Source organism: Anabrus simplex, chromosome 10 (genome assembly GCF_040414725.1).
Source record: "Anabrus simplex isolate iqAnaSimp1 chromosome 10, ASM4041472v1, whole genome shotgun sequence".
Taxonomy (NCBI): Eukaryota; Metazoa; Arthropoda; class Insecta; order Orthoptera; family Tettigoniidae; genus Anabrus; species Anabrus simplex.
In genome coordinates this window covers 66,328,632-66,400,720 of record NC_090274.1, presented here as the reverse complement: position 1 = coordinate 66,400,720, position 72,089 = coordinate 66,328,632, and the positions used below count along the sequence as shown (strand labels likewise).

The 72,089-nt window shown below is 41.2% G+C and overlaps 1 protein-coding gene across 1 annotated transcript; it reads left to right on the top strand.

Annotated features, from left to right (window-relative positions):
• The first annotated feature begins 21,430 nt into the window (after window positions 1-21,430).
• On the top strand, window positions 21,431-24,104 carry LOC137502419 (cuticle protein 18.7-like). Its single transcript, XM_068229503.1, has 2 exons — window positions 21,431-21,473; window positions 23,564-24,104. Exons 1-2 carry the CDS (start codon window positions 21,462-21,464, stop codon window positions 23,993-23,995), a joined length of 444 nt encoding a protein of 147 aa, XP_068085604.1. The 5' UTR covers window positions 21,431-21,461; the 3' UTR covers window positions 23,996-24,104.
• The last annotated feature ends 47,985 nt before the right edge of the window (window positions 24,105-72,089 follow it).

Below are 72,089 nucleotides of genomic sequence, written 5' to 3'. Positions count from 1 at the left end.
TCAGGTGCACGCGTCTTGTTTTGCGAAAGCGAGGTGTCGTTGAAATGGATGCTCAGGCTTCTGTAAGCGAGGCATTTGGTAGTTGAACGGAAGTTTTATGGATTGAGAACTTATTGTTAGCGTTCTTGATCACTTCGTGATTCAGGATACATTTTGCGGCGTACTAGGTCTTATTCAATGTATATAATACATGCGAGAGAGGTTTTAAGTACAGAATAAATTTACCAAGTGAATAATGACGGAAGCTGCAACCCCAATCTGCAGATATCATAGAAAGACTGCACACACTTTGTCATATTCAGCAATCGAGAGAGATGATTTGATATGTATGCTGTATCATATGCAGGGCCAATGATTCAATTTCAATACGATTCCCTGTTAAATTAACCCTAGAACTACACTTTGATCATCGATGACCCTGTCATCTTGAAAACACACCAGGCGTCATTAGTTTGTTGTTAGCCCCACCTGTCAAGCCAGAGAGTTTAGACTTCCTCTGATGACGGAGAAGTACTATTCCCTGCTAGATACTCTGTGATTCTCTTTACTTTCCCAGCTTCCAAATATATCCAACAGATGGCAGAGCGTTCCTAATAACTTGCTGCTAAGAGACATTATCTGCGAACACCTATCAAAGGATCGAACCTGTCATGTTAGAGTCAGTAGGCCAGCACCTCAACCGTCTGAGCCACTCAGCCCGCCCACCCGTGGTGTTACTCACATAGTGGCACTAATAGCAAATAGTCTCATGGTTCTAATTCCACCATCCAGTAGTCGTCCCTTTCAGTCCCTACTTCTGACAGGCAGGGGATACCGTGGGTGTATTCTTCATCTAAGTATCCAAATATTAAATGTAGTAATATATAAAATGTAGAATTGTCGTGTCAATATTTATTTCGTAATTTAATTATTAAAGTTAAGGTGAATTGAACGACAACATCATTCATTACTTTATGCATTTATGAAACTTTCTCCCCAGTTGGTGGCTTTTCGCGACTGGGAGAGAAGACATTTCATAATGGAACGTTGAATTCAGTCCATCAAAGTTGAAATTGAAATTGAAATTAAATAAAAATGAAAATGAAAATCAAAATCAAAATCAAAATCAAAATCCTCTCGGTGAAGAGAGTGTTATTCATTCAGTCATCCACTCTTTCATTTCAGTCATATTGTATGTTGTAATGATAAAATAACTCCATAAGTCTTGTGACACAGAAGTAAGCTAAGGAAGGCGGAGATACATGTTATGCTACACAATACGGCGTCATTAACGTCTAGGGCAAAATCAATTATATTTAGTGTCGAAATAGTCAAATAATTGTAATAGGAAAATGAAATGCATGTATCAAATTCGATGAATTGCCATAAACTACCGCTCTTTCCTCAGTTCGAGGTGATCCGGAAATAGGGGATGGAAGTGTTGTATTCTATTCTTATCCGATAGTGGTTAGATGAAAATAATGATAAGAATATTTTGTAAGGCGGTAGCAATGATGGAGAGGAAGATTGTGTTACGGAAGAGGTACACTATTCTCGTACTGAAGAAGTAAATTACGATATCAATCGGCATGGTTACAGGACTTCCTCAGGTGACCGGTGGGGTGATAGTTATGATAGCTGTTATTATGGGAAGGAAAACTTTAAGAGGAGGAAGTAAAATGAATCTCAAAACCTTCATACTCGAGCTGAGAATACAATTCTTCACTTGCCAGCGCCTAAAGGCGAAACTATGCGGGTGCAGACCAGGGTTGTCAGACGTCCCGGATTTTATGAGACAGTGCCGTATTCGTGTTAAATGTCTCGTGTTCCAGACAGCTCCTATCCGGGACGGCAATTATCCCGTATTTTGAACCTCGAGAGAAATTCGGAAGTATTTCTACTTGTGAAAAGTACCAAGAGCTTATCTTCCTTCTATCAAAGAGGATAGATTTCTTCACTTCTTGGTTTCTTTTATCTGGTGTGAGTTCGTAGATTTTTATTTTATTGTTTGAAGTTCTCGGCTTGTCCGTCCAGCCGAAGAAGATACGTAAAATCGGACAGCTACTTCAGATAGTCCGAGTCTACCGCATGTTCGAGTGAAATTGTCAGCTGTGAGAAATATTATGTTATGTTGACTTGATTACGCCTGAGCTGTTAATTTCTGTACATTTTCCTTCAACGTAATGGCTAAAAATGACAAAAAACTGTTAACAGCACTTCAGAGAAATGACAATATATATTGAAATTGAAAGAACTGGTATGAATAATTAAATAAACTAAGTTTCTTTTCCTATTTGATGTACGTTGCACCGTCGCACTTACGGTGTCGATGGGATAGAAAAGGGTTAAGATTGGAATCGACCGTGGCTTTATGACAGCTTACATCCCGAGAATTTGCCTGGTGTAAAATGGGAAATCATGGGAAACCAACTTTAGGTCTGCCGATAGTGAGGTTCAAACGCATCGTCTCCGTAATACAAGCTCATAGTTACATGACCCAAGACGAGCGACCAACTTACTTGGTACTGTAAATTTCATTCTGTGTGTGAAAGTTAAGGTATGCATTAATAAACTACACTATGAGCTCAACATATTAATAAGCATATCATTACCGGGCGAGTTGCCCGTGCGCGTAGAGCCGCGCGGCTGTGAGCTTGCATCCGGGAGATAGTAGGTTAGAATCCCGCTATCGGCAGCCCAGAAAATGGTTTTCTGTGGTTTCCCATTTTCACACCAGGCAAATGCTGGGGCTGTACTTTAATTAAGGCCACGGCTGCTTCCTTCCAACTCCTAGGCCTTTTCTGTCCCATCGTCGCCATAAGACCTGTCTGTGTCGGTGCGACGTAAAGCCCCTAGCAATAAAAAAGCGTACCATTTTGAAGCGAAGTTTATAAATTGTAGAATACGAGCCCGTTGTTTTCCTCGATCACACACCTGTCCCGTATTTTGATTTCAGGCATCGGACAACCCTGGAACAGACTGAGACGAAATATTTAGAACTGTTTCCAGATGAGAATGTTGAAAACAGTTTTACGACCTGCCCTAATATGTGAATTGAAGCGATACAACATAGACTTGGGTGCGAAAGAGATGCAAGGCTTACGAATGAAGAAGATATTCATGTCATTTTTAGTAATTCCTTTGTAATAAGTTGTTAAGCTTCCAGAGCAAGACTATAAGACAGTCTGTGTGGTCGGAGTAGACAGATCAAGGAAATAAAATGGCGTATAGCGTTTACTACCGGGAGTATCCGAGGGCGTGTTCTGCTCGCCAGGTGCAGGTGTTTTGATTTGACTCCCGTAGGCGACGTGCGCGTCGTGATGAGGCTGAAAGGATGATGAAGACCCAGCCGCTGCGTCACCGAAATTAACCAATGATGGTTACATTTCCCGACCCGACCGGGAATCGAACACGGGACCCTTGTGACCAGAGACCAGCACGCTAACCATTCAGCCATGAAGCCAGAGAGATCAACGAAGAATTGTATGCGACGTAGAGTGAGAATCTGCCCTCATCAGTCGGCTCTTGCGTGCACAGTGTGATTAGATGAATGAGCACTCTACAGTGTGATGGCAGTAGTGTCAGACCTGTAGCTTAGATCTTTCCAACAGAACAAAGATATCCTAAGCCACCATAGCTCAATTGGTAGAGCAACAGACGCAAAACCGGGAAATTGTGGGTTCGGATCCCACTGGTGTCCGGCTGGCCGTTTTGTTCTGTACTTAACATTTCTTCAACGCGTACTGAATGTACGTAACACGACCTAATAGGTTGAAAGTCGATTTCGACTTGTGTGCACAGAGTGATTAGATGAATGAGCAATCTTTGTTGTTCTTTCTGTGTTTCCCCCCTAAAAATAAATATAATTATCACAATAGGCTGAATAAAGGATAAAATCAAGAAGATAAATAGTACTGTATATCCTTCAGACTGAAAAAATCTCCTTTTTTCAATAGTTCTGTTCTCATTTCACTTCTCTGTACTGAACAATTTCGAATAATCCACCGTTCAAAATACAAAAGGTTTATTAAGTTCTCGCAAACCAGAAATATCCTACACGTCTTAAAATTCAGGCTATTTTTTTCAAATACGTAGAATTGGAAATTATATAAAACCAAACCAAAACAAATGGTGCAACAGCAACCCTGAAGGCCTGCAGATTACGAGGAGTCGTGTGATCAGCACGACGAATACTCTCGGCCGCTATTCTTGGCTTTCTAGACCACGGTGGAAATTATATATAGGTTAGCAAATTACCGAGGCTCTGTGGTGTAATGGTTAGGGCGATTAGCTGCCACCCCCGGAGGCCTGGGTTCGATTCCCGGCTATGCCACGAAATTTGAAAAGTGGTACGATGGCTGGAACGAGGTCCGCTCAGCCTCGGGAGGTCAACTGAGTAGAGGTGGGTTAGATTCCCACCTCATCCATCCTGGAAGTGTTTTTCCGTGGCTTCCCACTTCTTCAGGCAAATGCCGGGATGGTGCCTAACTTAAGGCCACGGCCGCTTCCTTCCCTCTCCCTTGTCTATCCCTCCCAATCTTCCCATACCCCCGCAAGGCCCCTGTTCAGCCTAGCAGGTGAGGCCGCTTGGGCGAGGTACTGGTCATCCTCTCCAGTTGTAACCCTCGACGCAGAGTCTGAAGCTCCAGGATACTGCCCTTTAGGCGGTAGAGGTGGGATCCCTCGCCGAGTCCGAGGTAACAACCGACCCTGGAGGGTAAACTGATAAAGAAGAAGAACAAATGATAGAAGTAATAGCGTATAAATCTAAAATATAGCTTGCACTGAGTGTAAGATGTATTAGAGTTGAATGTTAATTAACTCCTTGATATAAAGTACAACATGAAGAGGAGTTAAATAAACTAAAAGTTTAAAAAAATTATGGGCTACGCATGTAGCCCACGTGAGTTCTCCTGTTACAAAATTTAGGGAGAATGTGCACAGAATTTAATGTTGATAGAATTTAAGACACCGAAGGATCACTGGGCAATATTCTTATATGATAAAATCAACACGACCTTTGTATACCATGTTCCATTGTATGGTATTTCGTAATAAGAAGCACCATTTGCGAAATAATAATAATAATAATAATAATAATAATAATAATAATAATAATAATAATAATAATAATAATACGCATCATGAAGGAATAGCTGTATTATTTATGTTATGTTATTTATTTATTTATTTATTTATTTATTTATTTATTTATTTATTTATTTATTTATTTATTTATTTATTTATTCACTAGCTGTAGTTTCCGGCTGTGATGGGATACTTTCTTTGAACGTTTAATTTTAGAATTTCTATTAGTCTAACTGTTTGAAGTGATTTTTTCTATATATTTCTTTATTGTGTCGTTGACTGATTAATTTTTTTTGCTAGTTGTTTTACGTCGCACCGACACAGATAGGTCTTACGGCGACGATGGGACAGGAAAGGGCTAGGAGTGGGAAGGAAGCGGCCGTGGCCTTTATTAAGGTACAGCCCCAGCATTTGCCTGGTGTGAAAATGGGAAGCCACGGAAAACCATTTTCAGGGCTGCCGACAGTGGGGTTCGAACCTACTATCTCCCGAATACTGGATACTGGCCGCACCTAAGCGACTGCAGCTATCGAGCTCGGTGATTGATTAATTTTACGAACTCGTTTGTAGATTTAGAGTTACATTTGTGTATTTAATTTTTTTTGAAATTAATTATTACAGTTTGAATTTTTCCCTTGTGCCAATCCAGATTGTCTGGGAAGCAGGTGATCCTTTCAAACAAATAATAAACATAATTTGTATCTGTATGTACTTACGCGTCGCGCTATAGATATGGTGTACATGATTCCAACTTTAACTGGGGCTGTTACCAATCCGCCTATGGATGCCAAAACCTATGGACTCAACTCAAATATAGGTAATTTTGAAAATTTGTATCTTTCATCCCTTCTCACCCTCCATGCCGAAGGAGGCTGAACGTGGATTTCAAGGGAATCATCTTAGTGACCCCAAAAAATATGGATTATACATTAATATTGGTCGTCTTCTAATTAATGAATTAATGTTATTGGCTTTACGTCCGACTAACTACGTATTTATGATTTTTGGAGACGCCAATGTGCTGGAATTTTGTCATGCAAGAGTTTTTTAGGTGGCAGTAAATCTACCGACGCGAGCCTGACGTACTTGAGCACTTTCAAGTACCACCGGACTGAGCCAGGATCGAACCTGCCAAGGTGGGGTCAGAAGACCAGCGCCTCAACTGTCTGAGCCATTCAGCCCGGCAGGACGTATTCCATTATTAATGAATATGTACGGAAGTAAGAATATTAACGCATGTTACATGACCTACATAAAAAGCTGGAAGGCTTACGTCACGTATTCTAATATATACGAGACTAAAAACTTGCTAGTCACCTAAGGATCATTACCCTCATTTCCTAGGTGTTTAATTTTAATGTGTGGTTTTTCAAGACATTCTTCCCTTGAAGTTACTGATTAATTCTTTTTCTATTTCCCCTCATTTCATATTGTATGTACCTTATTGAGTGAAAGGGCTGGTTTGTTGACCTTACATACTGCACGCTCACCGAATTCAGCGCGGTTAACACGTCATCAGTCCGAGGGTCATGCCTCCACTCTGCTTGTGGTATATAAGAATGAAGAATGGGCGTAGTAGGCACACAGCGAGTACTGGAACAACCAGCAGCGCAACACCAAACAACAACAACATGCAGCTCTTGGTGAGTAGAACAACTTTATCATTATGCGAACATCTAAGATCTTACCCTCCGTGTAAGAGAATCGTCAAAGTAATCTAAACACTGGGCGCAGGTATGGTCCGGAACTGGAGTGAGATAAACGATGAACTAAGGTTTGGTAACTTTATTCTGGGCACTAGCTGGTGGTTGGAAGGTGGTATCATAATCTATACAGTAGCTTTAATAAAGATGAATTTATCTAAGAAGCCAGGCTGAGTGCTTCAAAAGGAAATGTGCTGACCTGCTAAATCAAAACTGCTCGGGTTGATCTTGACGGAAAACCAATGATATTTGAAGGAGTTCTCATTGGCCAGTTTTGTTTCTATTTAGTGACACGCAGAAAATCCGAGGAATTCTCTCCACAACTCGGTGTCTCAGAGTACCATAAAAAGTTCATATGTTGCTCGTAAAACCAATTAAATTAGTATTTATAAAATTAATGTTTCCTTTTAAAATGGAAACAATTGTGATATAAATAGATTCGTATATGGATGCCGGGGAATCATAAATGTAGAGGAAAATAAGATTCACAATTTTTTTGTGTTACTTGGTATGAAATATGCAAACTTTTACACAGTATTCAATCCATTTACTGGTGACTTTAACGACCGTTTGATAATAGGAAGGTAACCTATTCCAATAAAGAAGCAAATATTTCAACCATTGCTGAAACGAAATAGTACTGCCGAATAATTCTGGAGGTAACTATGCGAAAGTAAGATCCACCGCTCTTGAAAGAATGCCCGGTTTTTCGGCTGTCTTGTAAAACACAAACATCAAAATGTCACCGTCAACACAGGGGTTGAAGAGAACTGGAATTTTATCAAGTCACCATAGCTTGAACAATATGAATTTCCGCCATTTTTCAGATGCTAAATAGGAAATTTAACAGCATTAGTTATGCGGATGAGTCTGTTGTCAAAACAGATGATTTACCTACCCTTCAGTGATTGATAAATCTCTTAGCTAAGCATAGTGAGGAATTTGGCCTATATGTTGATCCTTCCAAAACAAATATGATGGTGTTTTCTAGACAGTCAATACGAGCAAATCTCACAACGAAAGGTCATATAGTAGAGAAAGTGTCCTCCTTCAAATACCTGGGCACAATTCTGAAAGGCCAATGTGATTCCAAACAAGTAATAAAATCTAAAATTGAGCAGGCCAAGAAAAAATTCATTACAATGAAGAAATTCTTTGCATGGTCAGATCACGATCTGCAGCAACGGATCCGCTTGATCTACTCTTAAATATTCCCTATTCTCCTACATGGATGTGAAAGATAGACCTTGGATCCATGCCTTTGAAATGTACCTGTATTGCCGTCTTTTGCGCATATCTTGGATGTTGAAAATTTCAAATGTCGAAGTACTTTATCGGATTAAAAAGAAAAATGAACTGTTACTTATTATAAAAGAAAAATACACAATATTTTGGGCATATTATGAGGGGCGAGCGGTATCAATTTTTACAGCTAATTATTGAAGGAAAGTTACAAGGGTAACGGTCCGTTGGTAGATGGAGAAATTCGTGGCTAAAGAACATTCGAAGATGGCACAGAACTGAATCAGAAGAAACTTTTCATGTTAAAATGTGAAGATAAGAGCTGGCAACGCGGATAGATAACCTTCGTGTGGATACGGCGTCTTAAGAAGAATAAGCGGAGGAAGAAGTATTGGAAATTCTTCAGCATTGTAGATTGGTGGTGAGAAGCAAGACGCTAGGTCGGGAGGACTCGTCTACAGCTTACTGACCCGTACAGTGTAGTTCACTCGTACAGTTGTAATTAAAACACCTCAAATTTCAAAGTCTCACAGCTGGTATTCAATAGAATTGGGAAATCCAATTCAACAGACCACTTTACCATACGTCAAAGAACTCACTCTGTTATTCCCTTTCTGCCGTTCTTTCTTGTTAGCTTTTCTCTGTTTTGGAAACTTGTGACGTATTTTCTTACATCATTTTACAAGCCAATGACGTTCTGATATAGAATTGTGTAATTTATTTCCAGATCGTCCTCTGCGCCGTCATTGCCGTCAGCCAGGCTGGCTACCTCGCAGGAGGTGTCGCCGCCTATGGTGCTCCAGGTCTGGTCGCTGGCGCCTACGGTGCTCATGGAGTAGTCGCCGCACCTGCCGCCGTCGCCTCCCCAGGACTCCTCGCCGGTGCCTATGGTGCTCACGGACTTCTTGCCGGTGCCTACGGTGCTCCCGGACTTCTCGCCGGACACGCTGCCATCGCCGCCCCCGCTGTGGCCTACGCCGCCCCCCATGTTGTCCCCGCTGCCGCTCACCCCGCCTCCACCTTGAGCGCTGGTGGTCCCGCCGGATACACCGCCCTCTCCCCCGCTGGTACCCCCATCGAGACCCCCGCTGTCCAGGCTGGACGTGTCATTGACGCTGTAGCTCATGTCAACGCCAAGACCCACGCTTACCTGGGATAAGTCACCCATTCCTTGTACATACTCTCCTACCGTACTGATATTATCTTGTAAACTGTGAAAATTGTACAAAAAGAAATGAAAAGACTTAAGTTATGCAAATAAACACACTAAAGCAGTACCCTAAATCAGCGTTGTTTATTACCCTTATTTTATAAATGTTATTTGAAACAATGATGAGCTATGATCAACAAGTTCATAAATTAAGGATGGACGTACAGTACACCCTTAGCTAACTTAAATGTAAGATATTTCAAATCAATAAACGTCAGGAACTAGAAATGTTACAAAAACAGACATTATCTCCCTTATCATACCTCCATTACCACTTACGAGCATAATGTTCAAATTTGAAGCACCTACGTACTTACCTACAAATATTTATGAAATTTCCATGTTTATTTTAAAACCTAAACAGAACTTGCACTATACAGGTTGTCATAGGATGAACTGTCAATATTCAGGGATAAGTCATAAACGATCATTTGAAGCGAAACACTTGATATGGACATGTGCCCTATTCCGAATCGTTTCCATGATAGAACACATTTAAGCGCGTACGTTTTTTTCTTATCCATCCAACCTGTTTTATCTTTAATTACAATCCAACCTCCCTCATTGCTTTCAGCCTCTTTGTTCTGGACGTCTTTCTGGCATTAAAATAGCCCGTTAAACCTACAGATGTCCATGCTGTGTTGTGAGTGAAGTAGTGCGAGGGATTGAGTGTATCAGAGAGAAGCATCGGTTAAGGCTGGCTAAAATGTCACACATCTGCACTGATGAAGAATATGCAGAGGCAGTGCTCCTTCTGCTGTCGAGCAATACCGTCTGCGCTTTCCAATACGTCGAATTTCTGATTGTAGAGTGTTTACTAGAATTTTCAATACACTGCATGAAACAGGTATTTTTCCAATTTCCCATTTTCCTTCTGAGCGTGTAATTCAACAACTTGGGCATGAACAGCAACTCATTGTTAAAATGGTGCAGTTTAGTCCTACTAATAACACACGGCGACTTTCTGCACGTATCAATGTCTCACGAATACGCGTATGGTGAACATTACATATGGAAAACTTGTTCCCACTTCAAAACGTTGAAGATGTGTGTGTAAAACACATACGTGCGCGCCACTAGCGCGAAAAGAAATGCACATTAAATGGGTTATATCTTGGAAACCACATGAAGCCTTTTGCATTAAATGATCATTCCTGTCATGTCTCTGAATATTGACCATTCTTCATAGCACACCTGTATGTACTAAAATTCATTCAGTATTCATATTTTGCTTTCACTGAAAATAGTATGAGGTCCCTATTTTATTTTGTATTCGGAGCTCCTTCTAGTACTTCTCTTTAAAACTGGATGTAAAATAATGACTTCACAATTAACTTTAGAGCTCATGGAAGAGTGCTGCCAGTTCCACTTGAATCCGAGCCATGGGCGGGGAAACCTAAGTGATTGCTCCTCGGTCTATTGTTTATACAGATATTGGTACGTCCAGGTAATAGTAACTGTACTTAACGAGTATTCCTCCTCTCGTATAAATGTGTTATTTCCAACAAAACGTTTACATTTTTTTTCAAAATTAAGAAATGCTGCATATTCCCAGTGTATGTATGTACAGTACTCAGCCCGAAGGATAGTTGGATCCTCAACAGCTCTACCATTAGCTGTAATAGATGACCTACTATCAGAGAATAGGTGTACTGGGCTTTACTCACGGAACCAACATTTGCTATTACATATCTTTAGGTCAAGTCCACTGAAATGCGTGCACCAACCGACCCTATGGCAACATGTTCACACGATTCATAGCAAGGACTGACTGCACAAGGAATTGCATTACTAGGATCGCTCATACCTCAGTCACTTTCGTATTATACACGTAAAAGCCTAGGAAAAGACTAAGACAGGTCAATGAATGTAGCAAAACTGTTGTAGCCCGCACCAGAAGACATAGTACTCTGTAACACCAGGTATAGCTAGGAAAGGCACATATTACCACTATTTGCTCGAAAAAAATTGTACAGGTCTAGTACTGAGACCCTGAAAATGTTTTAAGGAATTGGGAGGATGGAGGTGGAAAATATCTATATAAATAAAGTTTAGGGGGTCCGCTGTCTGTAATTTCGTTTGTTTTGCCAATTTTTCAGATATTTATCGCTTTTAGGTCAAATCAAGACCGAATCGGTGGTTTTCATTTTTCGTGTCTGTTTTCTGTTTGTCTGCCTGTTTGTTCCAGCATCACGGCGAAACGGCTGGATAGATCTCAACCAAACTTCATATTTAGATTATACTTATCCCGTGGAATATTTCGATATGCATATCATGTTAAAATTTTTGAGTAGACTGGGGGTTTATAGCAAAACCAGAACGGCTTTCCTCCATTTTCTCTTATACTATTGATTTTCTGTAAACTCTGTTGACCGTATGTGAAACGCATGTTCATTATAAACAACTTTCGTTATGTTCATAATTTACCTTACTCTTCAAATGACGGAGAAATTTACTATTTTCTGCGGGTATCATGCTCTGCATTGAGTGACCGACAGGCCGACAACGAACCTACAGGTTACCATGGCAACGTCTCTGACTGCATGCCAGCAGGGAAGTATCGTATTGCCATTTTCCTCAGCATGCCTTTAATTCGTGGTTGTTCCTTGGGTAGAAGGCAAGAGAGGCGTCAATCAGCCATCCTGCGGGATATTGGCGGAATATCGATCGAGGTTATAACCGTCCTCGAATACTTTATGTAATAACATCATTAGTCATCTTCTTATCTGTTTACCTAAGAATCGCTGCGCCTAAAATTCTCCTCTGTTACCGCTTTCTTATATCCATAACTCATACCAGCATAATTTATTGAGGGGTATTTGATTTTCCAATACATTCACTTAGAATTTACATATTTGTACTCAACCCGCTGTCCTCTGTTACAGTATAATGCTATTTTCTGTTAATTTCAAGTTTCTCAGCTGTGTTACTTTCTTCATTAATTACTCCGTATGTATGCGAGTGCTAATTCCGAAACCTAGACAATCTTTTCTTGGAGGAAATACATCTTGCAGGCCATGCAAATGTACAACTTTTAAAACCCAAACCAAACCCCATGGTACTACAGCCCTTGAAGGGCCTTGGCCTACCAAGCAACCGCTGCTCACCCTGAAGGCCTGCATATAGCGAGGTGTCGTGTGGTCAGCACGAAGAATCCTCTTGGCCGTTATTCTTGGCTTTCTAGACTGGGGTCGCTATCTCACTGTCAGATAGCTCCTCAATTCTAACCACGTAGGCTGAGTGGACTTCGAACCAGCCCTCAGGTCTAGGTAAAAACCCTGACCTGGCCGGGAATCGAACCCGGGGCCTCCGGGTAAGAAGCAGACACGCGACCCCTACACCACGAGGCTAGCATGTATAACTTTTGTCCCCGGAAAATATCGAAATATGTATGCAAATTTAATAATTGGTGGCTAAACCGCAAGTCGTATCACAAAAGGTCGCGTTTCAATTTGAAGAGATCTACAACTTTGGGCCTATGACATTTTGTTGTATCTCTATCCCTTATTCGTTAAATAGTACTGCATTTCTTGAGTTCCAATTAACGTTGTACTTTTTACACGTGTATGTTATTGTTTGGCACACTTATAGGAAATATGCAATCATGACGTTGGGCAGGCACATTGACATGACCAGTGGCCATATGTTTGCAAAATTGTATGATTCCAGGGTCACATGAGTATCAAAAATATAAAGTAGTATGTGAAAACTGTACCATTTTCCCCCCATTCAATGAATAACTGAATCTAACCCATAAATATAGGACATATGGGAAAATGTTACAGGACCAGCCATGTAGAACACTCAACGAGTCGTCTGATGGTGAAGTCCGTTAGTAGGTGCAATTTAATATAGTCTTACTCGCTGCATTTGCAGTAATTTACGGAGAAATCCGTGTACAATGTAGAATACTGTAGCGAAGCACGGGTACATTTGCTAGTTAAGAAAATATAGTTTTATTTTATAAACTTTCTATGAATACGAATTGAGAAGAGGAAAATTCACTTCGATATTTAAATGCGTGCAATAATTTGTTAACAGAGCAATTACACTGAAGTATATATATCTCGACCTGAAATATCCTGCGAGATACTGAAAATTCAAGTAATAGAACTGATACAGGATGTACCAACAAGGTACTGTCAAACATTCATGAGACGTTCCTCACACTTAGAACACTTAGAACTGGAAACACTTTATTTCCATGTTAAAACCGATTTTCTACAACTCTACTTAGTACATTAATTATGAGACAGGCACAGGAACAGGACATATCACATCGACAGGTAAGAAGCAATACCTTGTATCTCACAATACTCTTCCTGTCCATTATTGTATTTTCCTTCCGCCTGGCCACGCCTCCCAGCCCCGTATGGATATGCAGTCCAACAGAACAATTTCCCTTGTGTTTTTTTTATGGTTCTGTATAAAAGAAAATGAACGTTATAGTACTAGCAGTTACTCGCGGCTTCGCTCGCGCCGATTTCACAGTTTGTGAAAAGTAATCGTTCCTCAGTACTGTTCTAAGATATTATCTGAAAAAGCCTAAAGTATAAAAACTCACCGAAATTTGGGTTTCATTAACCCAGAAACACTTTGTAAACCACCTTTGTGGTACTGCCATTTGGGACTAGGATGAACATGCGAATTAGATTTGTACATGCGAGAAACAGTCCTTTCACAAGTCGAAAAAGAAAAACCCATGTTTCTTTATTTTTAAAAGAGATTTCAAATACATATATCCACGCCTTTAACATCTTCAATTTTTGTGATATAAGTATCCCATAAAAAGAATTCAACCCCTTTATCAGACTCTCCCCACCCCCACCTCAGTAGATTTTCGAAAACAAAAATAATATATGTTTCTTTATAATTAAAAGACATACCAAATATCAATTTTCACGTCTGTAACATCTTCATTTTTAAGATAGATATAGTCATAAAAAGAATTCAACTCATTTTTCACACGCATCCCCCAAGTTGATTTTCCCCCAAAATGCGTGTTTCTTTATATTTAAAGGAGATCGCAAATACCAATATTAACATCTGTAACATCTTTAGTGTTTTTAGACATAAGTATCCTCATGCAAATAATTCAACAATTTTTTCAATTCTTTCACCTCCTTAAGTGGATTTTCTGAAAACAAAAGAATACATGTTTCTTTATTTTTAAAACAGATTGAAAACACGAATTTTCACGTCTGTAACATGTCAAGTTTATGAGCTGTTCCGTAGAAATTCTCATTCTCAAAATGCGTCCCATTATCATTTCCTCTTAAGTGGATTATCCGAAAATAAATATTATGTATTTTTCTTTACTTTTACAGGAGATTCCAAATACCAATTTTCACGTCTAGGACAATTTACGTTTCCAAGATAAACTGTAGATATAGCGTTTTAAAAATTCGCATCCCATTACTAGGATTTTACAAAAGGAAATATGTGTTTCTTTATTTTTAAAAGGCGATTTTAAATACCAATTTTCATGTCTGTAACATCTTCACTCATGTTCATAAAAACGGAACACCTTGAAATACTACAGATAGGAAGTTTATATTCACAGGACATGTTCATTAGTATGTTCTGCAGAAACGATTAGCATTTCAGTCACCTAGGTTCAGCATGTGTCCTGTTGCCAAGCAGGCACTGGGTCCTGCATGGGCACTGATAACTTGTTCCATGCGTGATGGCATCGACGCGTATAAGGCGAGAATGGCGTCCTGGGGTATAGCCACCTCGTTCCAAAGTTCATCTTTGGTGTTTGGCATTGGGTCACAGCGCCGCACCAGTCGTTTCACCACATCCCACACATTTTCGATTGGCGACAAGTCCGGTGATCGGGCGGGCCCCGGCAACAGTCCGACATCCTGCGACGACAAGAAGGCACGTGTTCGTGCAGCAACGTGTGATTGCACATTGCCCAGCTGAAATATGGCGTCTGGGGTGTCCAGCAGAAAGGGTATGGCTATGGGTCGCAGAATGTCATTCACCTAGGTCAAACTGGTCACAGTGCCCTGGACACGCACCAACTCTGATTTGTGGTTGTACTCAATAGCACCCCACACCAAGAGGTCTTGAGTTGGCGCTGTATGTCTTGTGCGATTGCAGTCAATGTGATACCTCTCCCACTGGCTGAGGCGGCCATCATTTTCAAACAAACAGAACCTGGATTCGTCCGAAAATACCTGCTGTCATTCTTTCCCCAATGACGTCGTTCCACACACCATTGCAGTCTGGCATATTTATGCACATTAGTGAAAGGTAGGCGGAGAAGCGGACGACGCGCTGGTAACCCAGACCGTAATAAACGGCGACGGACTGCCACTTCACTGCTGCGCCAGAGCCAAGGAGGACGCCGATCAGTCCTGCAATGCCATTCAGGTGTCGATCTCCTCGGGGGCGTGGTCTGGGTGGTGCGACCAGACCCATCTCGTCGTTTTCTACGGCCTTCTGTGAACCATTCTGTACGCACCCGTTGCACTGCCGACAAACGTCCTCCCACACAAGCAGAAATTTACCGGATGCATGAATCACATTCTCGTATGCCTTTCAAAGTAATTCACTTGACGGTACGGTTCTCGCATACGTCTGCGAGGCATCCTGCACGTCTGCTCAAGTCACACTGATCCATTACTTTCGGGTTCTAGCGACAACAGGAGCAGGCACATTTTGCCAGTCGGTAGTGGTGCGCCGAGATATCGATTTGGACCTTGAACGTGAGGGCCGACATAGTTCGAATGCTCATCATTTCTTCAGAACATGTCCTGTGAAGATGAACTACCTATCTCTAGTCTTTCAAGGTGTTACGGTTTTTATGAACATGAGTGTGTCTTCATGAATGATATTCAACCCCCTTTTCACCTCTTTTCACCCCCCCTTCCTCCCGCTGAAGGGGATTTTCCGAAAACAAAAAGTACGTCTTTCGTTATTTTTAAAGGAGATTCTAAATGCCAATTCTTACGCCTGTAATCCTTTCAGTTTTTGAGATATTGATATGCTCATTTAAACAGTTCACTCCCTCCTTTTCGCTCCCTCACCGACGGAATATCAAAAAATCCTTCCTTAGTGAGAATCTAGTGTATCCCCAAAATTTCATTTCTTTATGTCCAGTAGTTTTGGCTCGGCGATGATGAGTCACTCAGTCAGTCAGTCAGTCAGTGAGTGAGTCAGTCAGTCAGTCAGTCGGTCAGTGAGTCAGTCAGTCAGTCAGTGAGTCGGTCAGTGAGTCAGTCAGTCAGTCGGTCAGTGAGTCAGTCAGTGAGTCAGTCGGCCAGTCAGTCAGTCAGTCAGTCAGTCAGTCAGTCAGTCAGTCAGTCAGTCAGTCAGTCAGTCAGTCAGTCAGTCAGTCAGTCAGTCGGTCAGGCAGGACATGTTATTTTATATAATGGATACTGTAGGAGTGCGTAAGCACATACATCCCTGCAGTACTGTGTATTAAAATTCGTTTCCCTTTACACGAAGCCATAGAAAAATGAGCACAAAGAAAGTTGTTCTGATTGACTGCATATCCACAAGTGGCTGGGAGGAGTGACCAGTCTTAACCCTGGAGAGGGCGCGTGACGGTCGTTTCGAATCGGATTCGGAGAAAAGTGTTTATAATTACAGTTCACCCCTCAGGCTCTCAGCTTCAGCCTAGTGCATTACTTGACGGACACGGTCTAAAACTCCTTGCCCACCCTATGACGTATGCGTGTTTATGAGTTAAGTTTTACTATTTTTTTTTGTTAATATACCAATAATGTGCCGGTTTGATTTTCGTGTAAAATAGTGCCTTCGTATATACAGGGTAAGAGAAATCGAAAGACTTATAAAGAATGTTAGCCAGTTTCACGCACAAGCAACCGTTGGCCAATGACATTTTTTAAAACTGTTTTGAATATTACTCAAATTAATTTGCATATTATTTACAAGCATGCGAAAGTTAACTTTAACATTCAAAGGCGTATTTATTTGAAAGAACTAAATCAGCAGCTAAGCGTGAGATATTTGCAAGAACGGTATTCAAACTCTCTCCATGGGGCTAAAAAAGGAGCATTCGATAAATGTTAGGATTGTCTGAAGAAGAGCAGAGCTCTGCAGCTCCACAAGAAGTAGAAGGCCTGAAGATGCAACACGAAAACCAAGATTAGACGCCGTGTATGCCAGGGGCATATCTACAAAGAACACTCTGCAGTGGCATGTGGTCGGTGCAGTACGAAAAGTCTAGAATCTAGTGATGACGCAGAATGAACGTCAATTGTTTAACATTCGATTTTTGTGTTATCAAAATACCTTTGAACATTATTGACTAGTTCTGTAACATTAAAACTAGTTTTTGCTTAATGTTGCTATTTTTCACATGACCCGGTCTAAAACACTGTGCGCGCCTCCTCATGGGATTATTTCTACGCGCCCTCTCGAGGATTAAGCAACATGTAAAGCGCCGGAAAAGCATTGTGATATAAGAGCCATGAAATGTTCAAAATATATGAGTGCATTCAGGGTAGTTTTTTCTTTTACACGTTGCTGCAGGTCGCACCAACACAGACAGATCTTATGGCAATGATAGGAAAAGACAGGGCTAGGAGTGGGGAGAAAACGACCGTTATGGTACAGCCCCAACATTTTCTGGTGTTAAACTAGAAAACAATGGAAAACATTCTTCAGTGCTGCGGACAGTGGGTTTTTTTTTTTTTTTTTGCTAGTTGTTTTACGTCGCACCGACACAGATAGGTCTTATGGCGACTATGGGACAGGGAAGGGCTAGGAGTGGGAAGGAAGCGGCCGTGGCCTTAATTAAGGTACAGCCCCAGCATTTGCCTGGTGTGAAAATGGGAAACCACGGAAAACCATTTTCAGGGCTGCCGACAGTGGGGTTCGAACCCACTACTTCCCGAACGCAAGGTGACAGCAACGTGACCCAAAAAGCAATTCAATGTGACGGCAGACTGATGCATGCATCAATGCTAACAGAAGGCATTTTGTACATTTCCTGTAATAAAATGTTCCATATCCTCTTGGTACGTGCTGTATTTCCCAAGATTATTGTACTATGTTCAGTTGTAAAGAAATGAGTTCTAATATAAAAAAATAAAGCAATTCCGGATCCATGTCTATATAAAGTATTCTCTTCTTCTACGTGTTAGGATCATGTTCTGAAAGTTCGCCCTTACCTTATTCATACACCCTATGAAACTCTTTTCCGTCGGGAAACAAAATGTATTTCTTGATAGCGAAAATTCTACTTACGGACCTTCAAGTTATAGAATTGACGGTATTATTATTACTACCATTAAATCCCGCATTTTAGTGCAGTGGTGTCGTCCAATCCTCTCTTCCATAATGTAGTGAGAATAACAAATTATAGGGGGTTTTAATGCCCCGTATGCCTTTAGTTTCTGCAAAAGGACACCAGGTATTTTTAAATGACTAAAATTATATATATATATATTTTGATCCAATAAAATTCTCCAGTGAAGCCTCCGTGGCTCAGACGGCAGACTTCATTTCATCTTTCAGTCATAAACCATTGCCCTAAAGGAGTGCGAGAGGCCTCGGCAGCCGGCACAATTCCTATCCTCACCGCAAGATGGGGACTTCATTCCATCCCTGACCCGGTCAATGACTGGAAAACCAATTGTAGGTTTTCATTTTAAAAATTCTGAATTTCTGAATCCAAATATACATAGTTTGTTGGGATTTTTCGCCATTTAAAAATAGTGTATCTTGTGCCATGCCCATGTCAAACGTCTCCACACACAATTTTCCCGAAGGGTAGTGACTCGTGGTGTGGTTACCAAAAAGCACTGGTATCATAAGCATTCACTTCCTGAGGCAGTAATGCTTGTCATTAAACTAATTTTCAGGAATGTGACTGATGTAAAACTCCTGGGCAAATGCTTACATGGGGGCACTCAGAATCTTAATGAGAGTTTTAATCACTGTATTCTTGTAGGACTAGATACTCTCAAGATGGGAGTTTTTGATTCAGTAATCTGCTTCAATGGTGATGCAATAGCTAGGATCAATGTCTTGAAAAACTTGGGAATAAAATGTGAACACAACATGGATTATTCTCTCTTAGCATTGAAAAGTTGCATGTACGGGAAGCAGAAAAAATCACTGAACTGATGATCAAGGAGGCCAGGAGCAGAGAAAGGAAACTGAAGAGGATAGGAGAAGAAGAAGAAGAAGAAGAAGAAGAATCACATAAAGATGTAGTATATGAATTTGGGATGTTCCAAAGTTAAGGTAGCTATGCAAAAAATATATACTGTTATCTTTGCCAGCTATTTCCCGTAACCATACATTTTGAATATTTATGTACCTATAACTCTGAAACCATTGCAGCTATATGGTTAATATTTTCCACATGAACATATATAATATCGTTCTTGAATACTAACCTAAAATAATTTCCAAAATGTAGTAACAAGCTGAGAAAAAAAAAAGAATCCTTACACAAAATGTAAAAATAGTTGAGAAGGAATAATATTTTTCTTAGATTCTATTGCAATTCTGATGAAATCTAAAAGGTTACTAAGCCGATATTATTCATTATCAGTATGTGAAAAATGTAGAGAGCATTTCGGTTGAAGAACAACTGAGATAATGGTACCTAAATGAACCAAGGTTACTTTTTCAATTATTTGTTATTTTTTAAAATTTGTATTTATTTTACAGATTTTATAACTAAAAATACCATAATATGACCATCATCCACTTCAGTATAAACTTATTTTTTTTATGTTACACGAATATTATTTATAGCCTTATCATAAACTGAGAAAATGCTTAGTATAATGATGCCTGCTAATGTACATAATTCACAATTTCAGGTGTACCCAGTATCCTTCATGGCATGTACTCCTATTGTTTCTGCAAATCTCATAACATAACCGTTGTGCAGGCTAGTATATACAGTAGTTGTTACTCGATTCAGTATCTTGCAATATTTTTTTTCTTTTTTTTGCTAGTTGCTTTACGTCGCACCGGCACAAATAGGTGCTATGGCGACGATGGGACAGGGAGGGGCTAGGAGTGGGAAGGGAGCGGCCGTGGCCTTAATTAAGGTACAGCCCTAGCATTTGCCTGGTGTGAAAATGGGAAACCACGGGAAACCATCTTCAGGGGTGCCGACGTGGGGTTCGAACCTACTATCTCCCGAATACTGGATACTGGGCGCACTTAAGCGACTGCAGCTATCTTGCAATTTAACCTATTTGTGCATACAAATCCCGAGTCCAATCATTATCCCATTCCCTTCCAATCTCTCTCTCTATCTTCCCAATATGGTCTGCTAGGAACTACGTGACAAATTAAATTCCTCAGCCATTAATGTTAGCTAGAAATGCAACCGTCTTCGCTCATGTTCGAAGCTATATTGGAACCACACTTACAATACAACTGTGCTACTGATGTCAGTAAGACTACCATATCAATGAATGTTTAACGTGTTTTTTTCGGCCTAAATACTTGTTCCTGTTTTCAAAATCCCGGATGTGCCAGAATTTTGTCCATCAGGAAATGATATCTATCATAGAGGTAGCGGAAATTGAGTGAAACCAAGACAACGATAGTTAGCCTTAGTTTGTTAATGATTAAAATGAGAAGTTGTGGATTTAAATGAGGACATACGGCAATTCACAGAGGCATGCAGACTGAAATCTGAAATGGATGTAAGTCAATACCGAAGATGTATGTATGTATGTATGTATGTATGTATGTATGTATGTATTTTACAGAAACCAGGGTGACATATTTGGACATGCTCAAATACCGCCGAATTGAACTGGGATCGAAGCGGACTTGACCTCAGAAAGTTTTCATTCTACCGAATAAACAAATGGGTCCGGCCGAAGTTTAAATCCACAGTTTTTGTCCGTCAGGAAAGCAACTCAATGTTGAAAATATCCTAGGGATATGAGCTACGAATAAAGTAACACTAATTATAAGAATATAAGAATATTCCTAGTTGTTTAGTTTTAATCTGTGGTTTTAAAGACGTTTTTCTCTTGTTGTTAGCGCTTTATTCTCTTTCTATTTCCGCTCATTTCATACTGTATCTGCCTTGTTGAGTGAAAGGGCTGGTTTCTTGACCTTACATACTGTACATTCACTGAATACAGCGCGGTTAACACGTCATCATTCTGAGGGTCAGACCTCCACTCTGCTTGTGGTATATAAGAATGGACAATGGGTCCACTTGACACACAGCGAGTACTGGAACCACCAGCAGCGCAACACCAAACAACAACAACATGCAGCTCTTGGTGAGTAGAACAACTTTATCGGACATCGTAGCCTCCATGTCAAAGAATTGTCAAAGTACTCTAAACTCTCGACAACTGAAGTGAGGTAAACGATGAACTACGGTTTATAACTTTATTCGTGGCACTAGCAGGTGACTGGAGAATGATATCACAATCTATAGGTCGAATAACGATCAATGTATATAAGAAGCTGGGTGGGCAGAGTATTTCATATTTAGACCTACTAGATGAAAATTGGTGGGTTTAATATTGACTTAAACCGGTGATATTTGAAGGTGTTCTAATACGCCAGTTTCATTTCGCTACACTCCGTAAGACACAGAAAACCGGAGAAATTATCTCGGTAACTATGTCTCTCCGAAGACTATAAAAGTTATAGATATTTTGTAAAACCAATTACATTAATATATTATATAAAATAAACGTTTCCTTGTAAATCTTGATATAAATTTACTCGTATATGGTTGCCAAGGCATGATAAATTTACAGGAAACCAACGTTCAGAATATTTAATGTGTTACTTGGTATGAAATATGCAAAAAGGGTACACAGTTCAATTTATTTACAGGTGACTTTAACGAGCGTTTGCGTGATAGAAAGGTAACCTATTCCAATAAGGATACAAATACAATTATCTGCAGTAAATAATTTATCTACGTCTCAATAAACTTGTTGGACAAATATCAGAATCATTTTTAAAATGAAATACACGTACTGAATAATTCTGGAGGTAACTGTCTTCCATTATTACATAAACACCGAAATCTCACCGGCAAAACAGGGGTTCTGAAGTACTAGAATGTTATGGACAGTCATCATAGCTTTTAAAAAAATACATGTCTGATATTTTTCTAGTGCAGATTTGGAAAATCTTAGGCGTTGTAGATTGGTGGTGGTAACTGAAACGCTAGCTCGGAAGGGCACATCTACCGCTTACTGACCCATACAGCGTAGATGACTCGTACAGCTGTCGTAATTAGAACACCACGAAATTCGAAGTATCCCAGCTGGAATTTAATAGAATGAATCGGTCATTTGGAAAGGGCAAAATACCTTTCCAGATTTCTGTGTAAAATGAATTTCGATGTGATTGTGCAACACACGAAGTTCTAACAGTGTCTAAATGGAAGGCCAGCCTCCCGAAATGTCAGAAAGATTTGCTTTATTTAAGGGGACTGGACTTCGTCGCGGTTTACCGACATCTCTCGACTTTCAAGACTATTATGGAAAGCTTCCCACTAAAGTTAGGAAAATCAACGACATAAGGAAACTGAAACAGTATTTTGGTGAGGAACATATCATTTGAAAATCTGGCAAACCACTGAGCAGACAAGCACTGAAAAAGGAGCATTTTGATCTTCTTACACACAAGCTATTCAAAGTTCTCAATTATTATTCTTAATGTACAGTCAGTGGCTGTAATCTATTCATTATGTAACGGTTATAAGACTAATTCTCAAAGAGGTAATATAAAATATGATGAAAAATATCTTATAGACTAAGATATAATGAACAGTGCTACTGATTTTGTTTAACAAAACAATTTAAGTGCATTGCTTGGGATATTTTTGTAATTCTCGGATTTCTGAATACTACAGGTTGACTTAAAAGAGACGTTGTAATTTTAAACTATAATTAAAAAAATAAAAATACGTGGTTAAAAATATGTTTTTAATTTCTAAGAAAACTCAATTCGGTTGGAAAAGGGTACTTCTCCAGAAAACAAAATTTGATTTTTTACCCTTTAGGAATGGAATCATAAATCCGTATTTTGGGAATAAAATACCCTATAGTAGCATGTATTTCCAAAATGCAGCTTTGGTGGCTTCACTCATTCAAAATGTATTCAGTTTTGTTCCTCGCGTAAATTTTACCTTTGTGGACATGTGCCCTTTACCAATTGACCGGTTCAATTGGGAAATAAAATTCAACAGATCATTTTACCACACGTACAAGATTTCACTCTGTTATTCCCTTTCCGTCGTTCTTTCTCGTTAGCTTTCTTTGTTTTGGAAACTTCTTACGTATTTTCTTACATCATTTTACAAGCCAATGACGTTCTGTTATAGAATTGTGTAATTATTTTCCAGATCGTCCTCTGCGCCGTCATCGCCGTCAGCCAGGCTGGATACCTCGCAGGAGGTCTCGCCGCCTATGGTGCTCCAGGTCTGGTCGCTGGCGCCTACGGTGCTCATGGAGTAGTGGCCGCACCTGCCGCCGTCGCCGCCCCAGGACTCCTCGCCGGTGCCTATGGTGCTCACGGACTTCTTGCCGGTGCCTACGGTGCTCCCGGACTTCTCGCCGGACACGCTGCCATCGCCGCCCCCGCTGTGGCCTACGCCGCTCCCCATGTTGTCCCCGCTGCCGCTCACCCCGCCTCCACCCTCAGTGCTGGCGGTCCCGCCGGATACACCGCCCTCTCCCCCGCTGGTACCCCCATCGAGACCCCCGCTGTCCAGGCTGGACGTGTCATCGACGCTGTAGCACATGTCAACGCCAAGACCCACGCTTACCTGGGTTAAATCACCCACTCCTTGTACATACTCTCCTACCGCACTGATATTATCCTGTAAACTGTTAAAATTGTACAAAAAGAAATGAAAATACTTAAGTTATGCAAATAAACCACTAAAGCAGTACCCTATATCAGCGATGTTTATTACCCCGTTTGTACACTGACTGACAGAGCAAATGCAACACCAAGGAGGAGTGGTTCGAAAGGGATGAAAGTTGGGGGAAGAAACAGAGTCGGCACGGAAGAATAATTGATATTTATTTCAAACCGATATGCAGGTTACACAATGCGCACGGCATCGACTCGGTAGGATGTAGGACCACCGCGAGCGGCGATGCACGCAGAAACACGTCGAGGTACAGAGTCAATAAGAGTGCGGATGGTGTCCTGAGGGATGGTTCTCCATTCTCTGTCAACCATTTGCCACAGTTGGTCGTCCGTACGAGGCTGGGGCAGAGTTTGCAAACGGCGTCCAATGAGATCCCACACGTGTTCGATTGGTGAGAGATCCGGAGAGTACGCTGGCCACGGAAGCATCTGTACACCTCGTAGAGCCTGTTGGGAGATGCGAGCAGTGTGTGGGCGGGCATTATCCTGCTGAAACAGAGCATTGGGCAGCCCCTGAAGGTACGGGAGTGCCACCGGCCGCAGCACATGCTGCACGTAGCGGTGGGCATTTAACGTGCCTTGAATACGCACTAGAGGTGACGTGGAATCATACGCAATAGCGCCCCAAACCATGATGCCGCGTTGTCTAGCGGTAGGGCGCTCCACAGTTACTGCCGGATTTGACCTTTCTCCACGCCGACGCCACACTCGTCTGCGGTGACTATCACTGACAGAACAGAAGCGTGACTCATCGGAGAACACGACGTTCCGCCATTCCCTCATCCAAGTCGCTCTAGCCCGGCACCATGCCAGGCGTGCACGTCTATGCTGTGGAGTCAATGGTAGTCTTCTGAGCGGACGCCGGGAGTGCAGGCCTCCTTCAACCAATCGACGGGAAATTGTTCTGGTCGATATTGGAACAGCACAGCCAGGGTGTCTTGCACATGCTGAAGAATGGCGGTTGACGTGGCGTGCGGGGCTGCCACCGCTTGGCGGCGGATGCGCCGATCCTCGCGTGCTGACGTCACTCGGGCTGCGCCTGGACCCCTCGCACGTGCCACATGTCCCTGCGCCAACCATCTTCGCCACAGGCGCTGCACCGTAGACACATCCCTATGGGTATCGGCTGCGATTTGACGAAGCGACCAACCTGCCCTTCTCAGCCCGATCACCATAACCCTCGTAAAGTCGTCTGTCTGCTGGAAATGCCTCCGTTGACGGCGGCCTGGCATTCGTAGCTATACACGTGTCCTGTGGCACACGACATCACGTTCTACAATGACTGTCGGCTGAGAAATCACGGTACGAAGTGGGCCATTCGCCAACGCCGTGTCCCATTTATCGTTCGCTACGTGCGCAGCACAGCGGTGCATTTCACATCATGAGCATACCTCAGGGACGTCAGTCTACCCTGCAATTGGCATAAAGTTCTGACCACTCCTTCTTGGTGTTGCATTTGCTCTGTCTGTCAGTCAGTATATAAATGTGTTATATACGAGGAGCGTATTATATTGTTTTACACTTTAATTTTTATACGTCCGGGTATGGTTCATACTTCATTTTTAAATGTGGTGACGTGTAACTAGTGTCTTGTTTCACCGTTTAGTAGTAGCACACGCACAGGTACCAACGAATACATTCGCCATAGCCATTTCATAACAACACTGTCAGCGTAGGAGCAGACAACATGGAAAGCAACCGTCAGGGACAGCGCTATACGACTTGGTTCCTATGGAAAGAAGGCGTGACCACTGCAGAAATTCATCGGCGCTTGGTGGCAGTCTGTGGAGAACATGCGCCGTCACTGAAAAGAGTTTACAACTGGGTGGACGGTTGGAAAATAGAGCTCAAATCGGTGGACAAGGGAACCAGTTCTGGAAGGAATATGACAGTGTCAACACCAGCCAACATTGTCAAGGTAAGAAATGTATCATATTTACGGAAATGGAGGCAGCCACGGGAATTAGCCGAAACACCCTGCAGTGGATCGTGCACGGCCACTTACAGTTGGGGAAGGTGTCATCCACGTGGGCGCCTAGACTCTTGTCTGCAGACGAAAAGCAGAGGCGTGTGGACGTGTGCAGAGAACGTTTGAACGCCATGATCAAGATTCGACCGACTTCATGGCTGAGCTTGTGACTGGTGATGAGACATAGCTTCACCGCTGCCATTGATCAAATGGGACTGGTGCTGCCACGCCCACCATATTCTCCCGACTTGCACCAAGTGATTATACCTGTTCGAAAACATGAAGGAACCTCTATGTGGTCGCTATTTTGCGGATTTTGCAGAACTGGACACAGCTGTCAAGGCATGGGTACGCAGCACTCCAAAAGAATGCTTCAGGAAGGTCTGGAGAGACTGGCACATCTATGGCAAAAGTGCATACAGTTACAAGAAGATTACGTTTAAGAGGTGGACGTAACAACTAATGTGTAATATACTTCATTTGGGTAGAAAGAAATAAAGTGTAAAACAATACAGTACGCCCTTCGTATATCTATGATGAGCTATGGTCAACTAGTTAATAAATTAAGGAGGGGCGTACAGTACACCCTTAGCTAACTTCAATGTAACAAAATATAAATTATTAAACGCCAGGAACTAGGAATAATGCGAAAACAAAAATGATCTCCCTTATCATACATAGCAAAAAGGATAACAATGGCAAACAAAGCCTTCCAACATAAGAAGCATCTGCTGGCCAAGAAACATAGATATTAAAACGCGGAAGGCCTTTGCAGAACTTTTGTGTGCAGCGGTAGCGAAAGGTGGACAATAGCAGTATTGGCGATTGGGAATTAGAAGTAGGGGAGTAAAAAGTTTACAGACAACCAAAACGACCCTAGTTTGTGGGGACCGGGCGAGTTGGCCGTGCGCGTAGAGGCGCGCGGCTGTGAGCTTGCATCCGGGAGATAGTAGGTTCGAATCCCACTATCGGCAGCCCTGAAAATGGTTTTCCGTGGTTTCCCATTTTCACACCAGGCAAATGCTGGGGCTGTACCTTCATTAAGGCCACGGTCGCTTCCTTACAACTCCTAGGCCTTTCCTGTCCCATCGTCGCCATAAGACCTATCTGTGTCGGTGCGACGTAAAGCACCTAGCAAAAAAAAAAAAAAAAAAGTTTGTGGGGGAGGGTATGGTGCGGGGTGTATATACATCAAAACTTAAAAAAAAAAAAAAAAACTGCACCAAATCGTAAGTTTTCTGATATTCTCTGAGCGAAATTCGACAGAGGCTTAAAGGTTGGCAGATTCCCAACTAAAGTGCGGTAAAATAGTTTATTGAGATTTTGATCCAATACTATACAGTGAAACTTTCACCACATCACACATTTATTACAATTAAATGGGCTTACGGCTAGGATTGTACAATTAAAATAATTTAATATTGGCTACACACTAAGAGTCTAACAGTCACTACAGAGACTGCCAGTTTGACGAATGCATATGGCAAGCGGTTGAATCATACCTCGGTGTTTATGAACTTGGTAAAAGAATATACCCCAGCTACCCTCCTTCAGAAGAAAATATATTTAACAATGATGCCTGAAGTACCAGTATGGGTATGAGTGAATTACGGGTATGATCAAAATCACATGGTGGAGCATCTAATAGAAGTTGAATGTGATAACGTGACCTTTCCAATTAGTTATTTGTACAATAAGAGTTTTATTATTCATGACAATGGATTTAAGACGCTTCATTAAGTTATTTCTACTATAACAGATTTATTATCCATGAAAAAGGATTTAAGACGCTTCAGACTCACTTTCTGGCTTAATAAGGTAGTTTGTACAGAATCTGTAAGGACATTAAATAATTTTGGACTAAAGTACACGAAATTGCGTTTCGTTACGCTAATTTTGTGTTTGTATAATATACAACGGTGGTAAATCTTATTGCGTGTGTAATACTCATGCCGGCCCCGTGGTGTAGGGGTAGCGTGCCTGCCTCTTACCCGGAGGTACCGGGATCGATTCCCGGCCAGGTCAGGGATTTTTACCTGGACCTGAGGGCTGGTTCGAGGTCCACTCAGCCTACGTGATTAGAATTGAGGAGCTATCTGACGGTGAAATAGCGGCCCCGGTTTAGAAAGCCAAGAATACCGGCTGAGAGGATTCGTCGTGTTGACCACACGACACCTCGTAATCTGCAAACCTACGGGCTGAGCAGCGGTCGCTTGGTAGGCCAAGGTCCTTCAAGGGCTGTAGAGCCATGAGGTTTGGTTTGGTTTAATATTAATGTTTAATGTTCTCAATTATAATTACTTTTTATTCTTTTTGACCCTTATGATCTCGAGTGACTTTTTCAGCACGTCTTCGTTCTTCCCAACACCTCTTCATTCTACACTCCTATTTCTCTCCACTTCTGTGATTTGGATCTTGATCTTAGTATCGGTCTATTTGTGACTTTCGACGAACTTTTCGTACACAGATCAATCCTGCACAGTCGTTAGTGATATTTATCCATTTTGCCAACATCCTTCCAATACTTCCTTCATTCAGTTATTTCCCATTAAACACGTCGCATTCCATAATTTCTTTGTCAAAATGTTGTCATCCAGCCTCACCAAATGTCCCACGAAACTCACACTTGTTTTCCGTAATACAATTGAAATTCGTTATAATTTATCTTATATCTACTGTGTTTGAGTCAACAGTCCATAGACTGGTTTGGTGCAGCTCTCCATGTCACCCTATCATCTGCTAAAGTTTTAATTTCTACGTAACTACCACATCCTACACCTGCTCAAATCTACTTGTCATATTCATACCTTGGTCTACCCCAACCGTTTTTACCGTCTACACTTCCTTAAAAAGCCAACTGAACAAGTCCTAGGTGTCTTGGGATGTGTCCTATCATTCTATATCTTCTTCTCGTCAAATTTAGCCAAATCGATCTCCTCTCACCAATTCGATTCACTATCTCTTCATTCGTGATTCGATCTATCCATCTCACCTTCAGCATTCTTCCGTAACACCACATTTCAAAAGCTTCTATTCTCTTTCTTTCTGAACTAGTTATCGTCCATGTTTCACATCCATACAATGCCACGCTCCAGACGAAAGTCTTCTATTTATTCTATTCTTAAGAAAGACCTTCTTTGCTTGTGCTAGTCTGCATTTTATGTCCTCCTTACTTCTGCCACCGTTAGTTATTTTACTACCCAAGTAACAATATTCATCTACTTCCTTCAAGACTTCATTTCCTCATTTAATATTTCCTGCATCACCTAACTTCGTTCGACTGCACTCCATTACATATGTTTTGGACTTCTTTCTTTTCATCTTATACTCCTTACCCAAGACTCTGACCATATCTCCAAATCTTCTGCAATATCAGATAAAATAACAATATCATCAACAAATATCAGGGTTTTGATTTCCTCTCCTTTGAATTCACTTCTCAAATTCCTCTTTGATATCTTTTGATGTATAGCTCCTACCTTGATTTATGCACCGATAATTCACCCCACTTTTCGGTACCCCATATATCTTTCAAGATATTTCTTTCCCATTTTACAATCGAATACAAGCTCATTTTCCCCGTGTCATCGTTTCAGTAGCGTACAATGAAGCGTTATCGATGGTCATCGTATAGTATCGCAATGTAGCGTCCCTCGATAGGTTCTTCTTGCCATAAGGTCTTGGCCGTGGATCGTAGTTTCTGCAGCATTTTGTTACTGTATTCGTATATTTCGATGGCATACAGCTGCTTTACATTAAATATTTTTGGTTCAGCATTTCAGCGTAGTTCAACATGTTCACTGGGGAGGCCATATCAAAACTTAAGCAAAAACCAAAGAAATTAAAATTAACGGACAACAAATCCACTGTATAAGGTTTGCCGATGACATTGCATTAATTTCAGATTCATAGAGGGAAATAAGTAAAATGCTACAAGTTATAACATCAACACTACAAGAATCAAAATTGAAACTGAACACCTCGAAAACCAAAGTATTAGTTGTCAAGAAATCAGCTGAGAAAATACCAATGAACATTCAGGTAGGTGATGAAAATATACAATAAGTAAGTCAATTTTGCTACTTGGGAAGCAATATCACTCAGGACAACAGTTGCACCACAGAAATAGGAGGAGGATTGCTCTATCTAAACAAGCCTCCTGTAACAAGAAACAGCTTCTGACAAGCAGGAACATTAACATTAAAGTTAGGAAAGCATTTGTCAAATTGTTTGTGTGGAGTGGTTTGTTGTATGGTTGTGAAACATGGGTCTTAGCAAAACAGGATATAAAACGCCTGGAATCAATGGAAATGTGGATATGGAGGAGGATGCTGTAAATTAGTTGGACAGAGAAAAATTCAAACAATGGCGTCCTTAAGGAAATAGAAGAGACAAGGACATTTATCAACACTATAGAAAAGAGGGAAACCAAATTCCTTGGCCACACACTTCGACATAAATAAATTCCTCACTACTTTGCTCGAAGGAAACGTTCTGGGTAAAAGGGGAAGAGGAAGGCCGAGGAAGAAGTATCTGGATTCCGGCATGGACAGGCTGAATTTGAAAAAATATGTTAACCTGAAACGTTCACCAGAGGAGAGACAAATGTGGTTGCAGCGAAAAGGCCTTGCCTTTAGGATATGAATGAAATTTCGGCATAATCTTCCTTTCTGGTAATTATTCGTATTGTAAGATTTTGAAGAAATTGCATTTTATTGATTACGGTTTTGCAAGTTCACCCAGTCATGGGAAACACACAAGAACAGAACGAATCAGCATACTATATGAAATTATTTATTAAATAAGAGTTCGATTTGCCCTCTGTTAGCTTTGGTAACATACAGCTATACATCACCGCATCCGCAGATAATTTTGTTACAATTATCGTTATGTCGCACCGACACAGATAGGTCTTATGGTGACGATTGGACAGGAAAGGGCTAGGAATGAGAAGGAAAGGAATGTGAGCCCAATTAACGTACAACCCGTGCATTTGCCTGGTGTAGGGCTGCCGTCGGTGGGGTTCAAACCCAATATATCCCGAATGCAAGCTGACAGCTGCGTGATACAAACCGAATAATAATAATAATAATAATAATAATAATAATAATAATAATAATAACCAAAACTAACCCCATGGCATTAAATCCCTTGGAGGCCTTGGCCTTCCAAGCGATCACTGCTCAGCCCGCAGGACTGCATATTACGAGATGTCGTGTGGTCAGCACGACGAATTCTCTTGGCCGTTATTCTTGGATTTCTAGACCGGGAATACTAATAATAATAATAATAATAATAATAATAATAATAATAATAATAGAAAACCTTTAAAATGCGCACTGATCCATTTAAATGCAATTTACGGGGAGAGGGGGAATGGAAAGTGAAAATGAGGGAAATCCACAGCCTGTTTCCAGGCATTCGACAGGGTCAGGAATGGAATGAATGAAGCCCCATCTAGCAGCGGTGATAGGAATTGTGCCGGCTGCCGAAGCCTCTTGCACTCCTCTGCGGCATTTATTAATGACTGAAAGGTGAAATGAAATGATACTGGAGAGTGTTGCTGGTATGACTGACGATGAGAACAACCGGAGTACGCGTAGAGAAAAATCTGCCCCGCCTCCGCTTTGTCCAGCATAAATCTCATCTGGAGTGACCGGGATTTGAACCATGGAACCGAGTGGTGAAAAACCGGTGCACTTCTGCCTGACCCACGGAGATTCGTACGGGGTGGATATGAATAGTAATAACAATACATGTAATAACACACATTTTAACGGATGTTTTTGCAAATGGATATTTTTATTATTATTGTTATATTATTTTACTATAATAAGGAGTACAAGCGGCTAATTAGAGGGGGATATATCGCTCTTATCTCTATTCTTATCTACGTCATTGTATCACATTTCAAAAGCTACTATTTTCTTTCTTTCTGAGCTAGTTATCGCGCCTCCATTTAATGCCACGTTCCAGATGAAAGTCTTCACAAACACCTTAAGACTTAATTTCGTAATCAAATATTTCCTGCACCACCTGACTCCTTTCGGCTGCATTCCATAATTTTTGTCTTGGATTTATTTATGTTCATCTTGTATCCTTCTGCAAGAAACTGCCCGTGTTGTTGTTGTTGTTGTTCTTGTTGTTCTTGTTGTTCTTGTTGTTTGAGTCGTCAGTCCATACACTGGTTTTGTAGCAGTTCTCCACGCCACGCTATCCTGTGATAACTTTTTCATTTCTACGTAACTGCTTCACCTTACATCTGCTCCAATCTGCTTGTCATATTCATACCTTGGTCTACCCCTAACCTTCTTACCACCTAAACCGAGCTCGATAGCTGCAGTCGTTTAAGTGCGGCCAGTATCCAGTATTCGGGAAATAGTAGGTTCGAACCCCACTGTCGGCAGCCCTTAAAATGGTTTTCCGTGCTTTCCCATTTTCACATCAGGCAAATGCTGGGGCTGTACCTTAATTAAGGCCACGGCCGCTTCCTTCCCACTCCTAGCCCTTTCCTGTCCCATCGTCGCCATAAGACCTATCTGTGTCGGTGCGACGTAAAGCAACTAGCAAAAAAATAGCTTACCACCTACACTTCCCTCAAAAACTAACTTTCTATTCCTGGTGTCTTAAGATGTGTCCTACCATTTTGTCACTTCTCGTCAAATTTAGCCAAATCAATCTCCTCTCACCAATTCGATTCAGTACGTCTTCATTCGTAATTCGATATAACCATCTCACCTTCAGCATTCCTCTGTAACACCACATTTCAAAAGCTTCTATTCTCTTTCTTTCTGTGCTAGTTATCGTCAATGTTTCACTTCCATACAACGTAGCGCACCAGATGAAAGTCTTCAAAAACATCTTTCTAATTCCTATATCAATATTCGAAGTGAGCAAATGTATTTTCCCAAGAAAGCCATCCTTTGCTTGTGCTAATCTGCATTGTATGTCCTCCTTACTTCTCCGATAGTTAGTTGTTTTACTACCCGTGTAACAATATTCATCCACTTCCTTTAAGGCTTCATTTCCTTATCTACTACTTCCAGCATCACCTGACTTTGTTCGACTGCACTCCATTATTTTCGTTTTGGACTTATTTATTTTCATCTTATGCTCCTTACCCAAGACGCTGTCCATACCATTCAACAATTTCTCCAGATCTTCTGCAGTTTCCTACGTCAAAGGTAAACTCGTTAATGCAGAAAACGATGATTTTGTTTTGGTCTTGTTTTCTTGTGGGTAAACTACTGTATGTTTCACTGGAATGAAGATAAGTTATGTGATACCATTGGACGTGCAAAGAGAACCGAGCTATATACAGTGGTATGTGATAATTACGGATCGGAAGTTGAGGAAAAAATTTCTTTTTTTTTCTCCAGTGTCCAAAGACGCGACATAACGTATGTTCATTCTGGGTCATTGTAGGCCAGAAAATGGTGGGTTTATTTGTCTCTTTTTAGCCTCTGTCTTTTACACAAGTTCACCTTCATTTGACTACATTTTTACTACCCATTCTCAATTCGAATCATCATTAGTTCACCCATTACCTCTTAAACATCTTCTCTCTAGTCAATATATATATAAACCATACCTGACAGGAGAGAAAATGAAATGATTAATGAAACTAGCGGTTGAAAAAATCTAGGAATATCAAATTATGTGTAAGATAGTGATATATTGAAAGGGAGGGCATTTTGAAGAGGAAGATTTCACTTGCTTTAAGTATGAACACTTAACACCCGTCGCTGTGGATAGAAGTGTCTCGATTTTTCGCAAGGTACTGTCTGTAAACCGACGATGCTATACACCTAAAAATCTGCAGATGACTATTGTGAAGGACTGCACTGAGGTAAAGTTTCCAAGTTCCGATTTATGTAACCCAAGTGTTCAATTTCTTTCTCCAGGATGTCCATTACGGGTTCGGTGGAAATAATACATTACGCAAAATCCTCTAATGGTAATAATTAAGACACGAGTATGGTTATAAAACTAGCCAAGAGAGTTTTATAATTTCAATACCATTATAGGCGAGCTGTATGCTCAAAGATAATTATAACTCTACTTCTTAAATATCCTTAAATTCCTGTCGAGATGTCGCTTGACAGTTGAATTTACTGAACATAGCGCAGAGCGCATGCGCTGCGTTATTGATTTTTCGTCAGTGGATCGGAGACCTTGACAATGTTTCCAAAGCTTTGATAGAAGGTTATCATAACCTAGCTTTATTTCAAATACAAATTGTTCATTGTACAGTTAGTAAAGTGAATTTGAGGGAATTTGCCGTGTGGTTGTGGAATATTGGAAGTAGAAAGTGCATTGATGTTAATATGTGTGTCCGACATGTTTGATTTTGGAAACAATTGCAAAGCTAGTGCGTTGAGCGCAAGTGCGATGCTATCCTTACCTAATTGGTCAAACAGTTGTATCATAGTGAACATCTGCACTCGGATTTGTGGAGAACCTCTATCATAATGAAACTTGAACTATGATGAGCCTCAGTAAGATTCGCTTTTCTGGCACATAATATTTATATTTCGGCATCGTCGAGCATAAAAAAGACTTCATTCTCAATTCTGCAATTATCTTTTTCAACAAACACGGAATTCATTTTTAAATTATTATATATTATATAATGTCTGAAAGAAGAAGTACTTCACTCATAATGTCCGACTCGTTGGCTGAACGGTCAGCGTACTGGCCTTTGGTTCAGAGGGTCCCGGGTTCGATTCCCGGCCGGGTCGGGGATTTTAACCTTAATTGGTTAATTCCAATGGCACGGGGGCTGGGTGTATGTGCTGTCTTCATCATCATTTCATCCTCATCACGACGCGCAGGTCACCTACGGGTGTCGAATAGAAAGACCTGCACCTGGCGAGCCGAACTTGTCTTCGGACACTCCCGGCACTAAAAGCCATACGCCATTTCATTTTTCACTCATAATTTTGCACTCTATGTGTTCATACCACCCGAAGTTTGCATTTTTAAACATGAAATTCCTTCATTAAATATGTATGGGACGGAATGCTGGCCTACAACTAAGAAGCATGAGCAGGTTGTACATGGTATGGAAATGAAAATATTACGTTGGTCACTCGGCCTTACAAAACTGATGATTCTTGTTGTTTAAAGGTGCATAAAATCTAGGTCATCGACCCCTAATGATATGAAATGAGACGAAATGCAATGACAATTTAAAAGTAAAAAATTCATCCACTGACCAGAATTCAAGAAGTGATGATGAAGAATGAATGGATGAATATGAATTTAAAACAATCAGTGGATCCGACCCACAATGACTCACCATCCCAGAAACTATATTACTGACCAAGGGACTGCTTCCAAAGCACAATCCTGAATCGATGATGCTTGTTTTCTAAAGGGGTTCAATATCCAGGTCAACTGTCCCTCATAAAGGCACTTACGCTAGTAAAGTAGAACCATGGTATTTCTCAAGTTGCAGTACTAATAAAAGGTAGCGTAAACTCGCAGTGTTCCAAACATTACCGAGATCGATAGCTGCAGTCGCTTAAGTGCGGCCAGTATCCAGTATTCGGGAGATAGTAGGTTCGAACCCCACTGTCGGCAGCCCTGAAAATGGTTTTCCGTGGTTTCCCATTTTCACACCAGGCAAATGCTGGGGCTGTACCTTAATTAAGGCCACAGACGCTTCCTTCCCACTCCTAATCCTTCCCTGTCCCATCGTCGCCGTAAGACCTATCTGTGTCGGTGCGACGTAAAGCAACTAGCAAAAAAAAAATAAGTTCCAAAAATGTTTGGAACTTTTGTATGTCGTACAGGTAACGCAGACCTATAGTATTTCTCACATAATGGCCACACTCGTAGGAAACGGAAATCCATGGTGCACCTCACATAGGTGTACTAATCACAGGCAACGAAATCCCATGATGTTCCGCATATAGTGGTACTAATCACAGGTACTAGAAACACACAGTCAACCACTCTCTGCTGCTACTAATCACAAACCTATTGTGTACCTAACATAGTGGTACTATTCGCAAGTAAAGGCGGTCCAAGGTGTTCCCCGCGTGATGGTACTAATCACAAGTAGTTTCATGGTTCTAATTCAATCATACCTTGGTCGCCCCTTTTAGTTGTCTCTTACAACAGGCAGGGGATACCGTGAGTGTATTATTCGTCTGCGTCCCCCACCCACAGATGGTGGAAACATGTCTTAGCAGACAAGGTACGGGTCTCCATATTCCGAAAAATGTAAAGTTGAACAATTTTCTCAATTGTGCCGGAAGTTGAAGTTGGGAGTCTTGGATAGCTCTATTGAAATTTAAAACAATCTAAAAACACTTCCGACCTAAATGCGGTTTCGGAAAAGAAATCCTAAAATCGCTTCTTTCATTACTCGGTTTCTTTTTAATTCAAGTCCTGGCCAAATTAACTGATTTACGTAATTATTTCCGTAATGTGTTCTTTGGTTCAATACCCTCAGGCATTTTTATTTGCTTCAAATGTCCACACCATATGTAGTTATATGGGCTTAAGTGAAACTCTGCATTGACTGACATTAGCGCTCGTGGTGGTGTTTAACAGAAACAATGCATTGACTCACATTAGCGTTCGTAGTGGTAGAAAAAGGCAACCTTCTAATCTAACCACGGGATGATTAAAAAAGGATTGTAATGTTTAGGGAATCAATAAAGAACGTATTAACATATTTTATTATATTTGATTTACCTAAAATTCGTAGCTCATATACATAGGATACTTTCAACACTGAGCTGCTTGCCTGACGGGCTGGAAGTGTGGAGTTTTTACTTATTGTCTCAGTGAGCCACAGTACCCAGTAATAAGGAACTGTGACATTTAAAGTTAGTTGGTTAAGAAATACCTGACTATTGTCGGGAAGTGCCCGGCAGTGAAAGTAGAAATCTATATATATATAAAATTGGATGTTGGTATGTTTGAAGCTAATAGACTCAAAAACTACAGGACCGATTTCGCTGAAATGTTCACAGTTTGTTCTTATTACATCTGAGAGGGATTATGAAGTGGTTTGAACGAAATCTGATTGGTAGTTCAGCACTAAGGGGTGAAAAATAAAATAGGGGAAGATAAGCAAACCGCAAGACAACTCCAATCAGCGGATTGCCTACCCAACAGTATCTGAAGATTATGTCTTCCTGAAAACTTATTTCTACTTTTATTTGGAAAAATGACTGTAGGGGCAAGAAACCCCTAGCACCGCTAAAGGAAGGGGGTGAAACTTAACAATCCGAAAATGACTATACTAGTGACGAATTCATAGTCTTTGGGGTAGATGAGATGAACTGTGACACTCTTAATGCCGTTTAAGTGAAAGTTCGTTCCCAATCGGTGTGGTAAACATATTATGACTTACTGTTTGGGAAAGAAAACTGTAGGGTAAGACACACATAGGGGCGGGATCGTACAACTGAAGATGTTACAGACGTTAAAATTGGTATTTGGAAACTTCTTTAAAAATAAAAACATTTTATTTGGAAAATCCATGAACTATATTATCGGTATTAAATGTTCATAAAATTATTGAAAAGGGCAGGAAAGACAATATGAATACGACAGGTATATCAAGATGTGTTATCTGGCCTATTTATAAGAAATGCAGTGGAGCAGCGCACGGGTCCTCTAGTAATACATATAGGAGCTCCTTCCTCTTTTCGTGACATGTTCTGTTACGTTCCTTGCATAGTTCTTTAATATCTGACCTTACACCACCTCAAGTGAAAGGGTAGCTGAGGTTAGGTACAGTGTGACTGCGTCAGCAATGTGAGGGTCAATGTTAGAGGAATATAAACCAGGGGAGGTGTCACTACCACCACACAGCGAGTACTGTAACAGCCCGCAACCACATGAATTTCTTGGTGAGTATTCACCTTGAATATGGAATGAAACTTGTTATGCGTAATACGTTGCTCATTTGCGACGATTATCTCCACGAGGATATTACTGCATCACATAGGAGTAATTGTTTGTTGTCAGTACAAAGTTTGGTTTTAATAGCCAATAGTAGCAAGTTAAGATTATTGTGTTTATCCAAACATTTCCTGGGAACTGTTAGCTAACACGGTGTTAACTCTCACAACGGTCACAACCAGTCAGAATCCAGAATTCCTCCTGCGGTTGGGGGCGGTAGAATAACACCCACGGTATCTCCTGCCTATCGTAAGAAGCGACTGATAGGAGTTCCAGGGGTTCTGAACTTTGGAGCACCGGGCGAGTTGGCCGTGCGGTTAGGAGCGCGCAGCTGTGAGCTTGCATCCGAGAGATAGTGGGTTCGAACCCCACTCTCGGCAGCTCTGAAGATGGTTTTCAGTGGTTTCCCGTATTCACACCAAGCACATGCTAGGGCTGTACCATAATTAAAGCCACGGCCGCTTCCTTCCCATTCCTAGGCCTTTCCTGCCCTATTTGTGTTGGTGCGACGTAAAGCAAATAGCAAAAAAAATACTTTGGAGCGTGGGTTGGCGACCATAGAGCCTTCAGCTGAGGACCGTCATTCCTTCCACTTACTTACGACAGGCTCCGCACTTTGACACATTTTACTCGTAGTGGTAGAGAAAGGCAAACTGCTAATCTCATCGACCGCATAACGATGATTAAGAAACGGATTGTGATTTTTGAGGAATAAATAAAGAATATATTCTACTACTTTATTATATCTTATTTACCTAAAATTCGAAGCTCATATTCCTAGGATGTTTTCAACATTGAGTTGCTTGCCCGAAGGGATATATATTACAAGTATTTTTTACGTCGCACCAATGCTGATACGTCAACAGCTCTCGGCTCTTTCCCCGCTCATGCGGTTAGCTCAAGGAGCGGGGCTCTCTCATTGCCCTTCTATGAGCTATACTCTACAACGAGTTTCGTTGAGCATCATCTGTTTCCTCAGAAAATTCCAAACCCATGAAATATGACAGCACAATGAAGAATATTACCTTTCTTTTTTAGATCGTCCTTTGTGCCGTCGTCGCCGTCAGCCAGGCTGGCTATCTGGCTGGAGGCATTTCCGCCTACGGTGCCTATGGAGCTCCAGCCGCCCTCGCCGCCCCTGCTGTTGCTGCCTACGCCGCCCAACCTTACTCTGCCACCCTCAGCGCTGGTGGTCCCGCCGGTTACACTGCGTCGGTACCCCTATAGAGACACCTGCTGTCCAGGCTGGAAGGATCACCGACGCTGTAGCTCACGCTACTGCTAAGGCCCATGCCTACCTGGGTTAAGCTATCCTCAACTTACTCAAGCCCACCGCATCATACCGACGTCAACATTTTGACCTGAACATTGTAAATATGCTCAATCCTTAAGTTATACAAATAAATTCACTGCAATGTTATGAACTTTCTTCATGTTCTTTATCCTCTCAAAAATACTCATTGATTCTATTTCAGGTTCTGAAAGTCGTCTTTAGAAAGTTAACAGTCATTGTGTTTTTCAACTTTCTACTCATATTTTTCTCAAAGGAGGTAAATGAATATTGTTTCTTGGACAGCAAGATAACTAACGATAGCAGAAGTAAGAAGAACATAAAATGCAGATTAGCACAAAAAGGAGAGCCTTTCTTAAAAAAAAAAAAAAAAAAAAAAAAATGCTCACTCCAACATGGACACAGGAATTAGAAATATGTTTTTGAAGACTTTTGTTTGGAGTGTGGCATTTTATGGAAGTGAAGCATGGTCGAAAAGTTTTTTTTTGCTAGTTGCTTTACGTCGCACCAACACAGATAGGTCTTATGGCGACGATGGGACAGGAAAGGGCTAGGAGTGGGAAGGAAGCGGCCGTGGCCTTAAGGTACAGCCCCAGCATTTGCCTGGTGTGAAAATGGGAAACCACGGAAAACCATTTTCAGGGCTGCCGACATGGTCGATAAGTAGCTCAGAAAGAAAGATAATAGAAGATTTTTAAATGTGGTGTTACAGAAGAATGCTGAAGGTGAGTTGGGTAGATCGAATCACGAATGAAGAGATACTGAATCTAAAAGGTGAGAAGAGAGACATTTGGCTACATTTATCGAGAAGAATATATAGAATGATAGAGCACATTGTAAGACATCAAAGACATGTTCAGTTGGTTTTTGAGGTCAGTGTAGTTGGCAAGAACGGTAGGAGTAGACGAAGGAAGGTATGCATATGAGAAACAGACAAGAGCAGATGTAGGATACAGTAGTTACGTGGAAATGAAAAGGTTAGCACAGGATAGGTTGCCATGGAGTGCTGCATAAAACCAGTTTATAGACTGTTGACTCAAACAAGAAGAAGAACTGTTCTCAAGTATACAGAATGATAAGGTCGCATTATGGAAGAAATACGATGGCATAGCGATACCAACATAATATTAGTCCGGCTCCATGGCTAAATGGTTAGCGTGCTGGCCTTTGGTCACAGGGGTCCCGGGTTCGATTCCCGGCAAGGTTAATTTCTCTGGCACGGAGGCTGCGTGTATGTGTTGTCTTCATCATCATTTCATCTTCATCATCAGTCGCCGGTCGCCTACGGGCGTCAAATCGAAAGACCTCCACCTGGCGGGCCGAGCATATCCTCGAACACTCCCGGCACTAAAAGCCACACGCCATTTCATTTTTTTACCAACATACATTTATGTGTACCGGACATAAAATACTTACAAAATATACTTTAAATGTCAAGTTAGATACCTGAATACTTACAGTAATATTATTATACTAGAAATAATATGGCTCCCATGTAAAGCTGATTGATACCCAGCTCAATAAGACCATGAAACAATTCAGTGGACTTATTATTTATATCTTTCGGGCGAGTTGGGTGTGCGCTTAGAGACGCGAAGCTGTGAGCTTCCATCCGAGAGATAGTGAGTTGGAACCCCAGTGTCGGCAGCCCTCAAGATGATTTTCTATGGTTTTCTATTTTCACACCAGGCACATGCTGGGGCTGTACATTAATCAAGGCCACGGCCGCTTCCTTCCCAATCCTAGCCCTTTCCGATCCCACCGTCGCTGTAAGACCCATCTGCGTCGGTGCGACGCAAAATAAATTGTAAAAGGAATATATATTGAACCCATAATTCTACGATGAGAATTTTTGTTTTATTTTCTCAACATTCATTTCAAATAAAAGTTACTTGTTTGAGAGCGGCCATGTTTGCATTTCATGAGTCTGTCCGTCTCGTGGGAACGACCTCCCCGTGTCGAGCCGAGCCGCAAGCTCGTATAAGAAGATCCTGAGAAAACCAGCTCTGCCTATTCACTGTGACAATTTCTCGTCTGAGTAAGAACCAGCTGAAATCTAAACATCTCCCAATCAACTATGCTAGGAGTCTCACGGAAAACAATTTTGAGCTGAATATCTAATGGAGAAATTACGAAGTACCAACAAGTTTGGAATGATTTAACATTTTTCACTGTCATGTTTTGATTACCAGGTCTGGCCCATTGTTTTAAAGAAAGAAGCACTTCTCCAACTTTGAGGAGTGAATTGACATTGAATGTTGCAAAGTGAGCTACTCCCTTGCTCTTTAATCACTTGCATGCTGGTATGAGCTCCCCGGAATCCAAAGGCTCGCTGACGTGGTTCTTGACAACGCTGGATTGCATACCACCTGGGGTAGTGCCGAAGCTTGATTTTTCCATCAAGCTGAGTCGAATGATTCGGTTATATGCAGTTTGAACATGATAAAAACAGGATTGGTCGAGAAGTTGGAACTAGTGGAGAGAAAGATACTGAGTAAGATACTGGGACCCCAAAAAACAGAGAATGGATCATACAGAAAGAAAGGAATCTCAAGTTGGAAAAGATCACAGATGCCGTCGTGAGGAGGAGAGGCATGTTCTTCGGACGTATCTACAGAATGAACCCGGGAAGGCTGATCAATCAGAAAAGAAAACTTTGCGCTGGTATCAGGACATGAAGAAGGGCCTGGAGGAAATGGAAATACAAGGAACGGAAATCGCAACAGGGATGCTCACAAGTCGAGGATCAAGGTCATGAAGAGGGTTGAAGAAAAATTTAGATCCCATACCCAAGCGCCGTGGACAGAAGGAAGGAGGAGATTGCAGAGTGAAAGTATGAGGGAGAACTGGACGAGTATTAAAGCCTAGAAACAGATGAAGCTGAATTCGAATTAACGTGGTACATGGTCGGCCAAAAGAAAAAGAAGAATAAGGAGAAGAAGAACCAGTAGGAGAAGAAAAAAGAAGCAGAAGAAGGAGAAGAAGAACCAGAAGGAGAAGATGAAGGAGTAGAGCAGAAGGGGAAGAAGAAGAAGATGCAGGAGGGGAAGAAGAAGGAGAAGCAGAGGAAGAAAATGTAGAAGAAGAAGCAGAAGGAGAAGGACAAGAAGGAGTAGAAAAAGAAGAAGGAGAAGAAGAAGGAGGAGAAGAAGGAGAAGACGAAGAGAAAGTAGGAGAAGGAGGAGGAGTAATAGAAGAAAAAGAAGGAGGAGGAGAAGAAGAAGCAGAAATAGAATAAGAATAAGGAGGAGTAGAAAAGAAGAAGGAAGAGGTGTAGAAGAGGAATCAGAAAGAGAAGAAGCAGGAGAAGAAGAAGAAGAAGCAGAAGGAGGAGAAGCAGAAGGAGGAGAAGAAGAAGGAGGAGAAGCAGAAGAGAAAATGAAGAAAGAGGTGGAGTAGAAGAATAAGAAGAAGCAGAAGGAGGAGAAGAAAAAGTAGGAGGAAAAGAAGAAGCAGAAGGATAAGGAGGAGGAGAAGAAGAAGAAGAAGCAGGAGGAGAAGAAGAACAGAAGGATGAGAAGAAGAAGAAGTAGCAGAAGGAGTAGAAGAAGGAGGAATTTTACAGATAAATTTTACTGAAACTTTTAATGGAATGGATACCGACCTCTTTGCCCCGCTGCCCAATACGGGGTCAGCGATGAGGTGAAATGATATTTTAAGCATACTTTTACGGACGGATGTCCTTCCCCACGCCAACCTCAGTTAAGAAGGTACTGATAATGAAATGAATGATGTTGAATGAAACCGGGTAAAGACGTTGAAGATATCGGATGTGGCCTATGTATAGGAACTGCCCCGGCATTTGGTTGAGAGTGAAACAGGAAAACCATTCTCAGAATAGCTGACGGTGGGAGTCGAACCCACTTGCCTCCCAAATGCAGAGCTTGGTTGTCTCCTCAACCGTAGCCTGTTAATACGCACGGCTACTCCACTCAGTGAAACTATTACTGAAATACATATTAAAAATATTCAAAATCAAAGATGATTCAGTAAAGCATTATGTACAACAAATAGGTAAGGTAAGGGTTATTCTGCCCGAAGGCAGGTCCGAACCTCCCACCAACAGCGCGAGCAAACCCATCCAACTCCTGACCACGCCCAATGTTGCTTAACTTCGGAGATCTCACGGGATCCGGTGTTTCAACACGGCTACGGCCGTTGGTTACAACAAATACACCTTAAAAATAACACTAATTTCCTAAAATAATAACCAAGTTCAAACTAAATCTAGAGACCTTATATATGCATGTTTACAATAAATAAATAAATAAATAAATAAATAAATAAATAAATAAATAAATAAATAAATAAATATGAAACATTAATATTTGAAAATATGTCCGGCTCCATAGCTAAATGGTTAGCGTGCTGGCCTTTGGTCACAGGGGTCCCGGGTTCGATTCCCGGCAGGGTTGGGAATTTTAACCATAATTGGTTATTTTCACTGGCTCGGGGGCTGGGTGTATGTGTCGTATTCATCATCATTCCATCCTCATCACGACGCGCAGGTCGCCTACGGGAGTCAAATCAAAAGACCTGCATCTGGCGAGCCGAACATGTCCTCGGACACTCCCGGCACTAAAAGCCATACGCCATTTCATTTCATTTTTCATTTGAAAAAGTACAAATATCCGGGAAGGGGGTGAAAATTCCGTATCAGATTTATAATTACTACTTTGCCTGGCAATTCCTTCTAGTTCAATTTCGTCCTCCCTCATCCCGCTGCCGGGTGAGTAGCTTAGGCGGTTGAGACACTGGCGTTCTGAGCCCTACTTGGAAGGTTTGATCCTGCCTCAGTGCGGTGGTATTTGAATGTGCTCAAATACGTCACTCTCGTGTCGGTAGATTTACTGGCACGTTAAGGAACACCTGCAGGATTAATTTCCGGCACCTCCGCGCAGCAATCCAAAATTCCATATGCAGGTTTGTTAATACTGCTGTGACACATACACCATACAAATTTTGTTACATTTAGCAGAATATTATGGAAGAAAAGTGGGATTTTAATTTAAAATTACAGTTGGCAAACAAAGCATTATTACAGTGGTAAATTGTTTGAATTTGGCGGAATAACTTCGTGACTAGAAAAAAGAAAACCAATCCTTTCAATTTCGGTCATAAAAAAATTCACCCAATGACCAAAATATCGACTTTCTCTCCAGAGTGTCGCCTTAATGGTTGTGTTTGTCTCTTTCTTTCCTGGCGATTTTCGACAAAAGATTCTTGTCTCTTTTTTTTTACAATTTTCCTTACGTCGCACCGATCCAGTTAGGTGTTGTGGCGACGATGAGACAGGAAAGGGATAGGAGTGGGAAGGAAGCGTCCGTGACTTTAAGTAAGGTACAGCCCCAGCATTTATTTGGTGTGAAAATGGGAAACAACGGAAAACCTAATTGAGCGCTGCCGACAGTGGGGTTCGAACCCAGTATCTCTAGGATAAAAGCTCCGAGCTGCGCGTCCCTAACCGCGCGGCCAACTCGCTCGGTACAATACTATTGTTATGAAAGTGTTGCGAACTTTGAGCTGGGAGAACCGGGAAGTAAGGAGACGAGCTGTTCGACTAAGTGGTATGCTCCGAGCTGTCACTCCTCTGGGTGGGGGCGGTAGAATAACACCCACGGTATCTCCTGTCTTGCGACTAAAAGGGGCCCCAGGGGCTCTTAATTTAGAATAGTGTGTTGGGGGCCACGGGACCTGGCAATGCTTCCACTTATTTCTGCCACTCTCCTCACTTTCATCTATCCTATCCGACCTCTCTTGGTCAACTCTTGTTCTTTTCCGACGACGATGGTATTAGAGCACTCGAGTCCTAGGAAGCGTTTCATTTTCACACCCTTCACGGCCGGTATCTTATATAGAAGAGTGTATCCTACTTGTACTTCCTCTTAAAACAATAATCACCACCACCACAATCCGAGCTGTCATTGTAGAGATGGCCTGGACTGACATTAATAGACGAATAAGCTTGGGCGTAGCTTAAATGTAGGAAAGATATGAAGATAGAGCTGGAATTATCGAAGGTGAAATATTGGGGAAATTATATCCCTTTACGACGAGGATCATGGGATTGTAATAATTTATTAATGGAAATGTTCCACAAATTTCCTAGGTAAACAACTGATAGGAAGTCTGCCCCCAGGTGACAGTCCTAAATGCAGATCAATGATTATTTGATTTATTGTTTTTCTTCACACTGTTGACAGCCTAGGGAAAATGAAATGTATGCAGTGATGTCATCATGTCTTAACTGGCATTCCTACCAATTTTCATTGCAGTTGATAACTTCACTACATCACTACATAAAATAATTTCAATCAGTCTGCTCGGATCAAAACGCCTTCCTTACTGGCGCTGAATGTACGAACTATGGAGTGTTTAATTACCTTACTCCCCTTAAGGACCTTCCTGGCCGTGTATGGAGGTACTGTAGCTCTCTTGTGAGACGGGTTGATCCGGTATTTCTTAAAACATAAAGCTGATGTAAAGTGTATGTGAATTAAATTAGGCTTTTTATAGTAATACATGGAAGTTGTACACAAAATCATTGTCCCTTAATGTGTGCAAATGAAGCTGGAATTTGTTAATGATTGACCAGAGCAATTATGTAAATACGGCTTCTTTCAGTGAAAAGTTAGTAAGGAGGACCAGTTTGATGACCTTAGTTGGACTTTACTGGATCAACTTCGGACGATATTGCATCAGCTTATCTTGTTGAGGGTCTCGGTGAAGTGATCAACCTCCGCATATGACCGGTATATAAGGTAGCGCAGCTCCTTGAGGGACATCATACAGCGAGTACTGGAAGAACCAGCAGCGCTACCTCCACAACTAACAACAACATGCAGCTCTTGGTGAGTGTATAAATATACTTAAAGAAAATTTAAACAAAAGCACTATACAGGAATATAAATTATTTATTTCTGCCCCATCGGATATTAGGACACTCTTGACTTTATTTTCTATATTTTAAAAACACATATTATTATTATTATTATTTATTATTATTAATTAATTAATGCCGAGTTGTGAATTAATTAATTAATAATAATAATAATAATAATAATAATAATAATAATAATAATAATTTAGCTCGAATAAACAAAATGAATTTAGTACACTAAATATGAACGTCTATAATAACACGAATATTTCAAAATTGAGACATTACCAGACAGTTATCAAATAAGCCTACACTCTATTTAGATCAAGTGAATAGAAAGAAACAGCAAATAATATTATAATATTATGCGTATGAATGGGAATACATTTTTGAACGAGTTGTGAATTTTCGTAAATTTTCTTCATACAACATAAATGACTGTTTTCAAAACGCTTTCGTGGAATCAGCTTAGATCAACATCTGTACGATATGATATTTTTCCTTCCAGATCGTTCTGTGCTCCGTCTTGGCCGTAAGCCAGGCTGGATATTTGGCTGGCCCTGCCGCACTCGCCGCTCCAGGCCTGTTGGCTGCTAGAGGACTTCTTGGCGCACCTGCCGCTCTGGCTGCTCCTGGACTTCTGGCTCCTGGCTCTCTGGCAGCTGCTGGTCTTCTGGCCGCTCCTGGAACTATCGCTGCTCCAGGACTTCTGGCAGCTCCCGGCACTCTGACAGCCGCAGGACTTCTGGCCGCCCCTGGTGCTATTGCTGCTCCAGGAATTCTGGCTGCCCGAGGACTTCTTGCCGCCCCTGGACTGATCGCTGCCCCCGCTGTGGTGCCAGCTGCCGCTGCTCCCGCCGCCACCCTGAGTGCTGGAGGACCCGCCGGTCTTGCCCTGACCGCTGCTGGTACCCCCATCGACACTCCCGCCGTACAAGCTGCACGCGCTGCTGACACAGCTGCTCACTTGAACGCCAAGGCTGCTTTGTTGGGTTAAGTTCCTCTCTCTTCACCTTCTTAAAACCTGGAAATGACTATACTTCTGTAAAAAGTATCTTTCTTTGTTAAATTATCACAATAAATATATTTTGGCACCAAATTTGTACTTTGTACTCCTTTATCTTCCATATCTGTTCCATGATTACAGAATTTTATTAATCTTTCAACAAGTGCAAAATACTTGCGTAATATTTATCGGTTCTAGGAGAGTTGTTTTAGTACTTGATATATGTGGTGTTTACTAAAGTCCGACTCGTTGGCTGAATGATCAGCGTACTGGCCTTCGGTTCAGAGGGTCCCGGGTTCGATTCCCGGCCGGGTCGGGAATTTTAATCGCTTCTGATTAATTCTTCTGGCTCGGGGACTGGGTGTATATGTCCGTCCTCGTCATATTCCTACAACATACTACACTACCAATCACCACAGAAACACGCAAAATACATCCCTCCATACAGGGTTTGCGTCAGGAAGGGCTTTCGGCTGTAAAACAGGGCCAAATTCAGATGTATATATAGATATACATATGTGTGATGCAACTCGCACCCGCGACCGCACAGGTGTGGGAAAAAGCGGTAGCAAACGAAGAAGATATGTAGTATTTACTAAAAATTCCCCGAGTGCAACAAATTAAGTTTCAAAGTTATTTAAAGAAATACATGCATAACACCACCATGGCACAGCGGGACGCACTCAAACTGTCGACAGAGGGCGGTGCATCAGTAACTTCCCTCCCAACCACCACAGCACAGCGCCACGATCCTGGAGTCCAGTTAGTGGGGGTAGGCCGTGGAAAGTACGGGCATGACTTCCATGTTCCTTCAGATAATTTCTTTGCTCACTGTCGGAGGCAAAACTTCACATGCCCTGATGAAGGCCAATGCAATTTGGCTGAAAGCTTGGCTTTATTATTAATATATATATATATATATATATATATATATATATATATATTATATAGTGGCTTTAATCCAGTTCATTTATTTCTTTATTTCTTTATGTTAATCCTTACGAGGGGTTTGAAGCTCGTTCACCTCCATTCATGGCGGAACCAAGCAAGCCGACCTTTCATTACAAGGGAAATTTCAAATGCCATTGTCTCTGCTACCATAGCTGCTTCGCTACACAAAAAGTAAATCTTTCTCCCATTCACGAAAATATTCTGTCTTAACAGAAAAACACCAGGCCCCCATATCTCAACTTAATAAACGCGTAATTCTCTGTCAAAGAAGACGTTACTCAGGCCTTCTTTATTCGCAGCATGGGAGTTCGAATTTCAACTGTAACACCGAATATGCAAGCGTATTGAATCCCGTCTCTTCATAAGCAGCTATCGATTATATTTTATCATTCACTGAAATTTTCACAAGCCTCTGTACCTGTTTCAATACCCTCATTATATTATAGGTGATATCTGCATTTCCTTGCGGTCTTATTGCTCTCCTGCCCGAATCGCCTGTCTTCTCCGTTCAAATAAAAGTCTGTTACTTCTCAACGTCGCCACACACTCTACCGGCGCCCAGAATATACCTGAAAACGCGCTCTTGCATAGTAAGAAACCTATACTGCTTTGAATACTCTTGTCCCTCACAACATCAGGGAGGCATAGCCTGGATAATGAAGAAGCTACCTCTTGATTTTACAACTAAAACACACATGTCCGAATACCCTGAAGTAAAAACAACAGAAACACACTCCTATCTATACCTAATCATATCCCTTTTTACAATACTAAACTATCACAGAACAATAAGAGCGCTAGCAAGCAATCGCCCTGGATTACCATTTACATAACCTAAAATAATGCTTCTCAGCTCTAGCGAGCTGACATTTAATATTAACATAAAATCTACATAGGATTAAATTAAGCTCACTTCTTCTGTGTAAGAAAATGCTAATAATGGCATTTCACTTATATTTGTTGATCTCTAATTCCACACCAGTCACATTATTGCTGCGTCTCTAGATTTACCCTGCCATCATAACACACTGGATGTTGTCACAACACACTGGATTAACACTGGGTGATGCCATCATAGTTCTTGTAGATAACACACTTCGAATGAATAATTAATGACTCTTCACCTGCTCTGAGTATACGCGCACTCTACATATGCACATATTTCGTTACTGGGTTAATTAAGCCAACAAAATATTGAGCTTCGTTCAGAGTTAAAGTTTAACGGAATAGATCCTGTGCCAGTTCATATGTAATAGCAATAACCGTATCGATCGCACACGCAACTTCCGCGATCACGACACGTGACTCGGTAAATGTTTGCATATAACAAATGTTAATTCAGTCCTCGAGAGTTATATAGTTTATGCATTTACTGTCTTTTACCGTCTCTCGCGCACTTGGCATTACTATATTTCGTCACACGGGCAGAGGTACCTGCCACAATAACGTACTGTTCACTCCCGGATTTATCTGAATTAATTCGCAAGAGGACTCAATGTTCATTACATTCTGTTCTCAAATATATAATAGTAATAGCGTCACTGTTGAAGTATATAATAAACAAAGAACACGGCAGTCACAACTGACGTGGACACTGCAGACCGACTGAGAAACGAATGAACAAGCTTCTCCTCCTGCTCCTGGCATTATAGATTCACTGGCCTTATTCAAAAGACGGGTTCCCCAGGGGACTACGGCTTGAAGGCTCAACCGCTATCTAAAGACAAAGCGTGCGACTGTTGGAAAACAGCAATTAAGTACATTGATTGAAAGTATCCGGAATATGAACAGATATGTGTCTGTAAATTCTGCCACGATTTAATATTCATATCAAAACCGTGAAGCATAGGTTAAATATAGTAGGTCAGCACTGCGATGGATGAACTTGGTAGTCGGGAAAATATTGTCTTGGTGTTCACGCCGCGCATCAGGCGACACTACGACACTCCCTGCAGACTCGTTCAAACTTTCAAACTACTCACCATTTCAAATCTGACTACTAAGTCCGTGCAGTCAAGAATGAAACCGTTGGCTAACCGCCGCATACACAAAGCTTTCCTATATAACGAACCCACAGTGTTTCTCAATATTCAAATAAATATTCATGGGATATATATGTTATGTTTAAACAGGGTCAGATAAAGCTTCGCCTACTGTAATTTTCTGAGATCTATTTTCTAGAAATATAGCCACCCACTCACTCATTTGTCTAGTTCACTGTACTCATTTTTGCCAGTAATCTCCTATGATCTACCCTATCAAATATCTTTGAAAGGTCAATCGCAATACAATACATTTGACTTCCTGAATACAAGGTACCTGCTATAACTTGCTGGAATCCTACAAGCTGAGTTTCAGCGGAATAAACTTTCCTGAACACGAACTGCCTTCTTCCGAATCAGTTTTTAATTTTGAAAACGTATCTAAGATAATTAGAAAGAATACATACCCAAAGCTTACACGCAATGCATTTAAAACTGACTGGTCTATAATTTTCAGCTTTCTGTCTATCACCCTTTCGTTTATACACAGGGGCGACTATTGCAAATCGCCATTCATCTGGTATAGCTCCTTCATGCAAAAAAGAAATCAAATGAATACTTCAGATATGGTGCTATGTTTCAAACCATTGTCTTCTGAGCTAGTGCTAGTATGGGTTTAGCAGTTACGAATACATTCTTCAAGCACAAGGCTATTTACCGCTACACATGGGAGGCTAGGGGTACCAGATCCATAATAGACTGTATCTTAACCGACTTCGAATTCAGAAAATCTGTTAGGAATGTATGAGTTTTCTGGAGATTTTTCGATGATACAGACCACTATCTGATCTGTAGTGAACTAAGTATCTCTAGGCCTAGGGTATAGCAACTGAAATCTGTCTAAACGAATAAGGGCAGAAAATCTCCTGGACGATGAAATTAGACAGAAGTACGTGGATATGATTAGTGAGAAGTTTCGAACAGCAGACAGTAAGCAGGTTCAGGATATAGAAAGTGAACGGGTGGCATACAGGGATGCCGTAGTAGAGACAGCATGGTAATGCCTAGGAACAACTGTGGGTAAAGATGGGAAAAGGCGAACATCTTGGTGGAATGATGAAGTGAGAGCAGCTTGTAAACATAAAAAGAAGGCTTATCAGGAATGGCTCCAAACAAGGGCCGAGAGAGACAGAGATTTGTACGTAGATGAAAGAAACAGAGCGAAACAAATAGTTGTTGAATCCAAAAAGAAGTCGTGGGAAGATTTTGGCAATAACCTGGAAAGGCTAGGTCAAGCAGCAGAGAAACCTTTCTTGATAGTAATAAAGAATCTAAGGAAGGGAGGGAAAAAGGAAATGGACAGTGTTTTGAGTAATTCAGGTGAACTCTTAATAAAACCCAGGGAATCACTGGAGAAGTGAAGGAAATATTTTGAACATCTTCTCATTGTAAAAGGAAATCATCCTGGTGGTGTTGCGAGCAGCCAAGCTCATGGGGAGGAGGAAAATGATGTTGGTGAAATTACGCATGAAGAAGTGGAAAGGATGGTAAATAAACTCCATTGTCATAAAGCAGCAGGAATAGATGAAATAAGACCTGAAATGTTGAAGTATAGTGGGAAGGCAGAGATGCAATGGCTTCATAGAGTAGTAAGATTAGCATGGAGTGTTAGTAAGGTACCTTCAGATTAGACAAAAACAGTAATTCCACCTGTCTATAAGCAAGGGAACGGGAAGGATTGCAACAACTATCGAGGTATCTCATTGACTAGTCTGTGTCTGTTAGGTCATCAGCCCAGAGGCTGGTTGGATCCTCAAATAGCACCACCAAAAGTTATGAGGTTATAAGGAAACCGCAAAAACCAATGGCAGCACCAAAATGAGGCGTACTAGGCAAGACGAGGAGTGAGGTAGTTTGCCATTGCTTTCCTCACTGGGTCAGAAAGTGCTATTGCAGCACGACTGACCCTATGAGCAACACCTTTCATAACACTCAGATGCACTAGACGAGCTCTGAATGTCATTACTCAGCACCACCCATACCCCAGCAGCTTCCATATTGTCACAGCCATGGATGAGACTGGGACTTTGGTGGAAGCTACACTTTACTCTGGCCTGTGCTAAGAGATGGATACAAAAGTACTGTATCCATCAAGAAATGGCAGTATACCAGGCAAAGTATTCAATGGCATCTTGGAAGGGAGGGTGCGATCAGTGGTTGAGAGGATGAAAATCAGTGTGGTTTCAGACCACAGAGAGGCTGTTAGGATCAGATTTTCAGTATGCACCAGGTAATTGAAAAATGCTACGAGAGGAATAGGCAGTTGTGTTTATGTTTCGTAGATCTACAGAAAGCATATGACAGGGTACCGAGTGAAAAGATATTTGCTATACAAGAGGACTATGGAATTAAAGGTAGATTATTAAAATCATTCAAAGGCATTTATGTTGACAATTGGGCTTCAGTGAGAATTGATGGTAGTATGAGTTCTTGGTTCAGAGTACTTACAGGGGTAGACAAGGCTGTGATCTTTCACCTTTTCTGTTCGTAGTTTACATGGATCATCTGCTGAAAGATAAAATGGCAGGGAGGGATTCAGTTAGGTGAAGATGTAGTAAGCAGTCTGGCCTATGCTGACGACTTTGTCTTAATAGCCTGCAGTCTAATATCTTGGAACTTGAAAATAAGTGCAATGAGAATGGTATGAAAATTAGCCTCTCGAAGACTAAAATGATGTCAGTAGGTAAGAAATTCAACAGAACTGAATGTCAGATTGGTGATACAAAGCTAGAACAGGTCGATAATTTCAAGTATTTAGGTTGTGTGTTCTCCCAGGGTGGCAATATAGTAAGTGAGACTGAATTGAGCTGTCGTAAGACTAATGCAGTGAGCTCGCAGTTGCGATCAACAGTATTCTGTAAGAAGACGTCAGCTCCCAGACGAAAGTATCTTTACATCGGTCTGTTTTCTGACCAACTTTGCTTTACGGGATCGAAAGCAGGATGAACTCAGGATATCTTGTTCATAAGTTAGAAGTAACAGACATGAAAGTAACAAGAATGATTGCTGGTACAAACAGATGGGAACAATTGGCAGGAGGGTACTCGGAATGAGGATATAAAGGCTAATTTAGTCATGAGCTCGATGGATGAAGCTGTACGCATAAACCGGCTTCGGTTGTGGGGTCATGTCAGGCGAATGGAGGAGGATAGGTTACCTAGGAGAATAATGGACTCTGTTATGGAGCGTAAGAGAAGTAGAGGTAGACCAAGACGACGATGGTTAGACTCCTTTTCTAACGATTTAAAGATAACAGGTATAGAACTAAATGAGGCCACAAGACTAGTTGCAAATCGAGGATTGTGGCAACGTTTAGTAAATTCACAGAGGCTTGCAGACTGAACGCTGGAAGGCATAACGGTCTATAATGTTTTTGTATGTATGTATGTATGTATGCATGTATGTTTAGTTTAGTATATCCCCAGAAATCTTATCAGTTCTAGATGCTTTTCTTGTTTCCGACTTTTTTTATATCCTATTGTAAATATCGCCGTTGTCAAAGGTAAGTTTTAATACTTCTTTAGTTTCAGTCACCTCCTCTACGTGGACATTATCCTTGTAACCAACAATCTACCTGTTTCTGCCTTAAAGAACCTATACATACTCTTCCACTTTTCACTAAAATACTTCTGATTATGCTTGCCATAATATTATCTCTAGATTACTTCTTTGCTAGACTCAATTTCCTGGTAAGTTCCTTCATTTTCTAATTACTTCCGCAGCCATTTCTAACTCTATTTCTTTCCAACCTGCACCTCCTCCTTAATCTCATTAATTCTCTGTTATAATATAGTGGGTTTTTACCATTCTTTACCACATTTAATAGTACAAAATTGTTTCTACATTCCTCACAATTTACATTTTTATTTTCCGTTTTCCACCGATCATAGTTCCTTTTTAAACCTCCCTCGTGCCAGTTTGATCAGTCAAAGGGTACTGCCTAATAGTCCTACTTTTGAGACTTTCCTTTCCATCACATTTATTTTTAACTACGACAAAAATAGCTTCGTGATCACTAATACTATCTATTCCTTCGGTTTCTGTACACAGCTCATCTGGTTTTTACCAGCACCACGCCCATAATATTCTTCCCTATAGCTGGTTCCATCACTTTCGTTATCAGCTGTCCTTCTCCTATTTACTTATTTGCCATTTATTGGCCATGCTACCTGTTGTCACAAGCTACAATCAAATTCCCTTCCATACCTTCGCTACCCGACCGCAGAAACAAATTATTAATTTTCAAAGTATACAAATCATATTTTATGACATAATTAGAGTCAACATTGAGTTTATGGTGATTATATTGAACGTTCTGCCTATTATCATTTCAGACTTTCTGCTCCAATCAAAACAGTTTGTTAATTAGTGCTGAAGTTATGAAATATTGAGACTTTAAATAACCTTCAACACTTCCAAGGAACTTTCATCCTGTGTGGAGGTAACTTAACTTTTAATTGTTGAGCTCTCTTGTGAGTTGAGGTAATCCAATATTTATTTAAAAAGTAAAGCAGATGTAAAGTGTGTGTGAATCAAATTAAGCTCTTTATAGGAATAAAAGAAATTGAGTTCATAAAAATGTATCCCTTAACGTATGCCAATGAATTGTTTGTTCATGACTAACCAGAGCAATTATACAGTTTCTTTCAGTGAAAGTATAGCGAGGAGGACCAGTTTGATGACCTTAGTTGAGTGTACTGGATCAACTCTGGACGGTATTGCATCAAATTGTCTTGCTGAGGGTCTAGGTGAAGTGATCAACCTCCACATATGCAAGGGAGTGCAGGAGTTTGAGGGTCATCATACAGTAGAGTGAGTACTGGAAGAACCAGCTGCGCTAACTCCAAAACCAACAACAACAACAACAACAACAACAACAACAACAACATGAAACTGTTGGTGAGTGTATAAAACATACAAAGACATTTTCAAGCAAAAACATTAAATACAAGAATATGAATTATTTATCTATGCTTCATCGGATATCAGGACACTCCTGATGTTATTTTCAATAATTTTAAAAATATATATCTTGGCAGAGATTCCTATAATAATAATAATAATAATAATAATAATAATAATAATAATAATAATAATAATACTGCTGGAATAAACGGAACGAATTTAATATACTAACTATGAACATCTCAAATAAGAAGAATAATTCGAGTAATGAAATACTGAGACATTTCCAGACAGCAACCCATTTATGTTCACTGATTTTGTGAGCCCTGTTGACATTTGCTGGCAATAATTCCGTCAATGCTGGGTTTGATGGCGGTGGTAGACACAGTTTTTTATTACTGTATTGAGATGTATGTCTGTTAGCCGAGATCAGAATCGATTTTTGTTGATCTTCATCCTGGAAAGGAACTGTTCACATCTGTAAGCACTTCCAAAGATTGGCAGGATTTCTGGCAAAATAGCGGGGGTATTTGGAACTACCATTGTTTGGACATTACTGTTTCGTGTTCTCATAAAACTACTTTAAAAAAACATTACTTATAGATATTTACTGCTTTCAAAGTAATTCGTAGTTCCGCTATTAACTTCAGGCTCACATTACTACTATTGCCACTATACTGGTGTGCATTATACAACACATAATGATGTGTAACATTTAACTTTTTGCAGACGACAACAGGCTTTTTACACACTAAGCGCTGAGCTTCCTTTCCATGTTCGCGACACAGAATAACAGTGTGGTCATTCTGGTTCAAATCTACGGTAACTGTTCCTAGTACCACTCACGTTTTGTTTCACGTGGCACGAAGAGGCATGGTTTACTCATAACTGATGTGAGCGAACGTACTGTCAGTTCAACTACCCTCCCTCCCGCCTACAGGTCATTCCACGTCAATAAAAGCGTACAGCTCTTATAACAACAAGGTTGCCATAACGAACAGTTCTGCTTATCAGTTCAAAACGGCAGCACATGCATTGGCGTAGCTCACCATTTAATTTCAAGATATAAGATAGGAAGAAACTACGGTGAAAAGTTACGTTTTTTTTTTTCAAATCTAGTGTACAGGGGTTTGAGAGGGGATGCTTATTTAATTTGTATCAGAAACAAGGGTAAACTACTGCAAATACAAGACCTCATTACTAAAATTCAGGGAAAATTGTGGGAGAAAATAGACAACAGATAATGTTTATAGGTTCAGGGGCATTTAATAAATTTGCCCAGACAACGCATACTACTGTGCTGTCCTATCCCCTCAAGAAAATTAATGGTAAAAATTGAATGCGCTTCTGGTTGTAAAAATAGCATGTGTTTATGGAAAAAAGAGGTAAAAGGAAAATTCACTTGAGGGAAATGTGGTAAAATAAAATGCGCTTGTGGAAAATGTGGTAAAATAAAATGCGCCTGTGGAAGAAATGGTAAAAATAAAATGAGTTTGTGGAAATGTGGTAAAATGGAATGCGCTTAAGGAACAACTAAATTACAAAATCAAGTACATAAAAAAAAACATAGCGAATTTCTGTACATGTTGAAATCGTGCCGTGATGTATCGCTGCATACCACAGCACCAAAAGCCTCTGAAACAAATGCTGTATAGAACGAGAATATTAGAAAACACACATACATTGATAATTTCCCTTTAACAGTGATAAGCTACAGGCAATTCACAGCGGGACGCATTACGCGGTACATTTACTCAAAGCAACTCAGAAGGAAAATGAAGAAAGGGAACAAAGCGATGCTTGTTTCCGTTATTGTGCTTCCTCCATGCATCATAATTATTGACCATTATACCTTTCAGCGTTCAGTCTGCAAGCCTGTGTGAATTTACCAAATTTCACCACAATCCTCCATTTGCAACTAGTGCTGTGGCCTCATTTAGTTTTATACCTGTTATCTTTAAATCGTTAGAGACTGAGTCTAGCCATAGTCATCTTGGTCTCCCTCTACTTCTCTTACCCTCCATAACAGAGTCCATTATACTCCTAGGTAACCTATCCTCCTCCATTCGCCTCACATGGCCCACACATTGAAGCCGGTTTATACGTACAACTTCATCCAAGGACTTAATTCCTTAGCCTTTATCTCCTCATTCCGAGTAACCTCCTGCCATGGTTCCCACCTGCTTTTACCAGCAATCATTCTCGCTATATTCACGCATGTTACTTCTAACTTATGAAAAAGATATCCTGAGTCCACACAGCATTCACTCCCGTAAAGCCAAGTTGATCTTAAATAGACCGCTGTAACGATAGTTTCTTCCAGGAGTTGACTTCCTTCGTACAGAATACTGTTGATCGCAACTGCGAACTCACTGCATTGGCTTTACTGCAAATAGATTCAATCTCACTTACCATATTACCATCCAGGAAGAACACATATCATAAATACTTGAAATTATCTACATGTTTTAACTTTTTATCGCCAATCTGACATTCAATTCTGTTGAATTTCATACCCATTGACACCCATTTAGTCTTCGGAAGGCTAATTTTCATAATCAGTGCACCTATTTTCAAGTTGCATGATATTAGACAGAAGGCTTTCGTCACAATCTGCCACTAAGACCAAGTCGTCAGCATAGGCCAGACTGCTTACTATATTTCTACCAGCTAAATCCCTCCCTGCCACTTTATACCTTTCAGCAAATCAACCATGTAAACTACGAACAACAACGGTGAAAGATTACAGACTTGTCTAACCGCCGTAAGTACCCTGAACCAAGAATTAATTCTACCATCAATTGTCAATATAAAGGCCTTTGATTGAGTTTAATAATCTACACTTGATCCTATAGTCCTCCAGTATGGTGAAAATCTTTTCCTCGGTGCCCTGTCATATGCTTCCTCTAGATCTACGAAATATAATCACAACTGTCTATTCCTCTCGTAGCATTTTTCAGTTACCTGGCGCATACAGAAAATCTGATCCTGAACAGCCCCTCTGTGGTCTGAAAACACACTAGTTTTCATCCATCTTCCTCTCAACGACTGATTGCACCCTCCCTTCTAAGATGCCAGTGAATACTTTGCATGGTATATTAATCAGTGAGATACATCGATAATTGTTGGAATCCTTCCTGTTCCCTTGCTTATAGATAGGTGAAATTACCTATTTTGTCCAATCTGAACGTACCTTATCAACACTCTACGCTAATATTATTACTCTATGAAGCCATTTCATCCCTGCCTTCCCACTATTCTTCACCATTTCAGGTCTAATTTCAACTATTCCTGCTGCTTTATGAAAATTGAATTTAATTTACCAACCTCTCCTCTTCCTCAAGTGTAATTTCACCAACATCATTTTATTCCTCCCCTTGAGATCCATTGTTCGCGATACCACTAAGAATATTTCCTTTTACACTGAGAAGGTTTCCTAAATATTTCCTCCACCTGTCCAGTGATTCCTAGGGATTTATTATGAGTTCACCTGAATTACCCAAAACACTGTTCATTTCCTTTATCCCTCCCTTCCCAAGATTCTTTATTACTATCCAGGAAGGTTTCCCGTCTGTTCGATTAAGCCTTTCCAGGTTATTATTACCAAAATCTTCCCACGACTTCTTTCTGGATTCAAAAACTACAGTATATTTTCGCTCTGCTTTTTCATCTACATACAATTCCCTATCCGCATCAACCCTTGTTTGGAGCCATTTTTGATAAGCCTTAATTTTAAGTTTACAAGCTGTTCTCACATCATCATTCCAAGAGATGTTCACTTTTTCTCATATTTGCATACATTTGTTCCTAGGCATTCCCTTGCTGTTGCTACTACAGCATCCCTGTATGCCTCCCATTCTTTTTGTATATCCTGGACCTGCTTACTGTCCACTGTTCGGAACTTATGACTAACTATACCCATGTACATTTGTTTAGTTTCCTCGCCCTGGAGATTTTCTCCACTTATTCCTTTGCAGACAGATTTCACTTTCTCTATCCTAGGCCTAGAGATATTTAGTTCATCATATATCCGATAGTGGTCGGTTTCATAGAAAAATCTCCGGAAAACAGTACATTTATAACCGATTTCCTTAATTCGAAGTTGGTGACTCAGCCAATTCTACTTTCATTCTTCCATACGCCTCATTAATATTGATAGCTCCCCATCGAATTCCATTTCGTTCACCGAGTTTTTTCCAAAGTGTCCCTCAGCTGTCAAATGGGAGTGGGACTCTGTTACAGCTATAGGTCCGAAGCTTATTTAAAAATGTTCTGAGCTCGGTAAATTCATGAAGCAGAATGCTACTCTACTTACACATAGTCCAAGTGAGGATCTCTCCTCTAACGGTTTAGGGACCATCGGTGGATTGTATAGCCCTAGTCGCTAGAGCACAAGGAAGGCCATAACTAAGAATATGTCCGAGATGCCCACTCCCATTCCATAGCAACTGATATCCCGACTGTCAGGACGACATACAAGGTCACTCAGTCGTTGCGTATGGTTCAAGAACTAGGGCGTGACTACAGTAGCGCACACCATGAACCATGCGAATATATTTATGTAATAGAAACTCTTAAGCATATATTTTAATATCTCAGGGCAAAATATCGCCTCACCTTTTTTCTTCCATAATGCAATGTAATGTACACTGACTGAGCAAATGTCATGGGATAGCGGAGCACTGATGCGCAGATGTGTTGTCTGCGCACCACACGCACCCTGTGCCAGCGGCAGTTGTATAGGAGACCTTGTGAGCAGTGGCTGTGCATGTGCCAGGTGTAACATGGAACGTCGTCGTGAGCTGATACCGTTCGAATGGGGTATGGTGGTCAGTGCCCGACGGATGGGAAGTGCGATTTCGGAAGTGGTGCGGGAATTCGGCTTCACACGATCAACCGTGTCCTGGTTGTATTGTGAATGGTTGAATGCGGGTGTCACCGTCCACAACAGACGAACGACCGGCCGTCCAGCCACCCTCGATGACCGTGACCGGCGACATCTGAGACGGATTGTCAATAGTGACACACGGGCAACCGTGCAACAAATCACGGCTCAATTCAACACAGGCCGTGCTAGACACGTCTCCCAGTGGACAATCCGTAGGAACATGGGTTCTATGGGGTATGGGAGCCGACACCGCACACGGGTGCCACTGTTAACCCAACTACATCGGGCACAACGACGCGCATTTGTCGCCAGTCACCAGGGATGGACACTGGAACAATCGCGTAACGTGATATGGTCGGACGAATCACCATTTCAACTGCACCATGCCGATGGGAGGCACCGTGAATGGCGCAGACCACATGAAGTGATGGATCCCGCCTGCCTCGAAGGTGTGGTCCAGGGCGCTGGTGTCTCTGTTATGGCCTGGGGTGCATTTTGCTGGTATGGAATGGGGCCCCAAGTTGTTCTGGAAGAGACTTTGAATGGTACGCGGTATGTTGAGCTGCTCGGAGACCATCTCCACCCAGTTTTGGCCTTCCAGCGCCCAGACGGTTCTGCTGTGTTTCGAGATGTTAACGCGCCGCCATATCGCTGCCACGTCGCCCGGGAATGGTTCCAGGAACATGCAGCGGAGGTCCAACGACTGCCATGGCCACTCAGGAGCCCCGATATGAACCATATCGAGCATATCTGGGATGTCCTGGAACGCAGGCTCCGTGCCATGGATCCTGCACCCACGAAGAGACCAGCATTGGCGGCTGCTCTGCAAACGATTTGGTGTCAGCTGCGTCCAGAGGACTACCAGGGACTGGTCGACTCACTTTCCCGGCGTCTCACTGCAATTCGCAGGGCCAGAGGAGGTCCCACACGCTATTAGGTGACTATCCCTTGACATTTGCTAAGTCAGTGTACATTGTAATATTCATTAATGACGAGGAATTAATGAGTCTCTAGAACGGGCTGTTTTCATTCCTTTGCAGGTCCATAAGAGCAATACTGTTTTCTTAACATGGAACGATCTATGGAGCGGAGAAGTTCTGCGCCGTGCGGGCACTTTTTGACATGCCTGACTTAGATACAAATCTCTGTGAAATGTTATTTTGTTTCCAGGCAGTTCTGTGCGCCGTTTTGGCCGTAAACCAGGCCACCCCACGGCAGTTGGCTCCTAGAGGACTCCTTGGTGCACATGCCGGCATGTCTATCCCTAGGTCTGTAACTGCTGATGCTCCAGGACTTCCGGCGAATTCCAGTCATCTGGAGCATACTGGCGCTGTTGCTGGTCATGGTAATCCGGGTATTCAAGGAATTATCTCCGCCATCAAACCGACTGTGGTGCACAATGCACCCTGAGTGCTGGAGGTCCCGCAGCCGCTTCTGGAACCCTCATAGACACTCCCGCCGTACAGGCTGCCCGCGCTGCTGACACAGCTGCTCACTTGAACGCCAAGGCTGCTTTGTTATCTTAAATTTCTTTCTCTTCGCCTTCTTAAATCCTGAAAATGAACTTACTTCTGTAAAAAATAACTTTCTTTGTTAAATAATCACAATAAATATACTTTTTCACCAAATTCATACTTCGTGTTTCCTTTATGACCCACATCTTCCATGATTACCAAATTTTGTTAAACTTTGAACAGCAACAATTAAAAATAATTGCGTAATATTTGTTACTTCTAGCAGAGTTATTTTAGTATTTGAGATATACAAGGGCCATTCAAAGAAGAAAGGAGCCGGTGGCTATAAGATGGAGACTTGTACCGTTATTTCAAATGTGTTGCCTAGCACTGTTGAGGCATGTGTTCCATTGCGACACACGTCCTGAACGGCCGTCTCGTAAAATTCCTGGGGCTGCGTTGTGAACCAGATCCGAACCAACTACTTGACGTCGATGTCCGAGGTAATTCGTTTGCGTCTCAGAGCCTTCTTAGCTCACAATGGACTTTTTGGCTGGCGACGACCCTGCATGCTTCCACACGTGACTTTGCCGTTTTGACTCGGGATCGAAGTGATGACACCTTGTCTCGTCTCCAGCAACCACTCGTGTAAGGGACTCCTCCCCTTCCTTGGCACAGTACAGCAGATGTTCAATAGAGAGGTCCATTCAACATTCTTCCTGCTTCCTGTGCTGGTTGAATACTCTGAGGCACCCATTGGGCGCACTTTTAGCCAAATTTCAATCTGTCCTTAATGATGGCGTTAACACTGCCGACACTCATTCCCCCTCTGCGGCAATGTTTGCTACCATAACTCGCTCCTCTTATATAACGAGGTACCCACCTGCTGAACAATGCGATCGATAATGCGGTGTGTTGTTCCAGACCGTGCATCATCGGCCAACGACATTCATCTTTCCGTGAAACGCTTGCGCCACGCCTTGACACATGCAACCGACATTCAGTCATTCCCGTAAACTTTTGCAATTCTTCGATGAATATTCGTTACCCTCACTCCTTCTTCTGATAGGAAACGCTCTACACCCTCATCCTCTTCTTCTGAAGTCTCCATTTCACTGTTTTTAGCACGACTGGTTGCAGTGGACGTTCAACCTGTGCGCGTGCTCATTCTGTCGTCACGTTTTGTGCACCCGTGACCCTCCAGTGGCGAGGCGTCCTTATAAGGACCGCACCTTCTTCCACAAACAATTGCATTACGGTCCACTCAGCGGTTTTCATTATATAGTCTCCAGCTCATTTCTTTTTTGATTGGGCCCCATAATAGAAAACGTGATAAGTTTGCGTAAGGTATCAATGTTCAGCCTTCATGTATATACCTTCCTTTAAAAGCTAAGATACATTAATATATTTTGAAAAAGTAAATAGAATTAGAAAACTGTTTGAGGTATCCTCTGCATTGCGAAGGTTTGATAAAAATGTGCGGGTATTATTCGCGTAAATACGGTAATATTCTCATATAACTAAACAATGCATTTTCATACGTAATGGGGGAAGTAGCAAATACATTGTCGTATTGATCTCCCTTCAGTTCTCTTACCCTCAATGCCGGAGTCTATTATTCTCCTGGGTAAACTATTTTCCTCCATTGACCTCAAAGACCCCACCACTGAAGACTGTTAATGCGTACCGCTTCATCAATGAAGTTTAATTCCAAACCTAGCCTTCTTTGCACTAATTCCTAGCACCCTCCAGCCATTGTTCCCACCTGTTTGTACCAGCAGTTTTTCACGCTAGATTTATGTCTGTTACTTCTATCAGTATCATAGACAGGTAACAGCTTTCCCCAAGTGGTACGGTTTTGTGCGGTTCTCTACCAGGTGATATCGGCTATCTTCCTGGTATCTTTGTCCCAATTGTCCAGTATTCTTCCCCCAGGTCCTCGATGCACGTTTTGAATCCATTCTAGCACCAGCTTAGTCCATAGTTAATCATTATGTCGTGCAACATGACCAGCCCACTGCCATTTTAAAGAGCATACTCCCTTGGCATTAACCCTACAGTTCCATCGGATGTCAAATGCTCTTTACCTATCCTTCCTTGTATAGGCCAGCGTTGTCCTTTATATGGCCCTCTCAGCTGTCCTAACCACACCTTGCTACCATTTGAACTCTGCTCTAACTCCCACACAGATAATGTATAAGAATATAACACCAACGTAACACACATATAGGGAAAATGAGGCGTGGACCGCGACAAGGAAAGGCCAAGAGAACACAGCCTTGAGCTGGAAATAACCCTCGTTGTTGATGAACAAGGATATGAATCAAATACTACTATCGATGAAATGCAGAATAAATTAAATGAGGGTTTATTGATAAGATAAAATTTAAAAAATTAAACAAGAATAAGGAAGCCAATAATTAAGAAAAAATACCAAGTGGATATTTACATAAACGTACCTTGTCGAATGAATGTCAGCACATCGACGCGTGAGCGCAGCATTACTATTATTTCAAGTCTCAAACAGATATAATTACAAGCTTACCGTCTCAGAAATACCTTCATTCATCATGTGCCAATTTTATTACCATTATCACGGCCCAATTTAGGTCGTCCATTTTACGAGATACGTCTCGTTCCTAACACGACTGTTCTCACTCCGTTATCCACTCAACGATACCCATAGCAGTCAAAGACCCATGAATCACAGAGAATAAAAACTAGCAGGTAAAAATCAAAAGCAGAAATTGGGATGGGACAGAGAGAAACATATCTGCACTAAGCGAACAATAATAAAATCAAAGAGTATCACAGGCATGCGAATAAACTAAATATATGAAAGAAAGCATGGCGGCCTCCCGGGCTAACAAACGCTCAAGACCGAGACATGGCAAGAATAAAGAAAACTGTACCGAGAACAAACATAAGGTACAGACCACCAGACTAAAAATGAAAATGGGGCCGATCGACAAACCATCTTTCCTCTTCCCTCGCTCAGCAACACACATCCAAGCATTCACACATATGTAGGTATCGGAAACAATATGAACGGCCGTTCCAGTTACTAATGTCAAAATAAATTTATATAGCGTGACTCACATGGCCACACACAACAGGTCCCTCATATACAGAGCAGCAGCGTGCACCACGCAAACAATTTTTCTACGGGATTGAAAGTCACCCGTGCTCAAATCCATCAGGTCACGCGCTTCGTACGACAAGAATGTCATTTTAAGTCGAGACGGAGGGCATAAACACTTGTGATGGTGAAGTACCATAGAACGAAGTGCACACAAATAGAATCAATCTGAGACCCAGTTACCAACATTTCATGATCACAATAACAACTACACACACACACACACACACGGCAGTTCCATGCAGCGGATCAGAAAAGATGCATGTCAATCTGTTAAGAATGGAAAGTTATGAATCATCACAATACCAAAAACGAAAACAAAGGTAAACATACCTGCAATATAAATGGTCAAAATAAAATGTAACATGAATGTATGGGCTAAGTTTGAATATATTAAAAGCCCATTTAAAACAAAGAAAAGCTACTTCGATCTGCGCGGCCTCCATTGTTATTACCTCTCACATAAACAAGGCTAAGAGTCGCTTCAAAGAGATAATACTACTCTCGTAAAATGAACCATCTTCTGGGTTTACAACTGAGGGTGCTGCCCTCTCTAGTACATTACCAGAAATACATAAGTCATTGGAATAGAGCCCGTAAGAGGCCATTTGCATATGAGAAACGTCACTTTAGTGTACATGCCATTTAAGCATGGCTCAACATTTTTCCTTTCGTAAACTCGTTTAGTGTCCAAGTCTCACAACTATACGTTAAGACAGGAATACTGGATTAATCACACGTGCTGCATTTACCGGATCCCACACATCCGCAACTATATTGGTACCTATACCTGCTTGCGTTACGTTGTTAGCACCTACATGAAACACTACCACCTTCTGCTTTCCCTCCTCCTTCTCTTCTATTTTCCTCAACATCTTGGTAACACTCTAGCCTGGTTCCCTTTCCTTCACACACACTTTCCCCGCATGTCTAACAATGGTATCCCAATGACTCCATCCACCTCATTTAAACCCCTCCCATCCTGGTCAGCCCTATCTTTCCTGACAACTGCAGAAGTCACTTCCTCCTCACTTATTTCCCTTCCATGAGCCTGTTCCATATGTATTTTCCTATTCTTAACTCCACATTTCAATTTCCTGCCAAACTTCTCAGCAACAGTTCCCTTTTCCTCATTTTCCCTCTGTTGTTCTAACGGCATTGAATCGTACCAATTTCTGACAGACACATGTCCTGAATTCCAATCCTGAATAGAGTCCTTAGCCTGCAAACTCCTTCCACTTAAAACATGACACCACCTGCCTTCTACAATTCCCCCCTTTCTTTCCCATCCCACTTTTACACATACTTTATCCTGTACATTGTTTGAGGGAGGCCCACATTCTTTCTAGTCTTCTGACAGAATCCTAATTATCTACTTCGAACTCTTGAACTCCTCCCTCATACTCCTGGCCACACTCACAGCTCCTACGCTTGCATTCCTTATCCATTCTTTACGGAAAAATGAAAATAAATAAAAACAACTTATTCTGTACAAAAAACGAGACGAAAGAAATATTGTGTAGGGTGGTACACAAGGATCAAAAGACAATAAGGTAATTAATATACTACTACACTACAATACTAATTAGTCGCACTGTATTTTTATCCTACAACCACCTAACAGGATAAAAGCTGGCTTTATTTACTGAATACCGAAAGGAATACTCAAGAATTGATTTTTTGTTTCCATTAGTGTGTACTATAGACCATGTGAAGCATCATTCATTTCTGGGTCTTCATATACCTACATCCTTTCGGAATGGACTGCCTTACGTTGTCGGTCCTTTTCATGTTCGTGAGATCTTGGTTGACTGCTTGTTCTCGGGATCCCGTAACTTTGCTGATTGCCATGCTATAATATCCTCTATGATATACTGCATCTTGTGGTATGTTTCTTCCTGCAAGTCCTCCTTCACTCCTTTAACCTAATGTGAAGGTACCAACATTAGGGCCTAGGAAAAAGAAACATACCCAGAGGGAAAGCGAGGTGAACCGAGGTTAGGGAGTTTACCATCTGTAAATTCATCTAGCATTTATTCTACATTATCAAAAAGAAACTTCACAAGGTAGCAAAATATTTTTAAAAACGTAACTGCTGAATCACCCTACACCAATTATACACACCAATAAAATGATATTGGCCTCGTATGATTCATGATTCACAACAGAACAGAACATATTTCACCAAAAGTAAGTATCAAATGATTGTAGTACAAAAACATATATTCAAAATATAAAAACGAGCCCGGCTCATGCACAAAGCACAAAACTTACCCATCACACGCCCATTCACTACCGCAAGCATTAACCTTTTACTCAACATACACATACAACATACACTCACGATTTACACTCCGATGCTCGCAGCGCAGCAGCCTCTGGTTCGAAAGCAACCCCTAAGTTGATGCCCCGATCAACCGCTGGACACAACCAGACACCTAGACTGCGGCAGGGAAGCGAAGGGGAAGGAACAGGAGGGAGAACAACAATGTCGAAACAGAAAATAATAATCATAATCAATGTCCCACTCCAGTCGCCCGGGTGTGGTTAACAAGCCTCCTCTAATCCTTTCTGCCCTTCCACTTTTGATGCTCCATTATTCCGCCACATCAAATCCAGGTTCTCTAATTTCCTTCCATAGCTGATCCATCCACCTCCTTCTCGGTCTTCCAACTGGTCTCTTTCCCTTAACTTCTCTTTTCAATTCCTTTCTAGCTACCCGTTCCTTTCCCACCGTTTTTACGTATCCGAACCATCTCAGTCTTGCTTTCTGTATCTTCGGTACTAACAGTTCTATATTTAGCTCTTCTCTAATTTTAATGTTTTGAATTCTTGTCTCTATAAGCGATGTTCTTAAAAATTTCTACTTCTTGGGTTTTACTATCTTGTCTCTTATTAGTTACCAGTGTTTCTAGTCCGTATGTTACAAGTGGTATGAAATACTGTTATATATGTTAATTTCGTTCTCTTGGATGCTTTGTCATCCCATAAAATCTCTCTGACTTTATGATAAAATGTTGTACCTTTACTTAGTCTGTTATTAATTGCAGGGTTGGTTTTATTATTTTCATTAAAAATGCTACCCAGATATGTAAACTGTTCTAAATCCTCTAACCGTTCTCCGTCTATGTTTACTCGGCTTCTCTTTTTTTTCTTTTCCACAGTGTACAACTACAGTTTTCTCTTTACTAATTACCATTACAAACTCCTTCAGATTTTAATTTCAAATGTCCATTCTCCTTTGTACCTCCTTTTCTCCCTCTTCCCAAATCACCACATCATCTGAATTCACTTCATCACTACTGATACTCTGTTCTACACGTTTTATGATTTCATCCATCAATGTAATAAACAATAATGGCGACAGTGCACATCCTTGCTTGAGACCCTCTTTGCTATAAAATGTTTGAGAGTCACCATCCTCACTTGTACACTGCTTTTACCCTCATCATAAAACATTTTTAACTTGTAAATGAATGATTTTTTCCATTATCTTACGAACTGTAAATATGAAGTCTATTGTTGATCTATTTGGTCTAAAGCCATACTTTTCTTTCTCTAAATGTGTTTATATTATGTCCCTCAGTCTAAGACTTTCTCCATTATTTTTAGCCCATGTGATAATGTGAAAATCACATTTCTTCCTATTTCCATTATTGAATAACGGTACAATGCTTCCTTGTTGTCAATTCTCAGGTATCCTTTCATCCTTCCATAAGACATTGAGGGCTCGGTATAGCCACTGTAGTACAATGCTTTCTGATGCCTTAATTATATCAGCATTCAATTCGTCTTTTACACTTGTTTTACCTTTGGTCGTTGCTTTTGCTGCTCTTTCAAGTTCCAACCATGTTATCGGGTTCTCTTCTTTTTCTACATCTATTATTTCCATTTTCTTATCTCCTTCTCCCTCCGAGCAGTCATCCTCACTATAAAGTTTTCAAAATACTTTTCCTTCACCTTCTGACGATCCATTTCGTCATGTGCTATGGATCCAACTTCTCTTTCTAATGACTTATTTTTCTTGATTTATTCTTTTCTATTTTGTTACTGATTTCCTGATTCTGATATTCTGATTCTGATTTCCTCGACTGTCTTACTAAATTTTGTTCGTAAACTCTCCCCAACATTTCTTCTTTTCTCCTCTGATACCCCTCTTTACTTGCAGTTTCAATTTTTTGTATTCCTCATGTAACATTTCTATCTTATTCTCATCCCTCTGATGCCTTTTTTGCTCTTCCTTATCTATTGGTTTCCAATTTTCACACCTGGCAAATGCTGGGGTGTACCTTAATTAAGGCCACGGCTGTTTCCTTCCAATTCATAAGCCTCTCCTATCCCATCGTCGCCATAAAACTTATTTATGTCGGTGCGACAAAGTCAATTGTAAAAAATATATATATCGAATCATAGCGCAGGCGAACTTCAAGTGTCTGTAATTGTCTCTGAGTTTAGAGATTAATTCGAATATAATTTCTTGTTATACAATTTTTGCAAATAACTAATGAAAAAGCACGTCTGTGACACTAATTAATTTTATTCTTCCAGCTCTCCATATACGAGGACTAGAACTTATATAGTGGCAACTATTTAATAACAACTGATACAAAAGAGATATGTGTTACCTAGTTTTAATGCCCCTCAAAGTAGTCAATAGCATTGTTTACAACCCGTGGATATTGTACGATACCTTTAGTTGCGCTTGTTGTGTTGATAGATCGAATGGAGCGGTCTAGTGCCTGGCGAATCTCTGAAACAATTCTGAAGTGACTGCAGTTGAATGTGCCAGAGGTCGTACAGCACGACAGTGTCATCAAGGTCTTCAAGAGGCTTTGAAGAAATCTGCATTGCCTTACAGAAAAGTGGCACGGTGCGTATGAGCCTTCAACATGGACGCCAAAATGTAGACAAGCGTCGGTCAGGACACCTTAGTGTCAGTGAAGAAGAAGTGCATGCTCTTGCTGCGTTACTAGACACTGATCGACGCCATATGATTCGTGAGCTGGCCCGAAACACCGGATTAGCGCACGCGACTATGATTCACATTCTGAAGGAAAGCCTGGGCATGAAAAAAGTCGTTGAAGGCTTTTACCCACCTTGCCACTGTTCTGTGAGGCAATGCACATTCTCTGTAAGCATCTTGAAGACCTTGATGACACTGTCGTGCTGTACGACCTCTATCACTTTCAATTGCATTCGGTTCAGAAGTGTTTCAGAGATTAGTCAGGCAGCAGACCGCTCCATTCGACAGGCACTGCGAAACGTTTTCTAAGACTTCTGTATCGCTGGCGACGAGTTGTATACAATGCTGGTGACTACCTTGAAGGACAATAAAACTTGATAACATGTATCGCTTTTGTATCAGTTATTATTAAATAGTTGCCACTATTAAAGTTCCAACCCTCATATTCCAGAATTCTATTAGCGGTTCTCGGTGATGGTATTGTTTTGATGTGTCCGCAGACACCAAGTCTTTTATTTTTTTAAATTTACCTTGTGATTTTCTCTGCCTATATCTGAAAGATATTCCGCAACATTCCTTATCAGTAGGTCAAATAATGTGCCTTAATAATTTGCTTCCCGGGTACATTTCTGTATTTTTCCCTTTAGAATTTTCATTACCTGTTAATACTTTGTGAAGTGTTCTTTTTCAGATTTCATTATTGTGGCGCTAATTGATATTTTACTAAGCTATTTATTTGCTTGACCTCACGCCGATACAGATTGTTCTTATGGTGACAATGTGATAGGGAAGGGCTAGGAGTTGGAAGGAAGTGGTCGTTTCCTTAATTAATTGGCAGGTGTAAAAATGGGAAACCACGAGAAACAAACCTTCAGAGCTGTCGAAGGGGGTTCGAACCCACTATCTGACAGCTACGTAACGCAAACCACCCAACCATCGCTCGGTTTCTACTAAGTATTTTGTAGCTTTAGAGTTTTTCTTGAGTGTTTAATTTAACAATTTAATTTTACATTGTTTTTATCCTTGAGGTAGTACAGATTGTCTAGGAAGTAGTTGTTCCTTTCAAACAATAAAAATAAGTGATAACTAAACACTGCGTTATAATTCACCCGCTTGCTGCGCGCATCCGTCAGTCTGGCAGTCTCGTTTAGTGTCTGTTAGTTTCTTAGTGTGTATTCAAATACTAAATGATTTTAATTGCATAACCATGCCGTACTTCTATTTAATTGCACCGGGCAAGCAGGCCGTGGGGTTAGGGGCACACAGTTGTGAGCTTGCACGCGGGAGATAGTGGTTTCGAATCCTACTGTCGGCAGGCCTGAAGATGGTTTTCCGTGGTTTCCCATTTTCACACCAGGCAAGTGCTAGGGCTGTACCTTAATTAAGGCCACGGCCTCTTCCTTTACACACGTAGCCCTTTCCTGTGTCATCGTCGCCGTAAGTCGTATCTGTGTCGGTGCGACGTAAAGCCAATTCTTCTTCTTCTTAATCTGCTTACCATCCAGGGTTGAATTTTCCTCAGACTCAGCGATGGATCCCACCTCTACTGCCTGAAGGTCAATGTCCTGGAGGGTGAGACATTGGGTCGGTATACAAGTGTTGAGCATAACCAGTACCTCGCCCAGGAGGCCTCACCTGCTATAGGGGCCTTGGTGGGGGGATGGGAAGTTTGAAAGGGTTAGACAACTAAGAGGGAAGGAAGCGGCCGTGGCCTTAAGTTAGGGACCATCCCGGCATTTGCCTGTAGGAGAAGTGGGAAACCACGGAAAACCACTTCGAGGAGGGCTGAGGTGGCAATCGAACCCAACTCTACCCAGTCGACCTCCCGAGGCTAAGTAGACCCAGTTCCAGCCCTCGTACCACTTTTCAAAACATCGTGGCAGACTCTGGAATCGAACCCGGGCCTCCGGGGATGGGAGCTAATCACACTAACCACTACACCACAGAGACGGACGTAAAGCCAATTGTAAAATAAATTCAATTGTAATTGTAATTTCAACGGGTGATAACACCAGCGTTCCTTTCACTGTTCTAAATTATTTGTTCTGTGTTATTTATTAATTAAATCTATTTAACTGCCCCGTGGTTTGTTTGTGAGACCCGGAATTTTTTTTTTAGTATAAAGCATTTAATCACAATCTCAAAAAAGTATTATTACAAATAAACCAAGGGGCAGGTTAATTACATTTACATAATAACATAACACAAAAGAAATAATTTAGTCCGGTGAAAGTAAAGTTGGTATTATCTCCCGTTGAAATTACAATTAATTTTTTTCTTTACAATTGACTGTACGTCGCAGCGACACAGATAGGACTTATGGCAACGATGAAACAGGAAAGGGCTACGCGTGGAAAGGAAGACGCCTTTGGTGAAAATGGGAGACCACGGAAATCCATCTTCAGGGCTGCCGACAGTGGGATTCGAAACCACTATCTCCCGGGTACAATCTCATATTTGTGCGCCCCTAACCACACGGCCAGGTCGCCCGGTACAATTAAATAGAAGTACGGCATGATTATGCAATTAAAAATCATTTAGTGTTTGAATACACACTAAAAAACTAATTGGCACTAAAAG